At 35.8% G+C, this 62,158-nt stretch overlaps 3 protein-coding genes across 3 annotated transcripts; 1 reads left to right on the top strand and 2 right to left on the bottom strand.

Moving 5' to 3' along the window:
• Positions 1–5,288: 5,288 nt before the first annotated feature.
• Positions 5,289–18,537, bottom strand: LOC144448364 (nucleobindin-2-like). Its single transcript, XM_078138585.1, has 10 exons — positions 18,413–18,537; positions 14,821–14,959; positions 14,158–14,265; positions 12,390–12,516; positions 11,839–11,945; positions 11,108–11,293; positions 9,557–9,706; positions 8,963–9,046; positions 8,529–8,618; positions 5,289–8,146 (listed from the first exon to the last, which is right to left on the bottom strand). Exons 2-10 carry the CDS (start codon positions 14,956–14,958, stop codon positions 7,562–7,564), a joined length of 1,575 nt encoding a protein of 524 aa, XP_077994711.1. The 5' UTR covers position 14,959; positions 18,413–18,537; the 3' UTR covers positions 5,289–7,561.
• Positions 18,538–21,990: 3,453 nt separating this feature from the next.
• LOC144448094 (phosphatidylinositol 4-phosphate 3-kinase C2 domain-containing subunit beta-like) lies at positions 21,991–50,390 on the top strand. Its single transcript, XM_078138248.1, has 28 exons — positions 21,991–23,895; positions 25,738–25,826; positions 26,924–27,081; positions 27,653–27,770; positions 28,594–28,705; positions 30,333–30,479; positions 30,974–31,299; positions 31,930–32,052; positions 32,352–32,498; positions 33,290–33,398; positions 33,762–33,901; positions 34,545–34,733; positions 35,083–35,176; positions 35,417–35,511; positions 36,426–36,606; positions 37,401–37,502; positions 38,644–38,736; positions 39,065–39,194; positions 40,170–40,306; positions 41,018–41,187; positions 41,616–41,772; positions 42,199–42,308; positions 43,216–43,420; positions 43,737–43,979; positions 46,893–46,974; positions 47,436–47,551; positions 48,595–48,723; positions 49,052–50,390. The coding sequence occupies exons 1-28, from the start codon at positions 21,991–21,993 to the stop codon at positions 49,232–49,234; spliced, it is 5,790 nt and encodes a 1,929-aa protein (XP_077994374.1). The 3' UTR covers positions 49,235–50,390.
• Positions 50,391–55,288: 4,898 nt separating this feature from the next.
• On the bottom strand, positions 55,289–61,709 carry LOC144448456 (toll-like receptor 2). The gene is made up of 4 exons (XM_078138708.1): positions 61,677–61,709; positions 59,643–59,765; positions 58,570–58,743; positions 55,289–58,094 (listed from the first exon to the last, which is right to left on the bottom strand). Exons 3-4 carry the CDS (start codon positions 58,610–58,612, stop codon positions 57,637–57,639), a joined length of 501 nt encoding a protein of 166 aa, XP_077994834.1. The 5' UTR covers positions 58,613–58,743; positions 59,643–59,765; positions 61,677–61,709; the 3' UTR covers positions 55,289–57,636.
• Positions 61,710–62,158: the final 449 nt, after the last annotated feature.

The raw sequence follows: 62,158 nt of genomic DNA, 5'->3' as shown, positions 1-62,158 counted from the left end.
TGTACAATAATTTTTCCCCTTAAATCAAATATATCTAGGACGGAATGTGGTCATACCACGAAAACATACATGTACCACAATATAGCCCATTTAATGAATTTCCGGGTCAAAAATATAACTACTATTTATTCGAGTTATTCATTTATAATCATTATAAAACAGTATGTTGAATCGAATGATCGCTGATCCTCAGAGACAGACAGACAGACAGACAGACAGACAGACAGACAGACAGACAGACAGACAGACAGACAGACAGACAGACAGACAGACAGACAGACAGACAGACAGAAAAAAAAAGATAGATAGATATATAGGGTCAGTCAATTAGACATACATACATACATACATACATACATACATACATACATACATACATACATACATACATACATACATACATACATCCATACATGCATACATGCATGCATACATGCATACATGCATGCAGGCAGGCATGCATGCATGCATGCAGGCAGGCAGGCAGACAGGCAGGCAGGCAGACAGACAGACAGGCAGGCGGGCAGGAGTACGTACGTGTACGTACCTACATAGACAGACAGTCAGTCAGTCAGTCAGTCAGTCAGACAGACAGACAGACAGACAGACAGACAGACAGACAGACAGACAGACAGACAGACAGACAGACAGACAGACAGACAGAATTATCCTATTTTATTCAATTTCCTCTATTCTGTCACAGAAATGGACTGTATACTTTGTAACCGGAGGGGTAGACGGTCGGTTCCACTTGTTTCACTACCAAAACCTAAAGATAGTGGATACAGCCTCAATGGTGTTACGTACTACGTAGTTCGTAGTCTTGTGTGTGTTGACTTCCTTTTAATGCTTTCCTACCTGATAGCATACTGCTTCGACCAGGCAAAGTTTTTAACGACAGACTTTGAAAGACTTACCAATATTGATCCAGTTCTGTTCATGGTGTCCGACGCAGTGTGTTGTTTCTTCTTCGGAATAGTACTATACACATTTCTCGCAGTTTTTATTCTTAGAAAACAGGGCAAGTCAATATTAAGTTTCTGCTGCACATTTGGCAAACTCCTGAAAGGGTCACCCGGTTATTTACTGATTTTTATTATCTCACAACTGTACTTCGGGTTAACATTAGCGGTTGCAATGTACGAACTTTTGACCCAGGATTTACACATTGCTGGAACTGTACATGTGGACCAGCCAGTTAGTCCTCCGTCAGTTAGTACACACAATGTTTCGATGCTCTCATCGACAAGTCTTATCCAATCAAGTGCGTTCGTTCACGCGACGTGTATTGCAATCGCCGTTCTGATGATGGCATACTACGCTGTAGAAGCATTTTGTGTGCTGTCATTTAATGAAAGCCTCACGGAAAGGATGGAGTATGAAAAAATGAAAAAGAGCATTCTTGAAGCGGTCGAGATGTCTGTTCATCCTGACCGTAACCAATGCGTAGTACCAGTGGATGGTGGCAGTGATGGTGGTGGTGGTGGCAGTGGTGGTGGTGGTGGTGGTGGTGATGGTGGTGGTGGTGGTGATGGTGGTGGTGGTGGTGGTTTTGATGTTATGATTAGTGGTGGTGTTGGGGATGGTAGTAGTGGTTGCAGTAGTGTTCATGGTGGTGGTGGTGGTGGTGGTGGTGGTGATATTACTACTACTACTACTACTGTTGTTGTTGCTGGTGGTGGTAGTGGTGGTGGTGGTGGTGGTGGTACAGGCGATAACGATGTCGGTTCTTGTGGTAACGCTGATGTTGTAGTGGTGGTTTATGGTGGTAGCAATGGTGATGATGACGACGACGACGAAGACGAAAATATTATGGATGGGGAAAAACAGGCCCTATTGGGTGGAAAAACGAAAAGAGCATCTTACTTGTCTTTGAGGCGGGATACTGCAACTGTTGGAATAGATGCACCAAGTTCGAGTTCAGGGTCAAACAAGGAGGTTGACATGGCAACTGATGCAAACAACGGTAGAGACGGGATAACCAATGACCATGATAACACAGGCATTGTTAAAACATCAACAAACATATCTGCCACCCCCAAACAAGCAACAACGTTAACCAGTTCTACCAATACCAACAGCAGTAATAATAACGACAATGACACTCCTTCAAGATATGGACCCGTGACAACACTGTCACTGAAGAAAATTCGCCTTCCATTGGAACCCCTAATAGCGTGTCTTCCTTACCGATCGATCATGTGCTTAGAGTTTTTCTGCTTGGCTAATTGCATCGGTTCTATCCTTAGTTTCGCCCTATTGAACTCACAGACACTGCCCAATCCAGACAAGTTTGCCCTTACAGTAGCATTGATTCCAATTGTTGCTGTGGGAAAACTCAAATGTCGACACATATCGGTTTTCTACAATTGCAGACTTGTGCGATGGGTAGAGAATGATGACGAGGATGAACAAGATCAACAAAGTGAAGATGCTTAAAAGTGATTTACTTCGAGAGTTTTCGGGTATTTCCGGTCCCACCTAGGCCACGGGATTTTGTGACGTCATAAGGAGTACTCGTTAGCACTAAGGCTATGACGAGCATAGTCAACAGGTGACTAAAACTCAATAGCGTTGTGAAAAAATACATTGCTGGTGGTTGTAATAGACATCAGTAAACAAGAACTACAGTGCACATGTCTTATTAACCAACATTTACCGATATTTACTCACACTATCTGACTAATTGTCAGTGTCTGAATCATGGGCTTGACTCGGATATCACCCATCTCTATGTTTCCACACAGCTATTGTAGATAGGATGTACTACAAGTAAAACTGAAGTAAAGTATTTTTTCTCTATGTGGTACACTCGTTTATAGCATTCATATCAAGTATACTGTTTCAATTGCTTTATTTACAAGCCTAGCAGGTGGCCTTTCTAATGTGGTCAATTAGCAAATGAAACAGCATACTTTTACACTTGATATGGATATTATAAATGATTGTAGTACATACAGAAAATGTTTACTTTGATGTTATGGGTTGTATTAGCAAATGAAACAGTATACTTTTACACTTGATATATGGATGCTATAAACGATTGTAGTACATACAGAAAATGCTTAATTTGATGTTATGGGTTGTATTAGCAAATGAAACAGTATACATTGTACTTTTACACTTGATATATGGATGCGAGAACGATTGTAGTACATGCAGAAAATGCTTTACTTTGGTGTTATGGGTTGTACAGTACTTAACCTGATCTCTCAGACTAGAGTTTACCAGGCCAACACACCACTATAATATACAATGGTTTATGTATGCGGAACTAGACTGGCACCGGTTCCTCAAGAGAACACATTTGTGCTATACCATTTTATATTCAAATACAGAGTGAAAAAAGCCCACAGACTTCAGCAAGTTCCGTCTGATGTGGAACCTGTTGAGAGCTGTAGTTGTAGCATGAATACGGTTCATCAAATCATGGTGGACTGATTCTCAGACTGGCAAAATGAAAGTGGACGTGGAACCCACTTTTGTATTTTTACGTTATAGCATTCAGTTTTCTAAGGTGATATTTTTATGTGTAGAATTCAGACACTTGTGTACTTCAGGACGCTTTCCAAAAGCTAATGGTTTTACAACAAATGAACGTTAATCGTTAATGATGCAACTTTCTTCTTCGCGGCCAACAGTACTAGTTGCTATGGAAACATAATGACGAGAACATGCGTATTAAATATGCATAAAAACATAATTATTGTATAAATGATATAAGTTTACCTATGAATTCAAGATATAGCTTTATTCATATAAATTCTTTTCAGTCATAAACATTTCTCTTATATTATACTATTCAGTAGATGGTAACATATTTATCATACTATTGCTTCTATATGTACGCATTACATGAACTTTGTACACAGATTTTGAAAAGGACGAATTTATCTTAAAAGTATGGAAACATTTGATTTTCATTACCTGTAATAATTTTTTATGGAGTCATGAAAGGCCATTTACTACTACATCGTATATTGTTGTGTGTTATTCAAACAAATGTGACACACAATTTATTGAAGTGGATGTATCTACTTCGTGGAAATAATAACGATCTCTAGTTTGACATTCAGATAATTCAATGACCTCTACATCGTTTGTACATTTGTAGGAGTGATATTTTTATGATACAAACTGACGGTACAATTAGTAGTTCATAGTGCAAACTTTTCTGTGTAAATTACTCTTCAACTTTCACTCCTCTGGGATTTCATGCATTCTGCTGTCACATGATTCCCGTGCTGAGTCATGTGACCAACCCAGATTATTAGAGTGAACAAGTCCACATACAGATTATATGGACGAAAGCTTCAGTTTGGTTTTCACTATGTGTAGTTTGTCGATAGTTTTAATGTCATTGCTTCAGTAGAGGTAACTATCATATACACGATGTCTGGTTGGTTTTCAGAATAAGGAAATATACCAATTGACTCCTTATGTCTTCAGTAAATAGTTAAGTCAATAAATGTACTGGACATGATACAACTAATAGTGTGTTTGTTAGTTTGTGTGCGTGCGTGCGTGCGTGCGTGCGTGCGTGTGTGTGTGTGTGTGTGTGTGTGTGTGTGTGTGTGTGTGCATGTATCTTCCTTGGTTAATTTCGGCTATATTGTCTCAACACTCACTGGCCGAAAAGATCTCAGAACCAAGAAGCTAAGTCTGGCTAGAGATGTACTGGTCCTTTTAACATTTCTTAGGAAATACATTGTTCAATCTGGGAAAGATTTTGATTCGACACATATCTTTGTAGAGATATTAAATTTCTGCATTTGAGGTCAAGGTCAAGGACAAATCGGTTTCAAAATTATTTTCTATCTATTCTACAATTCAAGTAAATCATGAATGAAGGGATAGAGAAAGGAAAGGTCATGAAACTGTTCTTGAATAGCCGAATTGTGGCAGGAAAGATCAATAATGACTCCTAAATAGATAGATACTGGTGGGGGCCAAAAAAATCGTTAATGAATGGCCGAATTAGGACTGGTGGAAGTAAAGAATCACTCATAAATTGTCGAGTTGTGACGGGCGGGGTCAAGAAATGACTTGTACATGGCCCAATGAGACAGGCAGGGTCAAGGAATCCCTCATACATGGCCGGATTGAGACAGGTAGGGTCAAGGAATCACTCATTAATTGATGGATTGAGACAGGTGGGATCAAGGAATCACTCATACTAGTAAATGAGATGTGGGGGGGGGGGGGGGTCAAAGAATCACTCAGAAATAGCCCAAATGTAGGTAAATGTAGGTCAAGAACGAGTCTGAATTACTGAATTTGAGGAAGAACAAGTATTTTACTGGATCACAAATAAAAAACATTTCAAGATGTGTACAAAAGCAAAATTAAAATTCACAAACTTAAGCTCACTGTAAATGTTACAAAACCTTACGAAAATAGACAACCTCATTTTTGAAAACATTTGTCAAATTTATAAGCCACATAAAAACTGTCTTGATACATCTGATTACAAGTAATACAGTAATTAATCTCAGACAACCAACACATTTGTATTGTATTGGATGTCTGAGATTTAATATAGCCTGTAAGAGACACTATGTTGTGCTGCCCTCATCGGCCATCTCTGCAAGAGGGTAGGCAGATTGGCGAGGGCATGTACATGTATGTATCTTACAGACTGTTTGATAAAGATGAGAAAATTATGCTTTTGTTGAAAAAGAATGGAAATTAGAAACAACATCCGTCTCATAATGACATTAGAAAGTCTTTAAAATAGAATATTATAACACAATTTACAGATCCAATATTTACCATTTGTTTGGATGTTTGTCATGGATTGTAGGAGTTGAGAGAGGGCAAAATTAGAATTATAGAGTACAGTTACTCAAAACAACTCATACTCTTTTGTTAATTACAGGTGTTTGATTTGATGTGCTACGAATCACATCACAGGTCATGGAGTCTATGATCAAATCATACAAGTTGTAAGGGAAGAAAGACACTTCATAATCCTAGATAGCATTAGCCCTACTTAAGAATTGTTAACCAACATATTACTAATATACTGTACACCTATACATTACTGCCTGAGAAAATGTTATGATTTTACAGTCTTGAACTAGTTCTCGAAGCTTAAGCTTTACAAATTATTAATCTGGTACATTGTGTTCATGTACAAGAAGGCATTTTAGTCACTCATTTTTGTGTTTTTGTTTTCCAGTGAAATAAGTGGAAGGAAATTTCCAGGTTTACAGTATTCCCGAACACCCTACCCTGTATAAATCAAAGGTATTCTCGGTACCTGAAAGAGAGTATGACTACCCAGGTGCATCACAACAATAACTGACATTCGATTTCTTGGTCGACACTTCCACTCCACACGTTTCACATGCACTACTACATACTATAGGCACATGTGAGAATAAGTCGACTTTCTTGTTCTATTTTGACCACCTAAGCATGATGTAAAATGCTATTGCAGGTACTGAGATTAAGTTGACCTTCTTGCTCTATTTTGACCATCTAGCTTGAGGTAAAATGCTATTGCAGGTACTGAGAATAAGTCAACATTTTTGTTCTATTTTGACCATCTAGCTTGAGGTAAAATGCTATTGCACGTACTGAGATTAAGTCGACCTTCTTGTTCTATTTTGACCATCTAGCTTGAGGTAAAATGTTATTGCAGGTACATGTACTGAGAACTGAGACAAAAATAACTTACTTTGTAGATTAAAGATTATAAGCACGACTTATTATTGTGTACCCTTGCATCAATAAGATGCACTGACAAGAGGTTGAACAGCCATGATTATGGAAAACACCATGTCAACAAACATCCCTTACATATGTGGGGTGCTGTAAAAGCGTTGTCATAAACCAGAGCTGTTATTGCTTCTAAGACACTGCAAAATGCGTCTTAAATGGTGCCATAAAAGAGGCTGTGGTTTATGACGATGCGTAAAAGCTACAACATTCTAGTTCATAGGATTGGATAACCTTCCTCTTTGATATTGGCAATCCAGGGTTCTGTTGACAACTTAATAGATTTACCCCACTTTCAGTAGGGTAAGGTTTTAGCTCATAGAAAGGATAATTCTGAAATGTCCGCTATCTATCACTTTACTGGGCTGAGTACAGTTTATCTCAAGAAATTTGTCAATGTTCTGTTCCTGGGGTGACTACGCATGGTTTTTCAAACCATTAGAATTAATTGTGTTGAGGCCATCAAGTTTTCATCGTTATCATCATTAACAAATTGCAAGCAAAAAATGTTGCACCAAGATGTAATTCATTGCCGAGTTAGATGGAAACTTTCTTAAAAAATTTAACAGCTGTAACAGTTGAATTATTAAAGATTTATTTTTGTCTTGGAAACTCTTAGGGAGAGTTTCATTATGGAAAGAAATTTGTCCCCCTTAAGATAGTAGATATCGTATCCGTACATAATTTGTGTGTATTTCAAAATGTCTGCTAGACATAGTTTGATGCAAATTGTTCAGTATTTGGTAATGATATGCAGTAATTGTACGAAGACATGATGATGACGAGTATGTTTATCACTATCAGTCCACGTACCATATAGATTTGTATTTATGATATTCTATTGTGGTGGTGCAGCTGGTTGACCCTGTCCATCTTGCGCTGCTTGGGCCTGTACTTGTTGTCCTTGGTCCATTTGAACTATGTTTGCTTGTTCAGGTTGTTGTTGTTGTTGTTGTTGTTGCTGTTTATCTTGTATTGCTTGGTGTGCATCATTAAATTGTTGTTTCATCTGCTCACGCTGAGCTTGTTGTGCTGCTGCTTGTGCAGCAGCTTGTTGTGCTGCTGCCTGTTGTGCTGCAGCTTGCTGTGCTGCTGCCTGTTGTGATGCAGCTTGCTGTGCTGCTGCCTGTTGTGCAGCTTGTTGTTTTTCTGCTTCCTGCTGTGCCTGGAACTGCAGCTGTTGCTGTTGTTTGGCTTGTGCATTTGCTTCTGCCTGTTGCTGTTGAAATTGCTGTAATTTTTCAGGTGGTATTCCTTCTTGCTGCTCTTTCAATTGTTGTTTTTTAAGTCTATCTTGCTCTCTTTGCTGTGCTACCATTTGCTTCTTTGCTAATTTACGGGCTCTTTTTGCTTCCATTTCTTGTAACTCTCTTTCGTATTCAGCTAAATCCTCCTCTGTGTACAGTTCCTGATCAGCAAGATCCTGTAGACAGATTATTATGCGATAAGGTAGAATGTGCCTAATTTCACTGAAAATGAAAGTTCTTAAAAATATCTTGAAACAGCCATATGGAAGCTTATTTCTTGTCCTACTGAAATAATAATGGGGTACATCTCGTAAGAAAATCGACCTTATATTTCAAATAGTTATTATAGTAATTGTCAGCCATATTAAAATGACCTCATTTTGATATCATTTTGACTTCTATTTAAAGCATTTGTATTGTGACCTTGACTAAAATCATCATTTTTAAAATCAGAAGCACCCCTGTACCAGGCTTCACCAATCTACATTATATAAAACACTCCAAAAGTGTTTATTTCAAAGTTCATGCTTCGTTGGAAATCAAAATGTGCATACTTACCTCCCAGCTTTCATCTGTCTCAAAATCATTACTATTAGTAGCTGATAAAAACTCCTTGAGATCAATCAAGAAATCACCATCTTTGTCAACCTATAGGAGACATAATTTCATTTACATCAGTTCTCTCTATTGGTTAAGGTGCATGACCTGTGTTGTTTTCTCTAAGAGATGATTGGCTGAAAATGTTGAACAATTCATAGCCCACATTTTGTAATGTGAAATAACTTTCTAAAATTTGGGTTACTAGTCTCGGGCAAATTTATACTGCAACATATTTTTCATCTTTTTTGATAGATTTTCAGGGGCCTGTCAGCTATATATGAACAAGAATATACGCACTAAAGTCACAATTCCATGCTCTAAACTGAACATTGTTAATTAATCCAGATTGTGACTGGTTGCTCATAAAATGTTTTCGTTTAGCCTTAACTTACTTCCGTTAAAACATGCTCTCTCATTCTTGCCATCTCTTCCATTTTCTCTCTTGGATCAGCATCCTTACCATAAATCTTGTCCATCTGTAAAACCAATGACAAATGTGAAATTTGGAATGTATGTATGTATGTATGTATGTATGTATGTATGTATGTATGTATGTATGTATGTATGTATGTATGTATGTACATGTGTGTATGTATGTATGTATGTATGTATGTATGTATGTATGTATGTGTGTATGTATGTATGTATGTATGTATGCATGTATGTACATGTATGTATGTATGTATGTATGTATGTATGTGTGTGTATGTATGTATGTATGTATGTATGTATGTATGTATGTATGTATGTATGTATGTATGTATGTATGTATGCATGCATATATCACAAAAACACTCTAAAATGCTTTGAGCTTACTGAATTGTGACTACCAAAGTTATACATGATAATAACACATATATTTGTGAAAAGCATTGATAAGCATGAATCACATACCACAAATATACCTGATACAAAATAATATAAAAGTGATGATAAATAAAACGGAGGAATTCATTCTAAATGTGGGTCTAGCACCACATACTTACCTCTGTGACAAATAACGCTTCAAGTTCTAAAGGATCAAGTTTGCCATCACCATTTTTATCATGTAGAGCAAAGAATGTCTTAGGATTAAAGTCATCTTTGTCTAAATGGTCTGTCTCCTCCCATACTTCCTCCAACTGTTTTTTGCTTCCCTATAGTACAGAAACACATGGAAAGTCAAGAACTGTAGCTGCCTCATAGAATATTTTTCTGTGAAGTAAAATCTGCTCAATCAAGATGAAATGAATTTTGTATATTTAGCATGTATTCCACTGCTAGCCTCACCCCAAGTGAACAGCATGTACATGTATTCCACTGCAAGCCTCACTCCAAGTGAATAGCATGTATTCCACTGCTAGCCTCACTCCATGTGAAGAGAATCAACTGTCAATCAATCAACCAATCCAGTGTTTTTATCAAGTTGTGGGAACTTCAGTAACAAACAGGAGTAAATTTGGTAACACTGTCATAGTTCTCATACATTGTAATATAATTTTGAAGGGGAACCCCGGTTAAATGACTGGGGAACAAAAAAACCCACTGCAATCAATCAATCAATCAATCAATCAGTGAATTTATAAAGCACCTGTTTCCACTACATGTAGAGTTCAGAGGAACTGCACAGTTAGAATGCTCTGGACAGTAGATATGTCTTTAAGTGATCACAATTGTTTGAATTAACAATACAAGGTTTATCATCTAAATAAACTGCATAACATACCGGATAGATTATGTTGAACATAACATGTTCAAATTTTGAAAATAAGCAAATATATGTAAGCAGCTTTGACATAAATTATTTTCATTATAGCCTGTGAAATATCACACCCATAGATGTATATGTAAATGATGTTAACATAATGCTCTTTTCTCATTTCATTATTTTCAATACAATGTACTGTATCTCAGTCAATAAACAAATCAATTAATTAATCCACGGAGCGTTAATTAAATAATGACATAAAATTCAGAGGCACTATATAATAGTTAGAAGGCTCTTGAGAAAATGATAATAATGTGAATTTATAATGTGCCTTTCTTCCTGAGAGCTCAAGTGGCTCACATTTATTACCCCTGGCATGGATCAATAGCAGTACTACGGCCCTTTACACTTCCTGAACTCTCTGAGGACCATATAATCCATTGCTGCCTCTTGTATAAGCACATAGGATTAAAGCATTCACATAGCAATCTCTATCCTACCATGTCCCCAATTATACAGCTGGGTTGACTGAAGGACATATCGTGGTTCAAATCTTGCCCAAGGACTAGAGCCATTCAGAAACAAACAGCAGTGACAGGGCTCGACACTGCAACCTGCAGATTCCATGCCGACCATGCTAATCATTCAAAACACACCGATTTTTTATGACGGTATTATACAAGAAATAGGTTTTTGCCATACCATGAATAATTCATATATATGGCATATGACATGAGAAAGGACCCACCCACTGAAGACATTCATTTGTACAATGTTACTAATTCACGCAATAAAGATTTGGCGAATGAGGGGAGAGTCCCAGAAGTTAGTTTGATGTACAAGTACTCACAGGATGATTAACTTTAGGATGTTCTTTCCTCTTTTTATTATTTTCTTCCCATTCTAGCTTGGCTGCTTCTCTCTTTGCATCTGACATCTGTTTCAGTTTTTCTCTTCTTTTGACTTCCTTTTCCATTTCATATTTTTTGAAATCCTGTCGTCTTTGTTTGTCCATTGCATCCAGATCCTTGGTGGCCTACACAATGAATAATAAGGCTTTGTATACACTGTTGCCATACTGATGTATAATAATAACATAGATTTATATACATTGTTGCCAAAGTGTGATGGACTTTTATAAAAAATATATTGTTGCCAAACTGATGAATAATGATGTACTTTTATATACATGGTTGCCAAATTGTTGAATAACAATGGACTTTTATATATTGTTGCCAAATTGTTGAATGATGTAATTTTATATACATTGTTGCCAAATTCAAGAACAATAATGCACTTTTATATACATGGTTGCCAAATTATTGAATACTGCTGCCAAAGTGCTGAATAATGTACTTTTTGCATACATTGTTGTCAAAGTGGTGAATATTTTTTATATACCGTGATGCCAAATAGCTGAACAATTATCGACTTTTGTATACATTGTTATCAAAGTTCTGAGTGATAATGTACTTTTTATATATACATGTATTGTTGTCAAAGTGCTGTACAAGTATCCCTAGCACAAACCCATAAAGACACACAATGACAATAAGACAATCCTTAGCAGTTGTATCATACCTTCTGTATCAGTTTTGCCAGATCATCTTCTTCAAAGGTTCTTGGATTTTTAACATCAACATGTCCAAGTAAATCATCTATGGAACTTTTATCCATTCTTTTAACACCTAGCATGTCATTGGAAAAAAATTGTTCATGTTAATAAATTGCACCATCTATGGATTATGACGTTAAAAGTGTGCACGTATATGCAGTGTATATACTGCCCTCTGTGGTAACATTGAGATGAAACTAAACAAGTGACTGACTATACAAAGTTTCAATGAAACTGTACATGTAATGTATACACTGCCTCAATCACTTCTAATTTTGTGCTATCAAACCTTGTACAATAACACCTGATGAAGGCCATGTAATTTTGCTAAAATATTTACAGTACTAACACTACATGTATCTTGATTACGGAGGGACTCTATCAACATAACTGTGGCACTGCTATCACCCACTTGTCTAATCTACCACATAGTGCAGTATTTTCATTGCGACTCTAACTTACATGTAGTCTGCCTTAAGCTTGATTTCTAAAGTAATAATTTCAGAGTCTGACTCACCATTTTGTCTTTCCATTTGCTCCCTGGCAACAAGCCTTAGTCGATTTACTTCCTGTCTTTTCAATTCATCTAATTTAGAACGTACTTTGTGGTCCACTAAATCTAACTCTTCTGCAATTCTTCCACTCTGATGAGAGAAATTCAAACAGTATTGCATTTATTATGATAGCTTTTTAGCAAACAATACTGAGGGCCAATTCATCATGTCACACAGGTTTTCATTTACATGACAATTTAGTCTGATTCTGGAAAATTTTGGTACCTGCAATACCATTTTACCTCATGCTAGAGGATCAAAGTAGAACAAGACGGTTGACTTATTCTCACATGCACCTATAGTATTGCATGTGTAGCACTGGCTCGGAAATGTGTGTGTCAACAATAAGATCAAATAGTCATTATAACAAACCTAGGTGGTAGAATTCTATCGCAGACTTGCAGGTACCGAGAATAACAACACAAAGTGGTAGTGTTACCAGACATTTATTCCACACACATTGCTTATTATGCTGATTTCATACAGTACATGATGGTAACAATGAATTAAAAATAAATTTGTTAGTTTATTGAAATTTTATTAAAAAAACAGTGACCATGCTGAAAATAAATTCTGCACAAAATGTAGTACTGATAAAATGTAGGTTTTTGCTGTGGGTCATCACATGCTAGGACATAGGTGAAGACCAAATTTGATGGTTACAAAAAACAGACGAGTGTCAATGAAACGATAAATTAGCCTAGAGCCTAGTAGGATATGGTGTATTGAATAATGCATATCTAACCAATAATAATGTAAACCTACATATTTTCATACTAATAATTTAGCGATTTTATACTCTTCAGCTAGTTCTCAGACTTATTTTTAATAATTAACATACTGGTACATCGTCTTTATTAAACAAGAATGCATTTTACTCACTACTTATTTTTGCAGTTTTTTTTTTTGGTGAAATAAGCAAAAATAAATCAATATGGGTTTGTTAGGTTGTATTAAAAACAGGGTTCATGTCAATATTTTTTTCTAAAACTTACAATCTTTCATTCTATTTTTCTGTATGTAATCCATTGACTATCTGCTTCAATGACAAGGATATGCATGTACATGTTTGAAAACTGCATAATTTTTTATAAACAGAAATGTTTTCAGGAGATGTATGCCGCTATGATAATACACTCAAATATTATTTTGATTTGTCCATAATCTCTATACATGTACCATATGTGTTTCAAATAATACATATCATAAAGCAACTGTATACAACACATGGCGCAAACCACACATTGAAATATTATACATGTAAAGTATGTACTCAATAAATACTTTCTATTGATACATTCTCCAATTTCAGAAATACCAAGACTACATGTATTATACTGTGCATGAGCCAAGTTGAACAAAAAAATATGGAATATGTACTCTGGTCATTCTATGTCATGACAATACATGTCTACGTCATTGGTTCTGTTGTGTGCGAGTTATGAGTCAAAACGTTCAAATTGTTATTACTGACGCGATGAAATACATAATTCAAAACATGGTGCCTGCATGTCTGCATCTACTATCAAGTTGTATTAATTTGTTTATTTCATTAAAACTAAATGTTGCAAGAAACTGCTCTCTTGCTATCTTAAAGTGTAGCATGTGCTATTGATTTCTGCATGATTGTATGAAACAGAGCCAGTGAACACTAACATGAAATGGGCTGTAACAGAGCCAGTGAACACTATCATGTAATGGGCTGTAAAGAGACTTCCTTCTCAACTATACCTTGATATCGTTAATATCAGCTGCTTCTAATTTCTTCTTAAATTCTGAGTCTTTTTCTAAAACATTGATGACTTCTTTTAAGTACCTATCGTATTCAAGCCCAGTATCCTGGAATAGAAGAAGAGCGAACAGAAATAGGAATATTATTACGAGTCTTGGAGTCTTGGTAATTGCTAATAAGTACAGAAGACTTATCAGTGCAGGGCTGAGTGTTTAGTTGGTGTGATAATCTCCCAGAAGATAAGAGACAAAGTAAATTGTTCCTGTAACTGATGCCTCAGTAATTATAAGATTAGGGGTGTTTTAATTTCTTTATTTTAGTCAATAAAGAGTGGCATGTACAGCTGAATGAGAGAAAACTAGCCAGGGAAAGAAGAAAAAAAAAGTTTTATATCACCACAAAAATCAATCAGTCAATTGATCAATATCACACAAAAAATAAGTTTAGTTCAACAAAAAAATTAGTTATTCAATTGATCAATCATTCACTCAAATAATCAATCAATCAATCAATCAATTACATACTCGCTGCACCCTGTGGTGCACTTGACATGTCCTAAATTGCAATCCAACCAAATGTTCATGCGTCAAAATAAACATGTTTAGAGTAACTTCAAACCCTGGTGAACATACAATTTGAATATTGATGTAATCATAGCCTACCTCATCTTCTTCATCTTTCTCTTCCTCATCATCTTCAACTTCATTAGTTTCTTCTTGACCTTTGTTTGGGTCTAGAGGAGCTGGAAATGCTAGTGGTATAACAGCTAGAAGTAGTAGTAAGACTTTCCAATCAGCCATTCTGAGGAAAAAATGTCAAATATGTTTATACTTTATAAGCTTTATCATCAATTTCTGCAAACTGTGATGGTATAACAGCTACAATGTACATTGTATACAACAATGTTCCACCAACTGTATCTCTTAGCCTGTCTCAAGCTGTGCTAAAACTACCTACATGTACTAGCAGCAAGTTTCTATATTGATCATAGTGTAATCTTTCACTCCCTGATGTTAATTAGTGTACATTTAACCAGTGGAGTTTTAGGTAGAGTCTTCATGATATCACACTGTGGGATATCTAATCTGGTATAATAAACAAAGTTGCAGTGTTGTATTGTGTTGTAGTTGCTAATTTAACATCAAATGTTGGAGTTGTTTGTTTACCATCCGAGTGAAGTGAGTGAGTGTATGTGTGTCATATTATATGTGCAGTGACTATCTAGCCTTGGTCTTATCAACAATTTGTTTACAATTAAACATCAGGGAGTGAAAGATTACACTGTGATCAATAGAGAAACTTGTTGCCAGTAGGTAGTTTTAGCACAGCGTGAGACAGACTAAAAGATACAGTTGGTTGAACATTGTTGTAACTGTATAAGCAAAATGAGAACTTCCAATCTGAGGAAAAAACATCAAATATGTTTATAGTTTTATAACTTTTATCATTAATCTGGCAAACTGTAATAAAGAAACTTTCCAATCTGAGGAAAAATTAGACAAAAGTTTCATCACTAATACTGTAAAATTAAAAATGGAGTTACGTATAAATGTACTTCTCTTCAGTTGCTCCCTGTTTATCAAAATATTTGCAAGTTCAGATTTGTGGTAATGACACTCAATGTCATTGCTATACTAGTAAACATGTACATACATGTGTATACTACTCAAGGCTTGTACATCATAGAAATTTTCATGTGTATTCAAATATATTCAGTACCGGTACTTAAAACTTGATACAACATGTTTGTTGTGTATATGTACATGTACATGCATTTATAAATAATTACTGTTATGGAAAAATTTACAATAATGAATAAACATTCAAACTAGACTAGTAAATCTATTAATGCAAGTCAAAATCCAGATTTGAATACATACATGTACATGTAAACCAGTCTTTCTCAATTGCATGCAAGTGAACAAACTATTATTCTGATTGGCAACGTGGCAATATAACTGTACAGTGTTCCATTAGCATGGTTTTTTTTTTCTGAGGCAGCTCCTCACCATCTGTTTTGTTTGTTCCATAATGATGTGGACACAATACTGAATTACTGAGTGAAGCTGTTCATATGCAGTTTTATAAAGACCCAGGAAATAACTCACTGAGTCTCTGATTTTTTAATTAAAATGAAGAAATGTGGTCTCATTGTGACTTTTAATACCATCACTTTTTTCTTTACCCATAAAAATTCTAAATTAAACCATGATAGAATATTTTTATATATTTTATATATATATATATGTATGTATGCATATACATGTATATATAATATATATATAAACACGTGTATATATTATATATTATATATATAATATAAATTATATACCAAATAACTATATACAGATGAAAACTCAACCCAAAACCCAAATAATAAATAAAATTAAATTGAGAAAAGAAGTGACACATGTAGGATTCAAACCCATGTCCCCCGAATACCAGCCAAAGTGCTCTAGCCAGCTGAGCTAACTCGTCAATGGTAGATTCCTTGGGCCATCCTAGTCTGTACATTTCTACTCCTCATGGCAGGTGAGAAGCCATACTCATGGTGAAATTAACCTACAAATGTATGAGCCTTTCAACCTAAGGATCCAAATGTGACTTCAGAGGGACCCTTCCCATGGGTTACAAACTTAAAGAATCAGCTTACTAAAGCAATGAGGATCAACACACGATGCTACGTCGGATTTACAGCCTTTTATTTTAAATACCCAAATAACTATATACATACATGTATATATACATGTATGTATTTTATGCTCATTGGTATTCACATCTATGATCTGATTTTGTTACGTTGACCATCTCCCCTTTTAAAGTTATACCTCCATGCACTGACAATACAAAAGAAAGTACCAAAATACAGAGTGACATCAGGATGCCTGGATGAATTGTTTTATAGTCTTCGATATTTATCTCAATGATTTTCCAAAGGGCTGTATAAAGTGGGTATAATATTATCTACCAGGGTAACTGGGTTCCTCAGTAATTTTACCATGGTTCCCAAACATTTAGTTATGGTACATGTACTTGTAGATTATGTGGGGAAACTATACCACTAAGTGCACACTTGACCCCTTTCTGCTACCAGATTTCCCCAATGTACATGTACATGTAGTTATGTTGTAAATGCTGATTCTAATACACAGGGGTAAATATTTCATTATGACAATGTTAAATGTACATTAGATTCAAAACACTTTGCTTCCTTTGTGTAAAACATGGCACTTATATATCAAAATAAAAAAATGTCAAACATGTACATTTCTCATTGGGCATCTATTTAATTTTTCCACCATTTTTTTTTTCAAATGGACATCTAAATTTGTGTACATGTATGATGTAGTACTCATATAGTGTGTAATTGTATGCATTTGAACACAGACTGTATAGATGGTGTTCAATGATGCGGAAATGCAATACAGAGTCAGAAGGGAAATGTAAATTAATTGCTTTGGCTATATATCATTTGTACATATGTATTAATGTGGAGAACAATAATGAAGGCAATTACAATGTATTGAAGCAATGAAATTGAAATTTAATCATGATGGAAAACTAGACTACAATTTTCAAATGGATATGGAAAGACATGCTCCTTGGAAGGATCAGGTTTCATTTTACCATGGATGTATTAGGGGAGATACAGCCATTGTTTTACCTAACTGTTAAACTCATAGTGTGTGTGTATGTGTGTTGGGGGGGGGGGGGGTTAAAAATAAAACATGTAAAAACAGTAAACAAAGGTCTGGCACAGAGATGTAAAACTCAGCGAGTCAATGAATGACGTATTTATTCTAATAGACCATATATCCCACATTAGGGCGTCAATCAGGCCAACACGCACTTAATTTTCTTTGAAAACAATAGAACCATATGTAAATTGTAATGTATACATGTATCATGGATATGGTATCTGATCTGACCTGGTTGACCCTACGACGACTCGAGACCATGAACTCTTATCAAAATTCCGTAGAGATATGGCGATGTGAACAACCATATGCGGCTGTCCAAAATCAGATTTGGCAATCAGTGATATAAAACATATGAAAATGAGATCATGTACGGCAAATAATATCAGTCGGTGTATTGTCAATCAACAGAGACGTGAACGCGGAAGTCGTAATAACATTGAGGATTGAACGAAAACACATTTTCTGCTTGTTGTGTTTATCTTGTGTGTGTTCGAATAAAAATTCAGAGCGGCGTCATGCAAAGCATTGAAAAAAACACAAAATCAACACATACCTTATGCTGTACTCCTTCCTAAAACTGGACACAGAATATTACCGGAGTTTAGCGTCGTACACAGTGTCTACTGTACTGTACCTAACACAGGTACTTTGGAAGGAGAAGACGTGGCGTAGGCAGACTACAACCTCGTTCAGGAAGGTAAAATAAACAGCTTGTATTTAACATCTACTTTATGTATATTTTATAACTTATAATATTCAAGCTATGGAAATATACTTTCAGGCATTCAAAAATAGCTTTTACCTTTAATTTATTATATATTTAGAAAAGAATGAATTTATATTTCATCTACTAAGTAGCCATATTGAAAAATCTGCACTTACTTGTGTTGCCTTTTACCTTGCCGTACACCAGCAACCTATACTGTGATTGGTCAAAATAATGCTGAATATAACTGGTTAACCAATTATGTACGATTTTACAAATATCTGAATCCAAGGTCCTCCATCTTCATCATGGCGGAGAAGTTTGTTGATTAACATTGTCGTCGAGCCTCTTGTGGACAGAAACTTCAGCTTGTGTAATTTTACAAGGTGGGTAGAATCCAAAATATCGTTTAAAATATTATATATTGAATAATTTCGAAACGTGATCTCTCTTAAATATAAATAGACAATATGTGATTGGAAATACAGTAGCAAGACATTCTCGTACACTGGTGGTGGGTGTCTTCGGAATTTCGACATGAGCGCTGCAGAATATTCGGAGGACAGAGCGAGGTTGCAGACAGGGAATTTTATTATTAATATTCGAACAGCAAAATAAAGAGACTTATCTTCCACTTTTATTTTTTCTTTTACAAATTACACCCGCCCAATTTGTTTCGATGGCACACTCCATAATTTAAACTTGGCAATACTTGAAATATCAGCATAATCGCATGATTTCAGTAAACTACTTGGGAATAGGGACATGTATTTGATTACTGTCGTCGGAGTTAGGGGTGGTCGGTCGAGGGTTTCTAAGTTGCCGATCAGTTTATCGTTGTAATACCATTAATCCCCATCATAGGTTTTAATAATTTTGTCATTAAAAATAAATATTGAGCTAAAACAATCTATAAATATAATTGATAACGAAAACTCAAAGGGTCGGTTATCAGTATTGACTGCCACTAACGAAACATATTTACTGCCATACTGGTCACCTGTAGAACAGTCAGGGGGTGTGTTTGTAATCGAATCCTCGGCCGTATAGCTGTCTTGTACGTATTACATCTTTAGGCGTGCCATTAAATTTCAAATCACTTCCTTCTAGTTCTGTCATTGCAGTGTTAGTTTTACACATGACAGGACAACTATACATGCATAAACAATTTTATGTGATGATATTCAGGAATCAGGGGAGTTTATCACCTTGAAGGTGATCTTTCCACACCGCTCCCAACCCCACCCCAATATTTAGAGAAGGGTATGCCTGAGCTCGGAGGTCACCTGGCAGGGGTATATGAATAGCTAATTTTGCCTAATCAAGTGTAAAAAAATTGTGTGGTTCCAATTACATTCAATTTTAAAATAGTTGGGGTAGGTAGATTTTTTATTTTAGTTGTAATTTTTTTTTCATATGCGAGTGTCTAGTTCAGGTAGTTATGTTTTTATGTTGTTTTCCATATGGTCTCTGTGTTATTGGTTTCTTCTCATCAGGGATGTAAAGCCATTACAGATTAGAAGAACAGTTTTATAATTGTCTTTTTCAGTTGATGTCAGTTTCCGCATCCACTGTTTCTTGCGAGACTTCACAATTTTTGCAATTTTTTTTCTTCTCGAATATGTAAAAAACAAAAAACTTTAGGGTCAGCGTGAAAAAATAGGTGGGGGTCGGGTAACCAGAATCAAACAACATTTTTTTTTAGATATTCAAAAAAATTAATAATAAAATCACGAAAATTGTGTAGTGTCACCAGGAATAGTGGGTACAGAAACTGACATCAACTTAAAAAAGACAATATAAAACTGTTCTTCCAATCTGTAATGGCTGTACATTTGATGAGAAGAAACCAATAACACAGAGACCATATGAAAAACAATGGAAAATACAACTACCTGAACTAAACACTCACACATAAAAAATAAATAAATAAAATAAAAATTGAGTGTAATCGGAACCAAACAATTTTTATCATTAGGCCTAATGTTTACACCAGAAGAACTCAAGAATACATCCATACCTTATCAAATTGAATTTCAGTTTTGCATAGGGTAAACATGATAAAAAATATATCCTGCAATAAATTCTGAGGGAAAAATATATTTTGCAATATTAAATATTCATGATCTTATACTGTTAGTAAATTTGACTTACTACAATGTATTGACTGAGTATCAATATGGATGTATTTACTTTAGAATAGAGTGACTCATTGTTATATTTGATAACTGTCAACATCACTTCTCTTTAGATAGAGTGTACTGAACTGGTAAATTTGTAGATATTTTAAACTAAAAAAATTATATGGAATGAGAAAACAATCGTGCAAACATCCAAGCAGTACTTTGTATCAAGTTTCCCAAGGTTAATTTGAACTTTTTAAGGTCAGAGTTAAGATACATTGTAAGGCCCAGATTAAGAGATGATTGTAAAGGTGAGGGTTAGAGACATGGTCACGATGGTAATAAATCATAGCTAGAAAATTTTACAAACTTACTCACCTTTTCAGATGTGTCAGTTTACAATGACAGTTTTATCTTTATATCTTCAATTTTGTATATTTTTATTTTTTTCAAATAATTTTTTAAAACTTGAAAAAGAATTTCTTTCATTATTACATATATACCAGAGATTACTTGCACTGGTGCATGCACGTACTAGTGGTATTTTCACTGCCGTACAATACTGAAAACATTATTGCATACCTGCATACAAATGATATGCAAATGAGGATGCAATCATTTTTTACACACAAAATCGCATGCTTGCGCTTTAGGATTTTATGGAAATTTGCCATTTCAGATAAATACATGTCATGATAACAGAACACCATACCATGTGACTTCCAGTGTGGGTACTCAGGGGTATTTGCACTCGTGCTTGCAGTGTTTTCTGCTGTACTTTCACTTGCTACACTTGTGAAAGTACGGGCACAGAGAACATTGCAAGCACTTGTGTAAATACCCCGAGTACACCACACTTACACTCACATATCATGTGGGTTCCAGTCTTAATATGACATGTACTTTCATCCTTATTCCTTACTTCATATGTGTATCTACACAGGGAGGGGGTGGGGGGGGGGGAGGGTGTATCTTCAACTTTATCCTCAGAAATTCCAGTTTACTTATCCACTAATAAAATGTTCATCAAGGTAACTTCTTCTGAATTTTTTTTTCAGTAAAGATTTACAGTGAGGAAAACATTCTACCTAAAATATTGTGTGGAGATCAAGATCAAAATATAAAATACCAGTGGAAGGCAAGACAGACTTATCCCTGTTTCCATACAAACAGACTGTTATACCTCTATCCATAGAAGACTTATCCCTGTCCATAGAAGAAGAAATTGGGATAGCACAATCTAGGAGGAATTGTTGTGACCAGTATGTCTAGTAACACTTGATCAAGTACTCAAGGTATGCAATGGCAGCACCAATTGAGAATGGACAAGGTGGGTATCCACCAACTCCTAAAGTGCCTCCCAAGTCAGCAGAGGTACTCCAATATGAAGCAGATTTAGCAAAAGCAATAGCACTGAGTAAAGAAGAAGCAGAGATGGAAAAAGCTCTAGCTATCAGTATGGAAACTGCAAAGTTAGATGACATGCAGCGAAAAATACTCATATCACCATCATATGCAAATGATCGGAGTGTTCCAGTAACACGAACTGGAAGTCAATCAAAACCAGCTAGGCCACCACAACCACATCGTGCAACAACCCCGGAAGCCCAACCCCCTAACTTGATAGAGTTTGATCCTAAGCCAGTAATTCCAACTCCATCACATCAACCAACACCCCTAACTATAAGTGGTACCGGTACGACCTATCAACAAGATCTATTAGAAATATTTGGATCACAGACATCACCTTCTACACCATCAAGTGCCGGCTCAACGACTGGGGTAAGTATGGATAAAGGTTTTCAAAGTACAACAGCTGCACAATCAAGTTTGTCCTCCTCTCAAGACCCATGGAATTTACTCTCCCAAGCAATAAATCCAGTTGAGACAAAATCTTTGCCTAATAGTCCTAAATTATCACACAGAAATCAAACAACTATGTCAAAGAAACAAGTGACTTTTCAGAGTAATGTTCCTGGTCTGTATCAGAGTAAATCTGGTTCTGATCTTTCTGGAGCATTCCATGCACAAGTGGTTTCTCAGTCGCAGCAAGGTTACAGTTCATCATCTGCCTTTATGAAATATGCACCAGGGTTACAAGGAACTGCATCACAAAGTTGGGATTATCGAATGCAAGGTGTTAATAGAATACCAATGAATTCATCATCAACATCATTCTCATCACATTCAACATCTCAACCACATAAGTTCAGTCAGTTTCCTTCCACTGCGCTCCCTTCTGGTGTAATTGCACCAGTGCCAAGAAGACCGCAAGTAAGTTTCCAGCAGCCGAATGTTCCTCAGCAAGCAGTCCCTTCTATACCATCCCCATCATCATCAGCAGCAGTGTCATCATTTCTCAGCACCTCAGCACCATCTAAGACAAGTTTTCAAACATGGCAGAATTTTGAAGACTCAAGTTTTGCAAAGCCTACTAAAGTGATCACAGCTCAATCATCAGTAACTGTAAGCACTAAGCAATCATCAAACAAACATTTTGATCTTGGAGATAAAAGTAAAACCTCTAACACAAAACAGGTGTTTGTATGGACTGGTAAAGGTCAATCCAAGGAGACTCCAGCTATCACTGTAACAACAGAAACGAGACGTGAACCACAAAGTGATACAACTGATAGCTCAATGGACGACATCTTACGAGAGTTTGACGTTCTTGAAACAAATCGCCCTCCAGTACCACCCAGACCACCTTCTCCTCTCCAGAGTCCTAGTATGATACGGCTTAGCTGTAGTGATAGTAACATCGCTGGAAATGTTGCCAGTTGGATTGATTTCGATCCACTTCATAAGGAACAAGAAAAAACAACCAGTGATGGAACAGCACCAGACTCGCCACCATCATACGAGGAGTCTCAACAACGTAAGGCAGCAACTTTACCTCCATCATATGCAGAATCGCAAGTTTTAACACAGAAGTCGACACCATCAACGCACTCGCACAGTAAAGCATCACTAAGTGATGATTCGCCAATCAAACGACCTTTGACTCCTCCTAAGAGACCTCCACCTCCAAAGTCACCTACACGATCAAAGTCGGTCACACCACCACCAAGACCTAAATCACCAACAAGGTCATTTACAGTATCGGGGTCACCACGACCTACAAGTAAACCTGAGCAGGTGACTAGGAGTAGACCATCCACATGGAGACCAATATCGTTCTGTGGAGCATCAACCACAGATATCCAGGTATGTGGATTTATGAACTTTTGTTCACTTTAGTCACTAATATCTAAATATTCATTTATTAAGAGATTTAACATTCATGTATTAAATCATTTCACTAACAACAGACGTCCAGTGTGTCGATTCATGTACAGTGAATTGTGCAAATCTTACTCCACTTTTGAAATGTCTTTGAGATTTTTGGGAGGATTAAAATTTGTTCCTGCCATTCAGGTACAGAACAGGTTAAAAACTGCATGTTTGACATGTGAATGACAAAATAAAGTAGGTAGATTTGTATGTGTATACTGTATAGTCTAGAGGCTATGCATTCATTTTGAATCTGAAGATCTCCTTCACCATGTTTAGGGGAATGCCTTTAAGTTTTACTATTGAAAATGTAGCTAAACCACATACAAATGTACATGCTAGCATTATTATAACTGAACAGTATCTGTGAGTAGCAATACATCAGATATTGATAGGCACTTGTAATTGGGTACATAGTAGTGCAATCTCGTCTGTCATATAATGAATGCAATTGGTTTGTATTAACAAACCAATATGGAATACCATAGCTGTTGGTGGTAATTGTAAATTAAACTGAGTAAAGAATTTGGTGCTAGTTTATGGCAATCTGGATAGCTTCTAGACTAGCATTGTGAAACACTAAATGTTCATGTAGAATGTATTTTCATTTCTTTGCTGGTTTGGTTTTTCCACCAAAATAAAATTCTTGAAATATGTTTCATTTTTACATGTAGATACCACGTATACCTTCCTAAATCAGTGCCAATTAGGTCCAGGAAATTCAAAGAAAATTTCAATTTTCAGCAAAAATTAAATCCCAGGAATATAAAATATTTGACAGTATGTACAATGTATGTACAATGTAATCTGTATTTCTACCAGTATTCCCAATGGAAACTTGTGGAAGTCAAGGAACTGGTGTAAATTTGAACATATTTCTGTTTCAGTTAATATTTACTGGGGTTTCAAAAACTGTAACAAATTTATCACCCATTTTCTCGTCTTATTTCCTGCAAGGAGGTCAAAGGTCAGACTTTATCTCACCATTTGAAGTGATACTGTTATATTATATATATGATGTTATTGTAATGTTGTCAGCAAGATTTGACGTGTTATGATGATAAAGTACTGAAATGACCTGTAATCAAATATAAGGGTTGATATACCAAAGTGATACTTCATGTACTACTAAATATAGATACAGTGTATATGTCATGTGTACAGTCATATACATGTACTGTATATATGTTATGTAGTGATGCTAAGTGGCACTCAAACATAATGATTCCAAACCAGCACTTCTTACATCATCTTTTGCTGAAGTCAATTAACAAATTCTAGTACTTGTCGTAGTAGTTTGACTGAAATGCAGTAAATTTTGTACTTAATAATTATAATGAATATACCATAGGGTGTAACACTTCTCTTTGCTACATGTTTTTCTAGGCAGAGATCTCACAATCAGAGAGTGTTAGTTTGAGTGAAATACTGTACACCATGTACTATAATTAATCCTGTTTTTTGTGTACACACAAATATTCACCTGAGAGAAAAGAGATTCACTATACCATACAGTTGTAGAGTATAAGTTATAACACTTCTCTTTGCCACATTGTTTTCAAGGCAGAGATCACAGAGATAGTTATTTCTGTACTGGGCCATTGATGTACTATGTACAATGTATACCATTATGCTATAGGAAGTAAAACTCTTTGCTACATTATTAGGCAGAGATCTCAGAGATTGTTACCAGTAGTTCTGTATCGTTATAATGAAGTGCATGTATACATGTACCATAGGTGGTAAAACATTTTTCTTTGCTACATCATTTTCTAGGCTGAGCGGATATTTTTTGGTGATGGATTATTTGACTTAGCTGAAGAGAAAGATGAAGAATCCACAGCCTTTTGTGAAAGTATTGCCAGGTATATAGTGTTTGAGTAATTACATTCACAGTAGTTAGTAAGAAAACTACTCTGATTTCAATGTTGTTGTAAATGTAACAGGACTTTTTGGAGGTAACGCTTATCCCAAGTTGCTCCAAAAAGTGTCCTGTTAAAACCATTAAACCTTGATAGGAAGTGGAGAATCCACATTATTCAATGCAAGTATTGCCAGATATAGTGTTGGTATAGTGTTGGTATAGTATTGAAGTAATTGCAATCATAGTGTGTTCTCATATTTAGAAAAAAATGGCAAACAGACAAAATTTTCCCAATTGTAGATTTGAAAATTTGAATCTTTGCTAAATGTAATTAATGTATGCATGATATCTGAAATGTATCAGTGGTTAGCTTACCTTGAAATGTCAAGTTTTTTTTCCCTCAAAATTTTGTACTTTAGTTAGCTTTGTTTGAATTCAAGGAGCTGATGTCTGAGGCTACAAATCAAGAAGAATTGTGGGATATTCTGTTTACGTACATGTGTATTTTATATAACAAGATCTATATTGTCATAACACACCCAGTCAACTGCTTTTGCTTGTCCCACTATAATGATGATTTTTTATCCCAATACAACACACAATTTTATAGTGTATTTTACAGTTTTAACTTTTTATGGTTTTCAAACTATACCTTCTTTACAAATTATTTGGATAAATAAGAATGACTTACATTATAAGTTTTGGTGCCATGACATGTGATGATGTCCCATTGTAGTTCATGCACACCTTGATGATGTCTTACCATTGAACATTTTTTTAATCACTTCTCTAATTATTTTGGACTCTTGAGTTGAAATTTCATTCATAAAATGACTTTGCTTTATTCTCATAGCAAGTTAATTGAATGATGATTTGTCAGGTGCTCTATACATTGATTGATTGGCTGGTTGGTTGATTTTAATGATTGATTGATTGGTTGGTTGGTTGGTTGGTTGGTTGGTTGGTTGGCTGATTGATTAATTGATTGATTGATTGATTGATAGACTGATTGATTGATTGAGTGGCTGATTGATTGATTGATTATTTGATTGATTGATTGATTGATTGATTGATTTTGATTGATTATTTCTTTGTCAGCTTCCGAAGTCATTATGAGTATAGTAACACCATTACCAACCCAGGTCATGTGATCAGTCCTATCTTTGTACACCCGTTCAGTTCAGGATTTGAAAGCAGTGTCAAATTAGTGGTACACAGTCGTCATGCTAGTAAGCCTATCACATTTACTTGTGATGGTAAGTTGTCAAAGTTCTAGCCTAAATGTATGGTGCTAGTGGTACTCAGCTTATCTCTGATACTATGCTTGTGTTGAGAATGTGAACAAACACTAAATATATGTTAAATTTACAGAATTACACATATAAATTATCACATACAGACTTCACATGTATCGCGTGCATGATGTGTTACCTTCTGTGTTCATGTCTGCTGTGTGCATACATTTACATATTAATGACTTCATTTGAATAACATTGTTATGGTTGTAATCAGGTTATTGGGTTCACAATTTGAAATCATAATTACCAACATGTTCACTTCTCAAGACAAGCATGGTATGAGAAATCAACAGAGTATCACTATTGCCGTAAACATGCTATCAAAATTCTTATTTCTTTGTTGATCTAGATTAGCGCCTTGGTGAGAAAAAGTGTCATTTTTCTGAAATATACATTTGTACATACATGTATGCCATAATACATACATTCACAGTGTATACAGAGTTTTGCAACTGCCTGAGGCTGTAATGTTTGTATGCATGTAGCTGGTATATCAACCAATCAGTTTTCTAATTTTCTCTCTGTGTAGTGGAAACATCTGTTCAACACATCATCAGTCAAGCTGTTTACATGTTAACCAATGAGATCAATGATCCAGGTGATGGCTACATGTTAAAGGTGCTGGGATTGGCTGAATATCTATGCAAGTAAGATATTAGCGAATAGGGAACTTGTTTTCAAATTTTTTCATGCACCTGAAGCCTATTGTAAGGTTCACTCCGATTGGTTAGAAAACTGAGAAATTAACATCAGTTGTCTGTATTGTCCAATTACATTGTTCAATCATAAGAAGTACATGTATGCTATAGTTACTCTCTAATCAGTTGAAATCTTTTGAAGTCTTCAAATTGGACACTAAGAAACTCGACATGCTTGTTGTAGTAACAACAGCTTGAAACTTTGACAAGTTTCGCCAGAAGTTACTTTCAAGTCATTTGAAGGCTTCTGAAATCTTTGCTTTGGTCACTTGTTCTGGTTTTGATGGTAACGGAACGTAAATGTGTCGTTCTACAGTGTTTTTGCTAAGGTACATGTAGGGGAACCCCAGTAAAAGAAGAGGGAGGTATGGTAAAATTGGCATACAATGTAGTTTCCAAAGCATTGTACCATCATTTTGGTGGGAAATCCCAATAAAATGAGAGGACATCTCAGGTAGATGTTACCTTCTTACTACCCTTAACAAAAACACTGTTCTAGCTCACAATTATAAATAAGTGAGGGTTTGTACATGTATGTATCCATGCAGGCTTTTGCTGCTCAGATTACCTCAGACGGGATGTTTATTTAAAATGAGTGAATGCAAACTTGATGTTATCAGAGCTGTCCTGATGACTGCAGTCTAAAAATGAAATGTTACAAAAATAGATGAATATATATTTTATAAGATATCAATAGAGTACGGCTGTGTATGAGAAGTATTACTGATTGACACTAATATGTGGCAATTTATATACTCATCTTTTATTTCAGTGATACATTACTTGGTGATTATGAATATGTACAAGATTGTATCAAGTTTGAGAAAGATGTACAGTTTGTCTTACAGTATAGAGATGAAGTGAATCGAGAGTTAGCCAGGACAGTAAGTCCAACATTTCTTGATTTAAGTTTTTGAGACTGTCTGTCTGTCAGTCTGTCTGTCTGTCTGTCTGTCTGTCTGACTCTGCCTGTCTGCTTACCTGTCTGTCTCCATACCCACCTGTCTGCCTGCCTGCCTGTCATCTGTCTGTCTGTCTATATATACCCCACCTGTCTGTCTGTCTGTCTGTTTGTCTGTTTGCCTGTCTGTCTATGTATACCAACCTGTCTGTCGGTCTGTCTGTCTGTCTGTCTATGTATACCCACCTGTTTGTCTGTCTGTCTGTCTGTCTGTCTATGTATACCCACCTGTCTGTCTGTCTGTCTGTCTGTCTGTCTGTCTGTCTGTCTGTCTGTCTGTCTGTCTATATACCCACCTGTCTGTCAGTCTGTGTATACCCACCTGTCTGTCTGTCTGTCTGTCTCTATATACCCACCTGTCTGTCTGTTTGTCTCTGTCTGTGTCTTGATGTGGGTGGGGGAGTGTCATATAACAACATCAAAGTGTAGGAAATAGTTGTCCATAGATTTTATGATATTCACTATATATAGAAAATTTGGAAATACACAGTAAAGCTGTACATATTGTGGAAGCTAAGCTGTAAAAAATATTTATGGGAAGTGAGACGTGAAATTGATATGAACTTTTATAAATACTGAATTGTTATGCATGTATGAATAAACACAGTTTGTTAAAAAAACAATAAATCATTTTACTTCCCTTAAATAATTTCACCAGATGGCTATCATTACAGTGTTCAGAACATAACTTCTGCTGGATTGAAGTTGAAAAGAATGATTGATTTCTTGCAACATCCAGCAAGTTTTACTTCCTGAATGTTGTTTAAAATATAATATAACAGGAAATCTGTACATATACATTGTGCAAGCTCACCCAATACTTCCTGTATCTACAACTGAATAGCGCCCTCTTACATAGAATGTTGTAATCCTTTTGTTTTTCCATATTTCACTCTCTTTACTACTGATGGCGATGTATTTTAGATTCATCAATACGCCATATTCTGGGTATAGGAAAGAGAAAAGATTTCCTGGTTTGGCCACTAGGAGTGCTGTTAACAAGCCATAATGGGGTAGGAAGTGAGGGCCAGAATATGTTGTAGCGTAAAAACAGCAGACACAAAGTTACCACACATTCTCTATTTTGTTCCCATAATACTATTTTATTAGCGACTACCAGTAATCAAAGCATTCCTAACCACTACTGAAATACTCAGTTCTGGACATTCAGAGTTCTTTCACACATAGTTCATTCACTGCTTCATGCAACCAGTGGCTATGACACAAATTTTAGCCCTCACTCACTTTGCCAAACCTGCAGTGCACCCTCTTGTGGTGGTTACCTGTGAAATGGCTGGAACTTCAGTAACTGGAATACGGCGTCCTCTGTCCCAGTAAGTTTACAGGCCATGAAGGCATAAAACAGACAAACCTATATGAAAGAGTTTAAATGTCTAATTACGCGTACTTTTGACCTCAAATTTGGTGAATTTTACTAATCTTCTTTATCAGTTGAAATTGTGTACTTTTTATCGATCCTCTTCATGAGCTCGTTGATTCTTTTGATTTCAATTTTTGTGATTTTTTTTGACGTGATCTTCCGTTGATAGGATGATGATGATACAAATGATATACTGGTTACAAGCTATAATCATTTATTTGAGAAACCAATAACTACTGCAGTGTCTACCCAAGGTATGACCGTCTTACTGGAGGCATTCCGTAAAGAGTGTGATAAACTTAAAGATTCAGCCAGTGTAAGTATGAAGTACTTTTATTCTATGGAAATCAGATTAAAGGGAAATGTCGCTTCAAGACATTTTCATGAACTTTTGGTTCTGCAGAATCATGCCATTGTTTACATCACCTGCAGTACAAGTAAGTTCAAAAAAAGACTTTGTCCCCCATTTTGGGAATCTTTGCTGTGAGCCACATTGCATCATGGGAGTCAGCTGAAATTTTTATGCAATGGTTGAACAATGAATATTCATGAAATTTTCACTGAAGGTAATTGGCTCTTATGGGTCATGAATATTCATTTTCAACCACTGCACGAACAACACTGTGTGTTGAAATCAGCTGTTTTGCCAAGGCCCAATATCCATTTAAGAAGGTATGCATGGTTATTATGAGTAAAGTGTTTTTTTTTCTGTTATTCTTAATGCTGATTGTCAGTTTGATTCAGATTCTAGTTCAAAGAAATGAGATTCCCAAACCCATTCTGATTCTAATGCTGGTTCTATTTCTACAGGACCCAAGCATGGCAATTACCCCAAACAAAGTGATCCAAACAGTGAAGGCAATGTGTGCAACTCTGGCTACCGTGGAAACAAATGACATCACTCGTATGACAGGAGAGTTGAAATCAGCCAGCTATTTACAGGTTAATGGTACAATACGGAACTTAACAGTAGCTGTGCATAGCTTGATTGATATGTACTGTAAAGCGTTCGATACTGGACATACTGCACTTAGTGTAAAGGAACCACGTCCACCCCAGCCAGTGACTACACTCCATGATGAATTGTCAGTACGGATTGCTAGTGTTCACAGACTACCATTACAGTGGAAGTCAAAGTAAGATAATGTTTAAACTAAACCAACCACATGTGTACACACATACCCCCCCCCCACACACACACACACATGCATAACACGTGCATGTACACACACACACACACACACACACACACACACACACACACACACACACACACACACACACACATGCACACACACACACACACACACACACACACACACACACACACACACACACACATGCACGCATGCATGCATGTATGTACTCATTCACGGGCACACACACAAACACACTCATACAATAAGGCCAGGCAATGTGTGTTTTATAACACATCACATTCTCAGACACTTATTCTTCCCAAAGTCCAAGCAAATCACCGGTAAGACTCCTTTGCTACATGAATAGTGCCCTAGGTAAAATAGAACACAATAATAGTGCCCCACTGTATGCAAATTGAGGTCACTATGGGTTACTACTCTATACCATGTGACATGATCTAAGCCAATCACTGAAGTGTGTATATATGTGTTATAATTATAGCATATGTTGTTTTTACTTTTCTATCTATCTACATAATACCAGCTAATCTCTTTACAGATATCACAGCTGGGGGGAGGGATGTACCCAAAACCTACTTTTCATTTCTATCATCATTTTCTTTACAGATTTGACCATTTTACCCTGACATGTGGTGCTTACTATGGTGGCAAACAGTTATGCCGATACCTAACAACCAAGACAAAAAGAGTGACTACCAGTTTCTTTGATAAGATTGTTTTTGATCAAGTGTAAGTCTGCGCATTTATTAATGTATCTATATTGCGCCATGCTCACAATTATGTCAGTGAGTCACGTAACTAAATTTTTTGATTGTGTCTGTTTGTTTGTTTGTTTGTGTGTTTGTTTGTTTGTTTGTTTAGAAGGAAGGAAGGAAGGAAGGAAAAGCTCATTCAAACTAAATTCTCAATGTAGTGTAAAAGGTTGAATATGTCCAATCAGCTTGACTGAGTTCGTGGAAGTGTCTACACTATTTGTCAATGTAGGTGTTGTTATTAAATCTAACAATTACTGTATGACTGTCTTACAGGTTTACCATAGGTATGCAAATGAATAAATTACCAAGGGAAACCAGACTATGTTTTACTTTGTTTGGAACTAGTGTGTCATCAGAAAGTAAACACCCTTCAAGAAAGCCATTGGGGTGGGTGGCAGTATCACTATTTAACTTCAAAAGGTAAGGAAGGTACTTTGTATTCACAATACTTACATAAAGTAACCGACCATGGTGAACCTTAGGATTATCACAGACAACAGGTGAATACAAGCACAGCTGTCAAGATTGACATTGTGGGGACAAAGACACCTGTCTAGACTAACTAAATCCACTTGCTGACAACTAACCTAGTCTTGTAGTAAGACCTTGGACCTATGTTTTCGAATAAAGCTGAAAGGTGATGAGTACCTCTGTCTGGGCACAGCTCTAGTGCCCTCAGTGGTGAATTTCAGTAACTTTTGAAGTAAGTAGAACAGCTGTAGGGGCAGTGTGCCCCTCTAAGTCAATTTGACACACCACTGACACACACAATTTCTAATGATGCACCAAAATTTGATGTTCCTCTATTCTGTTACTATGTGATGGTGACTCACAAGAAATCCCAGTTTTTCTCTTTTTTGACTCAACAACAAAATTTGGCTATCATTAGAAGGCACACTGTTGAGTGGTCTACTAGTAGTTAGACTAACATGTATGGGTTCTGTGCAATCTGTCCAGTATTGGTGCTTCGCATTCCTAGTCATGGCAGTCACAATTATGCACCGATTGTGATACATGTTAGGTAACATTCTTTCAGTGGAATGTGTAAATAACAGAGAATTTGTTTTTATGCTTTCCTCCATCCATTAAGAATTTTATGGAATTCTTTCTTTGTACTTTTAGTTCCACCCTACATTGAGCTTTGATTCCTACAAAATAGGAAGTAATCTTTCAAGAAACTAATATGTTACAATTGTTTTGTTTGTCCGTAGTGTGATGTTATCAGGAAGTCATTTACTTGGACTGTGGCCTGATGACAGAGCAAGCCCCATCGGAACCTGTGCCTCCAATCTTTTACATACCCATAGTATCATATTACAGGTAAAAGACAGTATTTTAACTTTAATGCTTTCTCTTTATATCCTATTCTACATGTGCATTCAGATGTTTTATAGAAAAACCACTTTGAGAATAACAGGTGTTTCTTTCTCTGTAAGTTGGATGGGATATTCTGCGCAGAAAATATTGTGAGTACAACCGATGTTGGCTTGCAAGTGGAAAAAACAAAAGCATGTAAATACGCCGTCTGTGAGGGCGCTGTTGCCAATTTGCCCTTGTGCGTAATGCTTTCTGGGATGAGGATGACTAGAAATTATAATGTGTGTGTGTGTGTGTGTGTGTGTGTGTGTAAATTACCAAGTGTTCAGAGCAGCTTTTTGTATTAAATGTAACATTTCCTTCCAGGTTGATTTTCCTAATTATGGGGGTGAGGTACATTTCCCACCTGTTGAAAGAAGTGAACCAACAGTGATTGCATTTGACAATCTTGATGGTGATGACCAAAACAAACTGAATGCCATATTTGAAAGGGATTCACTAACCAGGTAAGGGGTCTATGTAGATGATGTTTGGCAAGGAGTTATGAAGAAACAATCAAGTTGACAGACAGACAGACAGACAGACACAGACAGACAGACAGACAGATGGTCCATCAGACACAGACAGACAGACAGACAGACATATGGTCCATCAGACACAGACAGACAGACAGACGGTCCATCAGACACAGACAGACAGACACTCAAAAGACAGTGAGTCAGATAGACAGAATTCAGTCAGACACATAGACTGGTATTTAGTGAAACAGACAGACAGATAGACAGACAGAGACAACAGACAGCCAGTCAGCCACACAGACAGGTACTTAGTGAGGCAGACAAACATAGAGACAGACAGACAGAAACCAAAGACAGTCAGTCAGTCAGCCAGCCACACAACGAGACAGGTTGACTGAATGTATATTTTGTTTGTCTGCCAGCCCCATTACTAGGTACCAAAAAGATAAGCAATAATATACACAGTCAAGCAGACAGATTGAGTCAAACAGATTAGTTGGTAGACTTATCAAACAACAACCACTGTGTCAGTCACTTTGCTATATCTTTAGAAAGGACATCAGTAGATACTTTTAAGATTTTATTTGGTGCATTTTGTGTTTTAACCTTTCTTTCGTTTCTTTACATACAGATTGTCAGAGACTGAGAGTCAGTTACTATGGTCTAAACGCCATTATTTACATAACAAACCTAGTGCCCTACCTTGGGTATTACGTGTAGCTGAAAGCTGGGACTGGTCTAGCCTAGATGATATCTATTGTATGTTAGATAACTGGGTACCACTAGCACCGGTAGATGCTATGCAACTTTTACATCCACAGTAAGTTATCTGTTGTCATAGTAATCAGTATATGTCAATTGTATGTTACATAATTGGGGACCATCGGCACCTGTAAATGCTGTTCAACTTTTACACCCACAGTATTATAGTTGTCTGTTGTCATAGTGATTGACATATGTTCCCATGACAATGTAAAACATTACAGTTTCAATGGAGAATATATTGTTCGTGGTTCCTGACAGTAAAATGTAGTTACTTTGGAATGATGAAGAGGGAATGAATGCGACGGTTTGGTCCATAATGATTTAAGTAATTTTGTACATAAACAGGTTTATGTGATTTGTTTCTTATGTCATAATTTACAATTACCAATTTTGATACTGTCTAGGTTTGCCGACGGCCAAGTAAGCGCCATGGCAGTTAAATGGATTCGAAGTCTAGCAGATGATGAACTCTGTGATTACCTACCACAGCTTGTACAGGTGAGTGTCACGGCATGTTAAAATGTTACTATAACTATATTTGATGTTAAAGTGGCCATATGGATGAGAATTGGGTAGTTATTTTGGAATTTTAATTCATAAAACAACTTTACTATATTTTACTACTAGAAAAAATCAATGTGAAATAACATATACCAAGTCCTTGTTTGTAACTCAATAAATTGCAAAACATTATGTTTTTAATAATTATGTTTGTTTTCTGGATTACAATTTTGTCAGGCTCTGAAGTATGAGAATTATCATGACTCGGCCCTGGCAAGATTTCTCCTAGAGAGGGCGCTGACATCTGTCAGGATAGCTCATTTCCTATACTGGTGAGTATTTTGTAATCAGAGATTTAAGAACTTAAGTCAATATAAGATTGACGTAGCAATGCATAGCATGACATAAGTGCAATGCTGATTTTTTAGTTTTGTTGGGGGGGGGGGGGGGTTCACTGTTCTATAACAGCTACATATTTAAGTTAAAGTTACATATATGTTAACATACAGAAAACAAATTTCCATGTGTTGAAATAACCAGTGCTACAGGGCATTAATTCATAATATAATACTGTAATTTAAGGGTTTGCTTTACCAAGATAGACACAGACCAAAACTATTGCTGTTCAATGTGTAGATTACACAAGTGGGTGGTGTCAGTTCCTCTGTTGCATGAATCTAATAAATCACCCTGTCATTGAGATAGTGTAAACATCAGAAGTCTCAAAACAGTACACTGCAAGTTTATTGATCTAGCTTTCAGAGAGCCACCCTACTGACTGTAATTAAACCAACATCCATTCAATATAGCTTATCACTGTTGTATCAACATGTTGCGACATAGTTTAAGTATGTGTCTATCTTAGTAAACTGAAGACTCAATTACCAAGAGTAATAACTACCACCACCCCCACCCCCGTTTGCTTTTAAGTTTCATTCTGTATGTAACATGGCCTCTGAAAGGCAATCTCACTGTTCATTAATTCAACTGTCTTCTGTTGATCTCGCCTCACTAAGTTTCACTGTAATTCATTTTGTTGTGTATACAAGCATCTAAAAGACATTCTCGCAAACCAGAGTCATTATTTCTACCACTACATTTCGAACCTGTGGGAGGCTCGTTAAGAATGTTGTCGTAAAACAGACCATGGCTTGCGACAATGCTGAAAGACAGCCTAAGTGCACCATTCAACAATTTCATTTCTGATCTCACCTTCTCTCTCTGACTTATTTTGTTATGTATACAGGCATTTGAAAGACAACTTAACAGACCAACAGTTCAGTCAACGATTCCAGATGGTACTAGGGGCCATGTTAAGTACATGTGGGCAGGCGTTGAGAGATCAGTTTCAGCAACAAGATGAGTTCATGAATAAACTGTCAGAAGTCGCTGAGATTGTCAAGAAACACAAAGATTCTGTAAGACAGGTATTTTGATGGTTTTTTGGTGTCGTCCTGTGATTGTTATGATTTGGGCTTATAGCATGTACTATACTACAGGTATGGTTTTTTTGGTGTCTATGATCCTGGTGATATAGCATGTACTGTGCTACAGGTATTGTATGCTGGTGGTCAGTCTTGTGGTAGCTACTACATATACCTTGCTGAAATAGATTTGTTTTAAGGCAGCATTTTGATGCTAACTACATTGGAAACCTAGTTATTTTCGATACAAAAAACAACCTTGCAATCTTACAATTTTCAATTAGTTTCCATAAATATGTGTTTATAATTTCCTAATTAAGCCAGATGCACTGTATTATGGTGACAACTCAACAGTGTAAGGTGAACATTTACAAATAAATCAAACCAAATACTTAGAAAAATGCATTTCTTAAACAATGTGACTTCACATCTACTCTTTGTTACTGATGGCATACAGTCTTTGTTCTATAAAACTGAACCGGTTAACTGTCTTTCCATCATTTCATGATGAAAATGTTATTTCAAATGAAATAAAGACAAATCTTAAATAATGATAATAATGAATTATAATAATATAATATAACTTTATTGCCATTTACATAAAAATGCATTGGAAATTCGCTTTCCAGAGGTGAATAAATTGAAACTAAAGATGGAAAGAAAACAACAAATGAATAAAATATAGCAAAGAAAATGCAGGTGTAAAGTAAAAGCAAAAGATAAAATCGATGTGACACATCAACGATAAAGTAATCACACACATGACACTGTCTCACACATATTTGTTTGGTTTGTAGGTGATACTACACAGAAGACTTGAACCGGTAGCTCAGAAATATACCAAGAATCTAAGATTGCCACTCTCACCCAGTCTAGATGTGGGTCAGTTAAAGGTCAAGGTAATTAAACACCATTTTGTCATTGAACAAACCAGCTGGGGAGTACATGTATGTCTCCTATGAAGGCTTGTTTAATATAAGCATAGAATGCATTTCAACTCCAGTAACAGAGATACCACACACAACAAGATCCTCCACACTGATAGTAACAGAGATACCACACACACAGCAAGATTCTCCACACTGATAGTAACAGAGATACCACACACAACAAGATCCTCCACACTGATAGTAACAGAGATACCACACACAACAAGATCCTCCACACTGATAGTAACAGAGATACAACACACAACAAGATTCTCCACACTGATAGTAACAGAGATACCACACACAACAAGATCCTCCACACTGATAGTAACAGAAATACCACACACAACAAGATCCTCCACACTGATAGTAACAGAGATACCACACACAACAAGATCCTCCACACTGATAGTAACAGAAATACCACACACAACAAGATCCTCCACACTGATAGTAACAGAGATACCACACACACAGCAAGATTCTCCACACTGATAGTAACAGAGATACCACACACACAGCAAGATCCTCCACACTGATAGTAACAGAGATACAACACACAACAAGATCCTCCACACTGATAGTAACAGAGATACAACACACAACAAGATCCTCCACACTGATAGTAACAGAGATACAACACACAGCAAGATTCTCCACACTGACAATAACAGAGATAGCACACACACAGCAAGATTCTCCACACTGACAGTAACAGAGATACTACACACAGCAAGATCCCTTACTGAATCAAAGCGATTTATTAAGCATTGCTATAATCTATACAATGTCCTAATCTGAGATAGTATACTAAAAGTTGTGAAGAACATCCACTTTTACTAAGATGCAACATTTCTGAGACCAGTCCAAAGCCATCAAATGTTGAAAAAAATGCTGGTAACATGTCCAGTAAGGGGGGGGGGGGGGGGGGGGGATCTAGTAAAATTTGACAGATATAATGAATTGTCTGTGAACACCTTATACAGTACAAATAGATTTATTTATGAATCCAAATCTGCAGTAGACCTTTCAGGTTTCTATGACAAGAAAATGAAATATCTCAAATGATGACACCTATTTATGATACATATTATACTGTATTATCTTTCAGAGTTGTTCCTACTTCACATCATTCACTGTACCTCTTAGATTAATCTTTCAAAATACAGACCCTATAGCAGAAGAAATTGCAGTTATGTACAAGGTATGTCTCAGTTCAAATTACAACTACAGCCGTTACACAGTGTTTTACCCTGTTGCGATCATCATAAATGGAAAAAGAAAAATCATTTATATATATACAGCATAAATCAAGTCCATGGTTGTAGCTCTTAATAATCACAAAAACTAAAAAATAAATGTGTATAAAGTTTATTTTTATACAAACCAGGTAAAACAAGTAATCACTACCTATTGAAACATCACCATGCATAAATAGTTTAATTAATTAATTCATTAATTAATTGTGGTTAAAAGTGATTACTTAATAATTAGTTGTTAGGATATATTACTCAATTCTATTGTTATTACAGGCAGGTGAAGATATACGTCAGGATATGCTGACATTACAAATGATTGGTTTAATGGATAAACTGTGGTTACAGAGAGGTTTGGATCTTAGGATGATAACATTTAGATGTATGGCTACAGGACAGAATAGAGGTATGTACACATACTCTCTGAAAGTACTTTATTTTAGCACAGTAACATTTAGATGTATGGCTACAGGACAGAATAGAGGTGTGTACACATACTCTGTGAAAGTACTTTAGCACAGTAACAGTAACATGTAGGGCTACTGGACAGAATAGAGGTATTTACTAGTACTACATCTAAAAGACCCACTGTTTCAAAATTATGCCTGTATGTGCATATGGTATCTTGTTGCTTGATGTAGAAATACTTTGCATATATACCAGCAAATGCAGTTTATTCATAAATTGCTCAGGCCAATATAAAATAGAAAGATCTGAAGTAACTCATCAAACTAGTGATTTCAAATTTGTCAATCTAAATAATGTAACTCATAATACACAAATCCAAATCAATTCTCATCATGAACATTCATTTGATATGTTATAAAAATAATACAGTCCTTATATGGTCATGTACCCCTTTGGATCAGGGGTCTGTCCATCTGTTAGGCAAGTTACTATTCAATCTTCAAGTGCAAGTGCCCAAATTTAGGCAGTAATGCATGCATTCTGTGGCCTTGCTCTATTGTTTAGACAATAAGCCATTTTTCATCTTGCAGCAGTTCTCGTAAAATCCTGCATGAGCCATTGAATCCATAATAACCACTTGAGGGTAATCAAGCTAAAAGTACCAAATGCTTAGCAACACTATTGTTCTCAACATCATCACACATGGCCATGGTGAAAGCTTGACAACGATCACATTTGACAACCGTTGTTGCTAGGCATATCTGCATAACTCGCGAGATCTGCAACGAGATGTAAAATCCCTTTTTGAACTGCAGTTTAGATCATTCTAGTCATATTGTTGTACCATCTACATTTCAGTTATCTAAAGTACTACCCCATTACCTAACTTTACATACATTTTACTCTTGTATATGCATTCATGTGTCCCATGTTTCAGTTGATAAGTTAATAACATCATACTTCTTATGTACAGGTTTGGTGGAACTTATCCCAGATTGTGAGACATTGCGTAAGATTCAGGTAGAACGTGGTCTAACAGGGTCATTCAAGGACAAACCACTAGCTGATTGGCTTCAAAAATACAACCCAACAGAAGCTGAGTACCAAAAGGTAATTATACCTTGAAAGGTTGTATTGTTAACCTGGTCACCACAATAGGGAAACACTAACCCTGTTTACATAGGTTGAAAATTCAGGAAACAATACATGTATGGTTGAGTATCTGTTTTCCACTGATAATATAGAACAGGTAACCATGGGAAAAGTACTTTGAAATACCCAAATTTAGAGCTAGCCAAACACATAAATGAAGACAGAAGTTAGAATAATTCATTGATTGACAGGGTTAATGGTAAGCTCTTTAAAGATACCAGTAATTATATATTTACTTTCTCTTATTGTAGTACTCGTTAAAACTACACGTCTGTCACAATTATCAGCGTTTTCATTGTTTTTTAACCAGCGTGAACCTACATTGTATCAATAATAATACCAATAATAGATACTTCATTTATCCAAATGAAATTCAAAAAATCATCACCCTTCTGACAACAGATATTTTCAGAGGTATCTAATTCTTTATCACACCCAGTCAATGCTTGGCTCAAACCCAGACTGCAGTGGTAAGAGGCATACACCAAAGAATGATCTAATCCTCATTTGCATATCATTAGCATACAGATATGCAATAATGTTTTTATATTGCACTGCAGTGCAAATACCACTACTTAGTATACACACACATAGGTGCAAGTAATCACTGGTATATATGTAATAATTACAGTAATGTTATAACCCTAACACACTGACTCTGTATTTCAGGCTGTTGATAACTTTATCTATTCCTGTGCTGGTTACTGTGTAGCTACTTATGTGCTTGGTATTGGTGATAGACATAATGACAATATCATGGTGACTCAGACAGGACATATGTTTCATATCGACTTTGGCAAGTTCCTTGGTAATGCTCAGATGTTTGGCAATTTCAAAAGGTAAGACTGCTCATTGTGTTTAGTTTTTTTTATTTGGTATGTTGGTATTGCCTGAGGGGGGGGGGGGGGGGTGAGGAAGTGTTTGTGTCCAGTTTGAACATTGTAAGTACTATCATAGCCTTGGCCCCATACATTTATTACAAATTACCATCACAAAAAATTACTAAAATGAAGGTGAGAGAAATATCTTTACGTGCTAAAACTGAATATTACATTGACCCATAATTCTTGTGTTTAAATAGACATGTACGGTACTGTGGTTTTTAAAGTAATCATTGAGTCATTAAGAACTTCAACTCATAGATACATAACTGATCTTGCTCTCATACATTGAAGTAAATTTGGCCAAAAAAATAGTCACAACATGTGTCCTGCATTGTTAGCTTCCTTTGTGTCCCAGACATCTGATAGTATGTTTTCTGTTACAGAGACCGTACACCATTTGTGCTAACATCTGATATGGCCTATGTAATTAATGGAGGAGATAAACCAAGCAGCAGGTTTCATGACTTTGTTGATCTGTGTTGTCAAGCCTTCAATATTGTCAGGTCCCATGCTAACTTGTTCTTCAATCTTTTTGGCTTGGTAAGTTTTAGAACAGATAGACACTCCTTTTCAGTGATAGGTCACTTGGTTTTGATTAGTGTTTGTTGACTAGCCATTTTGAGGTACACAATGTAATTTTGATCTCTCTCTCTTTCGCTCTCTCTCTCTCTCTCTCTCTCTCTCTCTCTCTCTCTCTCTCTCTCTCTCTCTCTCTCTCTCTCTCTCTCTCTCTCTCTCTCTCTCTCTCAAACTCTCTCTCTCTCAAATGTTCTGCCTCAATCTCTCTAAACATGCATCTGTGTTGTCTAAATGAAGTCTGTTAACATTTATTCATGGCAGGATGACAGTACCATCTTTGTTTCCATACATTATTGAAGATATCAAATTCTTTGAAAACAAGGATTTTTTCCATCAGAACAGATGGTTGAAATGTATAGTATCTATTCTTATTTTTTTGATTGACAGATGTTGAATTCTGGGATAGCTGCGTTGTCACAGGCAGATGATATCAAATATGTTCACAATGCATTGAAACCAAGTGCCTCTAATGCTGAAGCCACGGCAATGTTTACAAGGTAAGAATCTATGAAGACTTTTAATACACACTTTGTTTTTACACACAATTTGGTCAATTCTTGATACCTGTAATAACATTCTACCCCAGGATAGTGGGTCAAAATAGAACAAGAAGGTTGACTTATTCTCAGTACCTGTAATAACATTCTACCCCAGGATAGTTGGTCAAAATAGAACAAGGAGGTTGATTTATTCTCATGTGCATCTATTGTAATGACTATGTAGTGTTTGGAGCGGAAGTCTTGATGTTGACCAAGAAATCAAATGACTGCTATCTTTGCAATGTGCCCAGGTGATAACATTTCATTTCAGGTACCGAGAATTAAAACATTCTTGACAATGGTAGTGAAACTTCACAAGATACTAAAGCGTGTGTCTTTCTGTATTCATAACATAATTAGATATTATCCTTAGTTGTACAGTTAAGATTCGATGTAAAAAAAGTACTCACAAGTAATATGTTAAAATATCATGATGTATGGTGTCTGCATGTGTTACTGCAATATTCTCTGCAGCTATATTTTCGCAAGCGTAGGTAGCAAAAGTGTAGCAGAAGACATCACAATCACGAGTGCAATTATGCCTGAGTACTGGCTCTGTTATTTATGGGCCAGGGTTCTATCACAATTACATAATTATGTTTATCCAAAAGAATAAATTTCACAAAATATACTAATTACCATTCATATGATTTCATGTCCATGGACCAATCATGCATCCATTTGCATATCATTTGCATATCATTGGCTACAACCAGTGTTTTTGATATATGCTGCAATGCAAATACCACTAGTATGCGAGACAGAGACACACACACACACACACACACACACACACACACACACACTGATCCAAGTAATCACTGGTACATATATAGCAAAAATGAATTCCTTCCTCTCTTTACAGGTTGATAGAAGCAAGTGTTGGTGCTAAATCCACTCAGATTAATTTCTTCATCCATAACTTGGCCCAATTAAAGTTTCATGGTGCTTCAAATGAGACTGGTGTTCTGTCATTTTCACCCAAGACATACACCAGAGAGGGTGACGGTAAAATAGAATCTGCTATGGTGTTCGGATACCAGAAGAGGTATAATCCAGACAAACATTATGTAAGGCAAACCACAAAACTTGTATGTTATTTTGATATATAGGCCACAGCATAAATTACTTTGATTGTAACATGTTATTTTCTTAAAAAGACAAAGCAATTAGCCTGGTTACTACCAAACCAAAAAGACTATGGAGATCCAATTTCTCACACACATTCAAAAAAACAACAACACATAATTTATACAGTTGTGCTGCAGCACCATTGGCACTATTTAGTGAATATATATTTGGTTACTTGATGGAAAAAAAAATTCCCAGTTGCAGCTAGTCTAGGTTTAATTATATCATAATATTTTTCTCTGTCCATCTCTCTAGATGTACATCATTAAAGTTAGCCGGGTAGGTGAGAAAGAACCATCATTCATTTTCAGGAAGTTCAGTGAATTTCATGAACTAGATGAGAAATTATCAGATACGTTTCCAAGGATCAGACTACCACCACTCTCCAGTACTCGCATCTTAGGACGTACTCATGTCAAACAAGTAGCAGAGAAGAGAAAAATAGAAATTGAAAGGTGGTTAGGCGAGTTACTTCACATGGCACCAGAAATATCAGAGGTTAGCTAAATTTGATCAGTTTTGTGAACATAGGGTATTTCAACGATAAATTATTCCATCTCATACGTTTTGTGAACATAGGGTATTTCAATGTTAAATTATTCCAGCTCATAAGCTTTGTGAACATAGGGTATTTCAATGTTAAATATTTCCAGCTCATACGTTTTGTGAACATAGGGTATTTCAATGATAAATTATTCCAGCTGATACAGTTTGTGAACATAGGGTATTTCAGTGTTAAATTATTCCAGCTCATAAGTTTTGTGAACATAGGGTATTTCAATGTTAAATTATTCCAGCTCATACGTTTTGTGAACATAGGATATTTCAACGATAAATGATTTACTTGTTTTAAGCCACAAGGAGTTCAGAATTTTTAGCATTGACCCATCAATCTGTCTTGCTCAACTATTCTCATCAGAATGACAAATTCCATAGTTTTAGCTGACCACTAGGGGGCGGTATGATCAGCCGATTATAGATGTTAAGTCGTTCAGTACCTTTATTTCAGTTGATCTTGGGATTGTAGCATCTGATGTTGATAGCCACTCTGATCTTCCTAGGGGAAATCATGTGGGGATGTATCAACAGGGGTGAACAAATCCACTGGTCCGAGGTCCGGGACCAGTGATTTTTTTGGGCGGACCACACAAATTTGACCTTGTCTGGTCCGTCGGACCAGTACCTTAAACTGTAAATAATCATGCTAAAAAGTAGGAACAGCAACAACTGAATGTGAACAAACAAGAAATACGATCACGATGGAGCTAAAACTACAAGCCTTGCATGACCTTTCGATGGGTCATGAAGTATTATCAGGTGACTTCCGACTTCAAACCAGCAATACTTTAGTATGCTATAGAGAGGGGCGGGGCGTGAACTTTGACAGTTGAATGACTGGTGGTGCGTCAATACGTCATAGTAGCGGCCGTACATCGTAGTTTATTTCACTGAATCAACAACAATGTGAAATGATAGACAGGAGATAACACTCAACGCACATGTGGCTCATATCATTACTAGTAGGGACATACCGGTTTAGGGACACAAGAATTAGGAAGACAAGAGTAATAATTTCATTGTATAATAATTAAAATGTATCAAACGAAACATTTTATTTGCTATCATACTGTCAGCATTGATTGTATTATTGTTTTTATTCATAAAGGAGCTTCAAATGATTTATAATAGAACCCCTTTCATGAAATGAAGTCATCCAAATGACGCACAAACTTCATGTTATCCCACAAAAGTCCGGGACAAAAGTTACCAAGTTTGTCCACTGGGCAAGTGAATAACAAAGGTTTCATCATTTTTGCCAACCTCAGTTACTTCCATGATAGCAATCACTGACTGTCATCTTGGTTTTTCCAATGAATTACAAGGGTTGACAATACCATACCAGTCCTCCTGCATTGCTTTCTGCAATATGCTGGTCTCGAACCTCAGATGCAGAGCTCAGATGTGTGCACACATGTTGCTCATTCCATTTCGGGTGTGTGGGTTGCTTGTTAGAAACATAACACAAATGCACTCCAAATCTGAGCATTTATGCTGCTTATTATCGTTTACTTTGTAATAGATAAAACATTACACGATCAAAAATATACACCACCTGTTTTATTTTCTCCTTGCATGTAATTTAGGTGTAACTAAAAATAATGTGCTAAGACCAACCCTAGACAGAAATGGTATGCGCCAAGGCATTTCCCACGATATCTTATCTGTTACTATCTGTAAACATAGGACGTCAGTGTCCACACTACGGTAGTACCTCTCAAATAAACGACCATTTCCCAAGTAAATTTGCTGTGTAATGTGTGGCTATCCATCTCGTAAATAATTTAGACCCATCTGAAACGCGAATGGCTGTAAAGTTTTAAATGGACAACACGGACAATGGTCAATCTTTTGAGCTATGGAAAACAACTGACCAGCATGACACCAAATGAACATTCTGATTCTAGGGTTACACTTACAGATAGTCAACGAAGTATCTATTTTAGCACTGTGATATGATATTTGCCAATGCCTCGATAACTGGCGAATTTGATTTTATCTCCATACCGTCACACGGACTCCCTCTAGTCAGGCAATGTATGTGTTCCTAGGTCTTTTTCCAAAGCCTCGACAACTGGTAAATTTGATTTTATCTCGACACAGTCACACCATGGACACAAGGACTCCTAGTCAGGCAATGTATGTGTTCGTAGTTTTTTTTTTCGTGAGATTTTATAGGATCAACTTTGAAGGGGTCAGTTTCTTTGTACAAGTGTGATGATTTGCTTGCAATATCTGGGGTTTCCAGACACAAGTTTGACAAAACGTAGTACAACTTTTGTCGTCATACTGCAATCATGACCAAGTAAAACTGTTTTTCAATGTTCTTGTCGCATATTTCTGTCAAATTTCTAATCCTTCGTGAAATCCAAGTGAAGTCGCCGTTCAATATTTTTCGTTTCGTCGATGCGTCAAAAATAACCGTTACAAATATAATAGAATTGTCAATTGACTGAAACCAAGCATGTCAACTTTATATTTATCATTATAAATTGGGTATTGTTCAACTATAAGTGGTGTACGTCTAAATATATAGATTCATAGGCAAGATTTAATGTTTCACGTTAGCGGGACCAAGGACCACGGACCACTAATTCTTTCAGCAGGACCACTGGATTTTTTAAGGCACTAGTCCGGGGACCACCAGTTCACAAAATGATTTGTTCACCCCTGATCAATAATAGTAACAGAGTCTCAGTTGATGTTATGATTGTAGTTATGGGAGTGTCTAGACTCAAGAAACATAGCAAATATGTGTGGGACAAAAGTGTAGCATAATCTGAAACTTGGCTGTTCGATAAATTTTACACCCGCAGCCATCAATCTAACGTCTGTATGTATATGTTTCCACAGTGTGATTTGGTGTATACATTCTTCCATCCTATGTTACGAGATGAGAGAGATGTAGATATGATTACAATGGTCAAACCTAAAGGTAAGATACAATTCATGGAAATTCTAATTAATGGAATATGGAAATTATAGATTTTAAACATGGAGTATTAAGAGGAATTCCGTAACCATAGTCAACATAAAGTGTTGATTGTGAGAAGCACAGACAAGGTATTAAAAACAGCAAGCCAATATGTAAGGTTTTTTTTAGATCCGCAATAGTCTCTGTTCATCCACAATGCATCATTTCTCAGACATGCATGATGCAATATCCAGTTTCTTTCAAACCCAGCACAAAGGTGACATATCATATTTGACATACACACATCACTTTGTTTTGGAGACATGCAAATTTGTCCGAATGGTGGCCATATTTGTAATTAAAATCAACGTGTACTACATAACTCAAAAACTGTAATACAAAGAGACTCCATGATTCAAGTGTCTACACCCTTATTATCAGGTACAAGCTTTCTTTTAATGAACACACTGATGTCATTTCAGAGAGTACACTGGAAAGAAACCAACCTAAAAGTGGTCAGATCGGTGGAGAGGTGAAAGTATCACTACATTACAAGAATGGTGCCCTAGTTATTATGGTGAAGCATGTCAAAGATTTGGTAAATATTATTGAATTTTTTATGTTAGTTTTAAGGAATTGCCGATGTGCTGTAGATTCTCTGTAATGTTTACTCTGTTTACATCGCGATCTGTGATTTTGCTTCACAATGACTCGCTTACTGTTTGTAATGCTAATAAGGGCAAATGAATAATTGAACCGCACCCCCAATGGCAGTTATCAGCATGCCTGTTTGTAAATATTTACACATACTATCTACCATATGTAAATTATTAGCTTGTACTCATCTCAACGAGAGTACATTTCGGTATGGTAGATTTTGGATTTATAAAACAATTTTTATCATGACTTCCTACTTGAAAAATCAATGTAAAACAACATAAATCAAGTTCTTATTTGTATCTCAATAAATTGCAAAAGATTGATAAATAATTATGTAAATGTTTGTTGTTGTACGTACAATAACAAACTTTCCACAATTTTTTTATAGGTTTATGCAATGTATTGAGGTACAAACACAGACTTGGTCAATGTTGTTTCACTTTGCTTTTTCAAGTAGGAAGCCATGATAAAATTGTTTTATGAATTAGATCTTTAACATAAATACCAAATCCTCATCCATATGAACACTTCAAAAACAGACTTATGTCATCACTCCCTATTTCAACCAATCAGTTTCAATGCATTTTTTCAAACCTATCAATTTCAGCATATCATTTTCAAATAACATTACTTGTTTGCCATTGCCAGTAAAAATTAAGACTGAAGCAAAATCCCAGATTGCAATGTAATGTTCTATAGTTAAATTTTATGCAAAGTATCAACAAATACTGATTTATGTCTTAGAAATCAGACATCAAATTCAGTTTTCATTTGAACAACAACTACCATTGTCATGGAAACAACACATAAATGTCAGTTTTCATTTGGTCAGCAAATATGTAGACTTGTCCTCAATATTAAGGTAAAAGTTCACTTGATTGTCATTTGAAAGGTCAAAGTTCATTTGATTGACAAATGAAAGGGATTGTTGTAATCAAGTGTAAGAATGGATGGATAATGCCTCAAATCAATTCTTTACAGATACCACCAACTGATGCAGGTCCACCGGATCCCTATGTCAAACTATATCTACTTCCAGACCCGAGTAAAATAACTAAACGAAAAACTAAGATTGCAAGGAAGACGCTGAACCCAACTTACAATGAAATGGTACGACAAGCCAATTATATTGTATGGTATCATACTGTATGTTACTGTACACATATAAATAGAGAGAGAGAGAGAGAGAGAGAGAGAGAGAGAGAGAGAGAGAGAGAGAGAGAGAGAGAGAGAGAGAGAGAGAGAGAGAGAGAGAGAGAGAGAGACAGAGACAGAGAGAGAGACAGAGAGAGAGAGAGAGACAGAAAGACAGACATATAGACAGATCGGTGCGTGACTGAGTGAATGAGCGAGCGAGAGAGAGAGAGATAAGTTAATCAAAAAATATTCCGTACAGAATGCTAACTTTTGCTGCCTTTCCCTTTCTTCCTAATTTTAGTTAATATACAATGTGCCCTTAAACGATGTCATGAAGAGAACATTGCAGATAACAGTGTGGAACTGTGATTATTTGAAAGAGAATGATTTCATGGGTGCTGTATATATTCCAATGGAAACAATCAATCTCTCACAAGAAACTGAGAAATGGTATAAACTAGAAGCCTTTCAGCGAGTGGTGTGAAAATTTTGATTCCAGCCATGTTGGTTAATGCCACCACCTATACTGTACTACCCATCACATAATGAAATCATCCAACTGACTTCCTGCCTTGTACTGAATGGAATCACCCAACATCCCCTTGCCTTAACTGAGTTACCGTGATGGTGCGCTCCTAAGAACTATTCCGTATAGGAAAAGGAGTTTCATGGAAGAAAACTTAATGTAAATTTTACATTTTTTCAGAAATGTTGTAGATTTAGGACAAATAAGGAAATTGACAAATGTGTATTTGTGTTTAGTCGGTATGAAATGTTATGTTACATTGTGAAACTCTAGTGAAAATGACAGAAATATTGTATATATTGCAGGAAATGTTAATTATATATTTGTGAATAGTATAAGCCTTTAAAAATTTTAGTTAAAGCTGCACTTGCTGCTACTGGAACTTTTTAAAAAAAACTGTTTTGTGAGATGTAATGATTAACCTGTAATATTGTACACCCTGAACAGTATTGAATCACCTGTGGGTAAACATATTTGTGTAGCAGTACACATTATATGGTGTAATACATCCAATCAAATTGATTTTTAGGTCCACACCCAAAAATCCGAACCCTAGCAATCATGATTTCAACCTGTTGCTATCCTACATCTGGATACAATCAACCACTAATTAACATGTACAATATCTAATTATTGATATTTTAACGATTTTCAGCGAATATTTAGTTGGTTGTGTGGTTGTAAAAAATAATACTCTAATTACAGCCAGTGCAACTTTAAGGAGATTAGACTCAAACTTTAGACAGCATAGCCACGAGACTAAAATGATCTACTATTATCATTTTTTACTGTATTTCAAAAGTGTAGGATCTGTATTTTTTAGACAGCAGCAACAATATAATGTACTCTTGACTGATCTAAGAAATTGATTGTTAAAGGCCCATGTCAGGTTAGGATTAACATCTAGGTGTAAAAACATTTATTTGGTTGAGCTATACCTAGCGATAAAGCTGGTCCAAAACAAAAGAATGATCCTGTGTAATCATTATTACAGTAACACTAAATGACATAACCCGGGATTGAAACATTGACCTTTAAGGTAGTGTACACTTCACTGACAAATTATCATGAAAATCAGAATTGTTCAATTCTCTCTTAACTTTGTCATACAAAAGCTTGCTCCTGTTCCTTTTGAAATAATACAAGAAAGTCCATGGTCATATTTTCAAGGATATCAATAATTTTTTATTTCCATATGGAGTACTCGGCAGCCATATTGTATTCTAAAGTGGCTTAACTTTTGATAACATTTTGACCTCCATTCCAAAAACATTTTTCTTGATTTTAACTGAGAATGGGTTGGAGTATTCTTGAACAAAGTAACAGCCAAAGTTTAAACAGTTTATTTCCAAGGTGAATTTCACGTTAATCAAAGAAATTTACCCTTGGAATAATGAATTAACAAATTAACATTAATCATTATTGCTTCACTCATAAACTCAGTCTGGTATCCTACAGCAGTTATTGGCAAATAGAGACACTTTTTGTTAGTTCCTTCACTCATAAACTGGTATACTACAGCAGTTATTGGCAAATAGAGACACTTTTTGTTAGTTCCTTCACTCATAAACTGGTATACTACAGCAGTTATTGGCAAATAGAGACACTTTTTGTTAGTTCCTTCACTCATAAACTGGTATACTACAGCAGTTATTGGCAAATAGAGACACTTTTTGTTAGTTCTCCCTAATTTGGATAATCACACAATACCATACAAAATATCTACAAAATGATACATATTAATACAAGACAATTTACTATACGATTACGAATGCGATTTGATGTACTCGTAAATGATTAATGTGTATCTTCCTTTAGAATATCACACTGTGACATCGATATTTTTGTTGCTGTAACATTTGTTGTATGGCTTGGCCTGCCTACCAAGCAGGTCAAAGGTGAAAGGTTAAAGTTGATTGGAATCATAAGGAGTGCAATAATAGAAGGATATACTATATATTTAAATAAGGCCCCCAAAAAAGAGAATTTTTTCTGGTCAGTGTGCGCATCACGTAAATACCCTCAAATCAGTATTTTTGTGTTTGTCTAGCCCATACAGTCAGCAGATCCAGGAAAAACACAAAAATGATATCTCCCTATTTCACTGAAGACAACGTCAGAGACAATCATGAACAAGTAAAGGATATCGGCCACACTAGACACTTGCTCGGAAGTACTAAATAAAAAGAACAGTAACTGCCGTAAATAGTAGATTGAGTGAAAGGTTTTTGACAGAAAAAATTTGCATTGTCGCACCATTTTAGACAAACTGTCCTAACCAGAACTAATTCTTGTTTGTTTGTTTTTGACATATAAAAGTTAAGTACGCATAGAAAGATCTAAGAATCATCCACACCAGAGAACCCAAAGATAGAATGGACATAGTTAGGTGGTAGGAAATGATTGGAATCATTACAGTTTTTGATGACAATGATAATGTTTCTATTTGTGTTTCTTTCATTTACAGAAATATACAATTGATTATTTTGAAATAGGGATACCAATTCATCAAAGTTTAGTTACATGTTGTCGTACGTTAACAGTAAGTGTACTCCTTAGAATATTGTTTTATCCTCTCACTTGGATGGTGTGGATACCAGGGTACATTGCCTTTTTTACATTTCTTGTTTTAGTTGTTTGTTTAGAAAGTTGTATGTTTCCACAACAGACAGTTTGTAATTGTTACATATCATGTATCCGAGAATACTTGTACCTTTGGTGTACTTGGATAGTATTGGTATTACATTGCAGTGTAGTGTCATTACCATAACTGCATACCAGTATGCAAATGAACATACAAGCACTCTATGTAAATAATGTACATGCATGGTTACATTTTTATGAAATTCGCTGTTTCAGTGAAACATGTAATAGTAACAGAATCCTATGATGTGTGTATGTGTGTGTGTGACAGTGTGGGTGCTCAAGCTATAAACACTTGTGCACACAGTGTTTTCTGCCACAGCTGTAGCCTGTTGACTGCACTGTAGAGATACTTCATTAGCTAGTCATACCTCCTTATAAGGGCTAACTATGTATCTTGACAGCACCATAAACAGGCTATCTCAGCTGTAAACACCACAAACAGTTATACAGATATCTTGGGAATACCACACTTTCATTCACTCATCACTGAGATCTGGTTTTACATTTGCAGTGAAAGACATAATCCAGAGACATACCAATTATAAGCACCAAGGGAACAGGTATAATTATGCAGAAATATCATGTATATGGATTCACAGTGGATGAATCATAAAACGTTATTATTGAAATACAGAGAAAACTGAAATAAATCACAAACAACAGATCATTCTATATATGGTTAAAAATGGCAGCTATAAGCATGCTTAGTAGAGATATTTTCTAAAGTTAAAATTTGCTAAAAACAACGAAACAAGCTGGCTTAAATGTGAATGCCACTCCAGGAAATGAAAACACTTTCATTAATTAGAGAGAATAAGCACTCAGGAATCATGAATATTCACTGTACGACCATTAATATATTATTTCTGCTGACACCCATGATGCAATAGCCTACAGCGATTTAAAGATAGCCTATGAAGGCACAAAATCAACTTGATGTTTCTCTGAATTCACAAGTAATTGTAGGTGATGTAAAATCATGAAATGACTCCAGAACCCATAGTTTGTGAAAATGCATGTATTTCCTGGAGTGGCGTTCCCCACAAATGTAAAGGTAACACATGTAATCAATATTTGCAAAGTATTAGATATTAGTCCCTAATATTTTTCTTTGGAAATATGAGTGGCCTAAGGGGCCATGTCAGTCAGAATGGAAGACGAGTAAAAACAAACTCCTATGTCAGAAGTATTCTACACTTCAGTGAAGAAAAATGTCACATCTGTATGAGCTTATTTTTTTTACTTTTAAGAAACAATGTTGGAATTAATGGAAATTTTGAATATTTGACTTCTAATTTCCTCACTGCCAAACCAGTGACCATTGTAGACATGCAGCACCATGACTTAGTACAACCATTGATATATATCTCATATTTTCTGTTCAAATGTGTACAACTTGGCTTACACATATTTTAATCATTCTTGCCATCTGTTGACTTGCCTCACGATAATTTCATCTTGGAATGTCATGAAATATTGTAGACCCTTTTACGCATTTGTTCTTACAATGTTAATAATACAACGTATATGTAAGCACTTGCAGGCAAATATACCACAGAAGTACATCACTCATTTCTAGTTTATTCGGTTCTTTAGGCCACATGCCTCACTATACAGTATGCACAAAAAGTCTACAGGAAATTAAATTTGGAAGAGAGAGTTATAAGCAAGATACACATCATAGCTGTCCTGCATATGACTTCTAATATTATATAGCATCCTTTAGTTTAAAACTATATGCAACAAATTTGACTACATTCTGGATTAGGTTGACAAAAGTACGAGATGTCAGATTTGTATATTTTGAGGTGAAGGTTGACAGTAATTGTCAAACATAGGAAAAGAACATCAGGAATATAATAGTTTTCAACAATTTGTCATCAGTACATTCATTGTAAGCTGATGTTTTAATTGTTTTCTTTACATATTAGATCATTTAGTGGAAAGAAAATGATGAAAAATAATGGGCCAATATTTTATTGACTCTATGCAAAAGACTTACATCACTACTTTTATTAATGAGAATTAAGTAATGAAGCCATATGCTTACATTGACAATGTCAATGAGCCTTTCAGTTACAGTAACAATAAATTAGATGCTGTTGACAAGATATCGAACATGGAAATGCCTGACCAACATAACATGTTTAACATAAATTACAACTAGGCCTGTGTGTAACATGTACGTGTATTAAAAGTTTCCTTGCCAAGCCCATGCACAACACGTACCTGTAACAGAAATTGCCTGGCTAGGTCTGTGTGTAACACGTACGTGTATTAAAAGTTTCCTTGCCAAGCCCATGCACAACACGTACCTGTAACAGAAATTGCCTGGCTAGGCCTGTGTGTAACACGTACGTTTATTGGAAGTTTCCTTGCCAAGCCCATGCACAACACATACGTGTAACAGAAATTGCCTGGCTAGGCCTGTGTGTAACACGTACGTTTATTGGAAGTTTCCTTGCCAAGCCCATGCACAACACATACGTGTAACAGAAAGTACCTGGCTAGGCCTGTGTGTAACACGTACGTTTAATGGAAGTTGCCTTGCTAGACTCATTCATCACTTCTGCCTAACTTCATATCGATGCCAACGCCATACTGATATGTAAAAGTGAATAAAACCAACGCAATATCTCGTTTAAAATTCAACTTTTAATTGAACAGCGGGAATTCACCAGATATCATTTCCCTTTCACACACATCAAAACAGTCTTTGACATTCAGTAATATACAAACATTTCACCAAGAAGTGGTTGTGTCAGTGCAATAAGGTAGTATCTGCTATACATATATTACATTGACATGACAAAGTAGAGATATGAATAGACTAGAGTAGTAACAAGTGATAAATATGTAAAAAAAGAGTAGATATTAAAAATAAATGTAAATATTTGGAAGAGTTCCCTATCTTTTGTAAATCTTAAGTGTTTAAAATCATTTTACCAATAAGTTGTGCAAGCTGTAGATTTTTTTTATATATTCTAAATACCTGTTAATCTAATGATTTTGAAATAAAGATGATTATCTAGTATTAAAATTAAGTGAATTTTCTGTAAATTATTAGTTACATTCCTTATTATCTCTTCTCCATTGTTTCAACTGCGAATACTTTGGGCAACATTTGGTACAAAGGGGGCGTACCCCTAGCATGTGCATGAAAAGAGTTTTTATAGATCACTTCAAATTCAAACGAATGGTGGCCATTTTTGCAATGTCTTGGCAACTATGATATATCACGGTAACTGATGTGTCTATATCCACATTACACTAACTACTAGTCTACGTAACAAATTGTTGAACTTCACCTGAAGCTACCCCCCCCCCTTCCCCATCCACCCCACCCTTCAACTACATCACCCAGATGATACAATACCCAGACTCTTTACGGTCAATAATCAAAATTGTGTTTATTTATTCATTAGCATCATACGAGCTAATCAAAAATACAGAAGCAACACTCAGTACGTAGGATTTCAATAGTAGTATCAAGTTATTCAGAGTCGATATGAAAATGCTATTATTAAAGGGGCATAAATTCAGTTCAATCCATTTTACATGTCATTGAGTGAAAATAGTAGTGTCCATAAAAGCTTGATTGTTAGACTAATACAATGGTAATGTCGATCAATGCCTAAAATGGTATTAAACATCCCCCAGCGTTGTTGGCACAGTAGATGGCATAATTGTAGGTTTTTGGACATTTTACTACCGTATACGTATAATAAATGACGTCATCGAATGACGTCATCGAATAGTTATGTATCATGCCTGAATACTAGGTTTAAGTGATCGAAATGTAATAACAAAACATTGCAACTGATTAGAAACTATTGTAAACTTAAATCAGATGAAACAACAACAAGCTAGCTAAAGTATTGGCGAAAAAACCACTAGTAATAATTAACCCTCGAGTCAGTGCTCCGAAGGTTGCCAAGGAAGCTACTCGGAGTGCGTAAACGGCCTCTATTGCATCTTTGGTGCAAAGCAACCCCTTATATCGTTTGTAATATCAAAAGAAAGAAATTCTAGCAGATAGATGTAGAATCAACAAATTATCAACTATGGTGGCGTATATGTATAGCTAACTACTTTAATTCTATATTCCTATGTAAATCAGGGTTATTTAAAAGTACTGTAAAACTAATACCCAATACAAATGTACATGGCTGAGCTTTTACATGCCATTGATGAACGTTTTTTGACTATATTGGCAATCCTTCTCCCTCTATACCTGTGTATCAGAAAATCACATTTTTGACCAAACATCAAACATCCACAAAGGCATTATGAACAATAGACATTTGATACATTTGATACATTTTCAGACTATCCCATTGCATCAATTTTCAAGCCTATCTACCCCAGAGTTTATATTGGATGAGATTTTGGGCCGATTGTCATATTGTACACCTTATTTACATCCAAAAGGGTTATTGGAGTCTTAAATATTATTTGATCGACTGAGATTTTCTTGAAAATATCTCCACCCAAAAGTAGACAAATCAGTCACCGGGTAATTTCTGGAGTAAAAGTATTTTGGCCAATATATGACGCTTTACTAACTGCAACTGCAACGATTTTTGTAACACCGTAAACAGTATTGCATTACCTATATGAACAAACAATACACTATTAATCAAATCAAATTAATTTCTTGGGTCCACATGGTGATTCAGATTTCGACCTGTATCTCTACAGCTACCGTGATAATATCGACCAAAGGCTAACATAATATGTCTAATTATTGGTATTTTAACAATCAATAGATATATGCTTGTCTGATAAAAAAATGATACTTCAGTTACACGAGTACAGTTTTAACATGATAACAGATTTAAAACTAAAATTTTTGCTTAATATTTAAACTTACCACTACACTACTTACAGATATTATTGACCACTAATTAACAGAAACAATGTCTTTTTTTCTAAATAATTGACCAATTTCTAGTGAAGGATATATCTCTGGTTATATGATGACAAATATTTCCCAATTGCACCGAGTGCAGGTGTAACAATACGAATTATTGTGCTTTTGTGGTGAACATTTCTTCGTCTAGACACCTCTCCATGGAATTTATGTGCTTGATCTTTTTTTTAAATATTGTAACAGAAAAAAATCACAATTTTGACCCATATCCGTGATATCGCACAATTTTCACACATTTAAACAAAATCCTAAGTACTAGACATCCTCGGTAACATCCTAAATATGAAGCAATCAGCTCAACATTTCTACATGGAGTCGCTCAAAGACGCATTCATACTTTCCCATGTGTATTACTGGATCTTCGTTCAGTTATGCTGAAACTTTCATTTTTCGAGATATCCAATGTAAATTTAAGACAACTCAAAATATGAGTGCGAATTTTGGAGGGGAGCGCTCCTGGAGTAATGACTCGAACAGTTCGGGACAATTACTCACACAGAGCCTGCAGGTCTGGATGTTTGCCGGGCCTGGGTGACTCCAGGATAGCATATGGACTGACTGTTATTTCCACAACGACATAGCCCTTACTGTCATGTAGTCCCAAACCTGGATGGATTTCTGTAGAAAGTTGTGATTGTTTTAATGTCTGTATATTAAAATAAAAATCACTGGGAATAATTCCTCCATAAAAACAAACTCTAAGTTACAATGTTGAAATACAACAAACTGCATCTGTCTGACATAAAGACAAAAATTCATTAGTTTTCCTTCGACTATCAATTTAGGCAACAGTAGATTCTTTGCCAATCCTTCCCTGTAATGCAGTTTGCAGTTTTAGCCACCCATCTTCTCGGACCCCTTTACTGAAATCAATATATTTGCTGCTCCCCACCAACGTCTCCAACTCAATTGGGATCTCTACCAGTTCACCTAACTGCAAGATAACTAGACTGTCTCTATTCTCTTTGTACTTTCTGTTGAAAGCCAACCCGAACTCATATATTGACCATGAACTCTCAATGAAATTCTGTGACAAAACAATCAACGTAATCTTGCTGTGGAATATTCCCCTAGATATGTTAGTAAGGGGACTAATTCCTCCAACGATATCACGTTCATTGTAATAAACTTTCAATCCCCAGTTTTGCTCAAGTCGAGGGAGTATAATGTCACAAATGAAGTGTTGGTCCTTCTCGCATGACGTAACACACACATGGTACTCGAACAATTCCACAGGATCTACAAAAGAACGATGACAAAGAAGCCATATGAATCATTAGTCAACTAAACACTCTTTGCAAACCATCTCTAATCAATTTCCATAAAATGTGTAACACATTGCCGACATATTGTTTCTTCAAGTTTTGATTTTAATTTAATTTACAAGTATTCCCCATATAGTAAGACAAATGCTGCCAAATGCCAGTCAAACCAGGATACCCAAATGTATTCATATTGCGATTCAGAATATATGAAATTTAAATATTTCCTACTAATATTCTTAGGAATATCAATAGTAAACTAATGTCGATATCTTTGAGTTTTCACAGTTTAAAATTATTTCTTGCAGTATCATGGCAACAAATATTAGACAAATATAACAAATCAACCGTCAACGGTAAATTCACGTTAAGCTTCATATCTTTGAGCTTTACCTATTTCATTCATTTTCTTTCTTTTCATAAACAATAAAGAATTGCTAGAAGAAACTTACATTGGTGATGAAACGTTAATCCTAGGGCTGCTATCTTATCCATCAATTCGTAATGTTTCTTGTTTTGCCATCGTTTGTATATCGCCTTCAAACGACTATGAATAGCCCGGATGATTAATACCAAAATTATTATCCCTATCAATATTACGGAAAGGAACAGAAGTGTACCCAATCCTGTAAACATACAAAAAAATTGTTTAGTAAAGCATGCAATAGGATTACTAAAACATGAAAGTGCCATTCTTTTTATTCACTGTCTACACATTTTGAAATCATGATAACCAGTTCAAACAAGGAAAGCAAAATATGCGTTTTCTTACGATGTATGTATGTATGTATGTATGTATGTATGTATGTATGTATGTATATATGCATGCATGCATGCATGCATGCATGCATGTATGTATGTATGTATGTATGTATGTGTGTATGTGTGTGTATGTATGTATGTATGTATGTATGTATGTATGTATGTATGTATGTATGTATGTATGTAAGGATTTTATATGTCGTTACTCGGAGTGTCAGTGTCACGCTTCCTCAGCGATCATCAGACGTCGACTGATAAGTTGAGATTGTTAAGGTCAATATGTGAATGATTGATAATGCTGCTGACAAAAGCATGCTACTGAATAAAAAATCAGAATTACTCTCCAAATGCCGCCATGAAAATAAATATTTTCTCGCCAACTGTGGATGTAACCCTCCATACATTCCATAAGGAAAAGTAATCCGATTATCTTGTTACGCAATGAATACACAAACATTTACATGACATACCGACCTTGACAATCTAAATCTATCAGTTGTCTGATGATCGCTGAAAAAGTGTGAAACTCCGAATAACGATTTATAACATCCTTATAACATCCTAAGTGTATGCGTATATATATATATATATATATATATATATATATATATATATATATATATATATATATATATATATATATATATATATATATATATATATATATATATATATATATATATATATATATATATTCTGATGTCAATCTCGTGCTTCAATACAATCCAAGGATGATGAAGAAATTCGAGAAAATTCTCCTTACCACGGTTCCAACTATACAACGTTGTAAATATTGTTTCATAGTTGTCGCTGATCTTATAAACCTCTTCAATTGTTGAGTGGAAGATCGAATCTTCTTGCCAAAATTCATAAAACAGGTGCAATGCTGTCAGGAAAAAAGAGCAATGAATGATACATATCATAATAACACATTACGTTTGTCCTTTCTCTGAAATACTGTCTAGTATATATAGAAACTGCAATACCAACAATGACAATTAACTTGTCATACGAATGGTGTCTCCCGGTAGTAGTGCTCTATTTTACCTTATATAAAATAAAATGTGGCAAATATTAATCTACACAATTAATATCATAAATAGTACATCTTTGTGAGATAATATATCTTAGTTGAAATCATAAAGAATATGGTATCGCATATAATGATTTGTGTAGTTATATTTTTTGCCATGGGCTGTCACATGTCATGAAAGGTGACAGCTACATATTGCATACAGGTGTACTAGCTGTAAGTAGAATGTTTAAATGTTTCGATTGATGTAATGACCTTCCTCATAATCCTGTATACCCTACACAGTCTTGGTGTACCTAGGAGTAACAATAGTTATGTAGCTGTGCACATACTGTAGTAAAATATAAACAATGAAATATATGATTGGATCCAAAAACCAGCACTCCCTGTGAATTACGATTTCAAGTTAATACTATATTACTCATTGGTGAAATGCATCTCTAGGTGACATGTACAATTTCTAATTATTGGACAAATTTAAACAATTTTCAGTGAATATGTTGTTGGTTGTCTGATCGGACATTTAGTCCAGTTACAAATAAAAGAGGTTAAAGATTTACTGTTTTTTTCATTTTATCTATCCTCTGACAACGTTTGGAGTTTATAATATACCTTGTTTTTCCCAATCATGGGGCGTCACTTCATATCTACTGAGTAGATGCCAAAACGAAAGATCTTCAATTATTACTTTTTCACCGTGAATTTCTTGGTAGACAGTCATTTCACATTCGTATAGTCCATACAATTTTTTTGTCATGTAGGTTATGGTGAGGAATGATTCGTAATGATAAACAGGTACATCACTAGTTGCTGAAACAAGACAATTTTGAAAACGAAGGTCGTTGATTGACGCGATACATTTGCCGAGATCTCGTAGCCGCAAATGTTTTCAAAATTGTCTAGTTTCGCATTTTCGGCAGCCGTTTTTGACGGGGGAAATAGCAGTTCGGGCGTCGATTGTGCGGCGGGGGATTCCTAAGAAGTGTTGAGGTTAGGAAATGTCAGATTTTCCGTAGGTAGGTCGATATTTTGGCGAAAATAGGGATTGATACGTGCGATACCGATCCGCATCGCATCAGCTGATTGGAATCCCTGCACTAGGAATTGTAGCGTTAGGTGCGGGTTCAACACTAAAACTTAAAAAGTCACCAAAACAAACGAAAAAATACCCTCAAAACCGCAGCAAGACGCTACAATTATTGCAGCTAACACACAGTATAACATGTCTTTCCCTTATGTAGCCGCGTTTCAAATAAATTGTTCGAAAGAAAAGGAGTTGTGCTCTGTATGAGTCTTCATGTCTGTATAACCCTAGACTGGTCTCTAAGATATTATTTTGACCTGGTATGGTAGACACAAAATGTTGCCAACACAATGAAGGATTCGTGCATGGAAGGTTTTGGATCAATTGTAAAAAGGACATCGTTGTTTGACGAGTGATATGAGTTGTCAGGAGAAATAAGAACTGCATTAAATGTTGCCGCTGTATAATTAGACTAGTGTAAACTAAAATGATAATAGACTGTGATAATTTACTGGAAGAAAAATTGCCAGTAATATAATCTCCTGCATGTAAACGAAATGATAATGTTTATGTATGGCAGCCAGGGAAAACTTAACATGCAACATTTAAAGCTTACAGTTTGGAAAGTAGCGATAAATGGCTAATTGCATCTGTTACACCACGGAAAGAGTTACCTGTGACACAAACAGGAGATCTACGAGTACTTGTACTAAGACAAGGGATATAATATGATGACAAACCTGATATGTATGCTGTTGAAAATGTTGAAATGAACAGATCTACCAGCGTAGAAATGACGACATAAGACGCATGCGTGTAAGACGCACATCGCGGGTTTTCCCCAGTGAGCTTATTTTGCAGCTTTTAAAGTTCACCCGAGGATAAACATATTGCACATGCGCACTGATAATTGGCTGTTTGAAATTCCGCGCCCATCCAATCTGAAAGAGAATAAACCTAGAATACTAAAACCATAATGAACATAATAAACCAAAGAGTAAGGAGACTCAGTAATGTTTCATATTTAGTTAATGCTAGTGAAACGTTGTTGACCGGCTTTCTGTGCAGTTTATCACAGGCACTTGTTTCCCGAGATATGTCTCAGAATATACTATCAGAATACAATAAAATATCGATAATATCGATAATATAGACGTGTTTAGCCAACTATACATGAGAGGGGTAAAATCAAACTTGCTTCTGTGATTGCGTAAGTTCACTC

This window comes from Glandiceps talaboti, chromosome 17 (genome assembly GCF_964340395.1).
Source record: "Glandiceps talaboti chromosome 17, keGlaTala1.1, whole genome shotgun sequence".
Taxonomy (NCBI): domain Eukaryota; kingdom Metazoa; phylum Hemichordata; class Enteropneusta; family Spengelidae; genus Glandiceps; species Glandiceps talaboti.
This window is presented reverse-complemented; position numbering and strand designations above follow the sequence as displayed.

Excerpts from the sequence above, each read along its gene's own strand:
- LOC144448364 (XM_078138585.1), bottom strand. The coding sequence starts at position 14,958 with ATGGCTGATTGGAAAGTCTTACTACTACTTCTAGCTGTTATACCACTA. Across the intron at positions 9,707-11,107 it reads ATCCTAAAGTTAATCATCCT|GGAAGCAAAAAACAGTTGGA; the intron begins GTGAGTACTTGT and ends TCTGTACTATAG. Across the intron at positions 9,047-9,556 it reads AAGCGTTATTTGTCACAGAG|ATGGACAAGATTTATGGTAA; the intron begins GTAAGTATGTGG and ends TTGGTTTTACAG.
- LOC144448456 (XM_078138708.1), bottom strand. The coding sequence starts at position 58,612 with ATGGATAAGATAGCAGCCCTAGGATTAACGTTTCATCACCAAT. Across the intron at positions 58,095-58,569 it reads ATTAACGTTTCATCACCAAT|ATCCTGTGGAATTGTTCGAG; the intron begins GTAAGTTTCTTC and ends GTTCTTTTGTAG.
- LOC144448094 (XM_078138248.1), top strand. The coding sequence starts at position 21,991 with ATGGCAGCACCAATTGAGAATGGACAAGGTGGGTATCCACCAACTCCT. Across the intron at positions 32,499-33,289 it reads TCACTATTTAACTTCAAAAG|TGTGATGTTATCAGGAAGTC; the intron begins GTAAGGAAGGTA and ends GTTTGTCCGTAG. Across the intron at positions 34,734-35,082 it reads ATGCAACTTTTACATCCACA|GTTTGCCGACGGCCAAGTAA; the intron begins GTAAGTTATCTG and ends GATACTGTCTAG.